This window comes from Eleutherodactylus coqui, chromosome 12, assembly GCF_035609145.1.
Source record: "Eleutherodactylus coqui strain aEleCoq1 chromosome 12, aEleCoq1.hap1, whole genome shotgun sequence".
NCBI lineage: Eukaryota > Metazoa > Chordata > Amphibia > Anura > Eleutherodactylidae > Eleutherodactylus > Eleutherodactylus coqui.
The window spans coordinates 93,520,626-93,592,714 of NC_089848.1; the positions used below are offsets into that span (position 1 = coordinate 93,520,626).

General features: G+C 43.5%; 1 protein-coding gene across 1 annotated transcript; it reads left to right on the plus strand.

Moving 5' to 3' along the window:
• Window positions 1–30,082: 30,082 nt before the first annotated feature.
• Window positions 30,083–33,515, plus strand: FZD1 (frizzled class receptor 1). The gene has a single exon (XM_066585725.1). The coding sequence runs from the start codon at window positions 30,239–30,241 to the stop codon at window positions 31,913–31,915; it is 1,677 nt and encodes a 558-aa protein (XP_066441822.1). The 5' UTR covers window positions 30,083–30,238; the 3' UTR covers window positions 31,916–33,515.
• Window positions 33,516–72,089: the final 38,574 nt, after the last annotated feature.

Here is a 72,089-nt window from a genome sequence, read left to right on the forward strand (position 1 = left end):
CTTGCGGGCTGCTGGCTTTTCTGGCACCCGTGGCAAAGTTTTTTCGGAAGACTCTGATGCCGCCATTGCCATCACTTCCCTCCCTCCCCCCAAGTGGCCCCGGGGGGAGGAGGCACGGGACTCCATCTCCAACAAAGCCCAGAAAAGTGCACCTTCTCTGGGATCCAAACTCAGCAAAACCACCTTCTCTGACCACACCCTGGAAGTTGCAGAGCTTAACCAGCACACACCCAACTCCAGAAGCTGCACTCACTATTCTGCTGGAGGAGTCACTGTACATACATTACATTACTTATCCTGTACTGGTCCCGAGTTACATCCTATATTATACTCCAGAGCTGCACTCACTATTCTGCTGGTGGAGTCACTGTGTACATACATTACATTACTTATCCTGTACTGATCCTGAGTTACATCCTGTATTATACTCCAGAGCTGTACTCACTATTCTGCTGGAGGAGTCACTGTACATACATTACATTACTTATCCTGTACTGGTCCCGAGTTACATCCTATATTATACCCCAGAGCTGCACTCACTATTCTGCTGGTGCAGTCACTGTGTACATACAATACTTATCCTGTACTGATCCTGAGTTACATCCTGTATTATACTCCAGAGCTGCACTCACTATTCTACAGGTAGAGTCACTGTGTACATACATTACTTATCGTGTACTGATCCTTAGTTCCATCCTGTATTATACTCCAGAGCTGCACTCACTATTCTGCTGATGGAGTCACTGTGTACATACATTACATTACTTATTCTGTACAGATCCTGGGTTACATCCTGTATTATACTACAGAGCTGCACTCACTATTCTGCTGGTGGAGTCACTGTGCACATACATTACATTACTTATCCTGTACTGATCCTGAGTTACATCGTGTATTATACTCCAGAGCTGCACTCACTATTCTGCTGGTCGAGTCACTGTGTACATACATTACTTATCCTGTACTGATCCTGAGTTACATCCTGTATTATACTGCAGAGCTGCACTCACTATTCTGCTGGTGGAGTCACTGTGTACATACATTACTTATCCTATACTGATCCTGAGTTACATCGTGTATTATCCTCCAGAGCTGCAGTCACTGTTCTGCTGGTGGTGTCACTGTGTACATACATTACTTATCCTGTACTGATCCTGAGTTACATCCTATATTATACTGCAGAGCTGCACTCACTATTCTGCTGGTGGAGTCACTATATACATACATTACATTACTTATCCTGTTCTGATCCTGAGTTATATCCTGTATTATACTCCAGAGCTGCACTCACTATTCTGCTGGTGGAGTCACTGTGTACATACATTACATTATTTATCCTGTACTGATCCCGAGTTACATCCTATATTATACTCCAGAGCTGCACTCACTATTCTGCTGGAGTCACTGTGTACATACAATACTTATCCTGTACTGATCCTGAGTTATATCCTGTACTATACTTCAGAGCTGCACTCACTATTCTGCTGGTGGGTCATTGCGTACATACATTACATTACTTACCCAGTACTAATCGTGAGTTACATCCTGTATTATACTCCAGAGCTGCATGCACTATTCTGCTGGTGGAGTCACTGTGTACATACATTACCTTACTTATCCTGTACTGATCCTGAGTTACATCCTGTATTATACTCCAGAGCTGCACTCACTGTTCTACTGGTGGAATCACTGTGTACGTACATTACTTACCCTGTACTAATCATGAGTTACATCCTGCATTATACTCCAGAGCTGCACTCACTATTCTGCTGGTGGAGTCACTGTGTACATACATTACATTATTTATCCTGTACTGATCCCGAGTTACATCCTATATTATACTCCAGAGCTGCACTCACTATTCTGCTGGAGTCACTGTGTACATACAATACTTATCCTGTACTGATCCTGAGTTATATCCTATACTATACTTCAGAGCTGCACTCACTATTCTGCTGGTGGGTCATTGCGTACATACATTACATTACTTACCCCGTACTAATCGTGAGTTACATCCTGTATTATACTCCAGAGCTGCATGCACTATTCTGCTGGTGGAGTCACTGTGTACATACATTACCTTACTTATCCTGTACTGATCCTGAGTTACATCCTGTATTATACTCCAGAGCTGCACTCACTGTTCTACTGGTGGAATCACTGTGTACGTACATTACTTACCCTGTACTAATCATGAGTTACATCCTGCATTATACTCCAGAGCTGCACTCACTATTTTGCTAGTGAATTCACTGTGTACATATATGACTTAACCTATACTGATCCCGGGTTGCTTTTTTTTTAATCTACTCCAGTGCTGAATTCACTATTCATTAAATATACGATAAAACATAAGTCGGACAACTCCTTTAATGATATGTTCATATAGATTGGATTTGTTACAGAAAAATCCGCTTTGCTACACGTGAAAATAATTGAACTCTTATGAAATACTCTGTATGTCAACATTCCGGGAGAGGTGATGCCTTGTGGTTGGTACAGCTACTAAACGCAAAGGAGATGTTGCTACCACATGTAGGCTCAAGAACCTGCAGAAGTATGAATGCAGCTCTGAATGACAATGGACTATATTATAGGAGGCAACAAATAAACAAAGCTACACAACATTTTTGGGTGAATTGTCATAGATATCCTTTTAAAGAGTCGCTCCACTTTGAAGCTAGGTTGCAGAAATGATAAAGGAGAATGGGAAGTAAATACAACCGGAGGAGTACACAGAACTACAGGACCCCTCAGCAAAACTCAGAAAGGGCCTCACTACCAAAAAGTGTACAAAATAACCCCCCCCCCCCCCCCCCACTAGTAACCAATATTCTATACAGTTGATTGTACATATTCTATGACTGTTTCTGTTATGTAACTCATACTTCACAAATTATATTTTAGTGGAGTATTTAGAGTTTCTGGACAGTTTTAAACTCTGATATCCCCCTGGGGGTGTGTGCACCACCGGCTGGCAAGTACAGCCCCAGGCTATCTTATGAATGTCCTCCATCAGTGTGCGCAAATCACACTATATCGGTTGTTGCTAGGAAACGTGTATCGCTCTTCTATTGCCATTTACTTCGCTATGTTTGAGATTTGAGGCTTTGGACTTTTCCTGTGGTGTTGGAGCTCTGGGGCAGCCATATGTGCGTCCATTACTGAGGGAAGTCTGTCCCCTAATTTTAGCGATACGAGCAGATTACGCACTTACATGTGCGCCGTTATGATGAATCCATAGATACCTTTATCAGTTTCCAGTGGGTTACCATTCCTGAGATATGCCTCCTCAATAATGTCACGCTCCATATACAAATTAACCCCGGACTGCCCTATGGGCGGTCTACCTCAGTCTGCGGTCCGGGTTCACTCTGAGCAATCAGACGCATGCGTGATGCTGAGAAACAGTCACCGTGCATACGCCTGATTGCTCAGACCGGCGCACACACATTGCGGGGGAATGCATGCAGAGCTGGAATCGCCAGTAAGGACAGAAAAGGGCAGTTTTTCAGGCAATGGGAAGGGAGCGAGCCCGGACTGCAGACAGAGGTGGAGCTCCCATTGCATGGTCCGGGATTAATTTGCATATGGCGTGCAACATATCTGCCTGAGGACCATATCTGCCTGAGGACGTGGTGATGGCAAAATCGATCGAGGAGTTTAAGAGGGGACTAGATGCCTTTCTCGAGCGCTACAATATTACAGGATTTAGACACTAAATAAACAGCGGGGTTGTTAATCCAGGTCTTGGAGTCAGGTAGGAACTTTCAAACGTTGATCCAGGGATTATTCTGCCATTATGGAGTCGGGAAGGAAGTTTTTTCACCTCGCAAGGGCTAACTGGCTTCTGCCTCATTGTTTTTTTCTGCCTTCTTCTGGATCAACAGGGGGGGGTGGAAACAGGCTGAACTAGATGTACATTGTCTCCCTTCAGCCTAACATACTATCTTACTATTGAGCAGGGATTTCTCAGGAATGGTAACTGTCGCAGCTTGTCGGTCGCAACGGTGTCATGGTATGTTAACCATGATGCGGAAGCAAACTAGTTGCTCTGTTCCTATACAGGCTGTTGGTTCACACATTTTATGTGGGTGTGTCCTGCTACTATCTGTATCCGTAGAGTTGCATGTTCCCTCACCTCCGAGAAAGGTTTTATTAGGAGTGGTTTCTTCTCTGGTCTACCTATCAGCAGGTAGGGAAGACTTTACATTCCTACCCCTCCCTTAGCTCATTGCAGTTCAGTTAGTGGTGGTGGTTGGAGCGATGTCCAAGGCCTCATGGAGTTAGCTATGCATCTTTTAGTTAAGTTGCAGTTTATTTCACTCACTCTTGGTTATTCGTACTGTGGTTTGGTGGTCTCCCTTGCTCCCTGTTACGGTCAGGTAGCAGGCTGAGAGACATTCAGCAGGTTCGCACTTATCAGAGCGGTCAATCTGCTTTTGGGTAGAGACCTTTCCCAGTTGGGAGCTAGGTCCGTTTTCCCTCTTTTTCTGTGTTTTTCTTTGTTGAACAGGGGTTTTACTGCAGCATTGCGTTTCCCATTTGTCTGGTGTTGACCTAGTCTTACGCCTGTCCTGGGCGAGTTATGCATTGCGTCCAAGTCAAACGTGGAAACTGATAAAGGTATTTATGGGTTCATCCTAACAGCGCACATGTAACTGTAATCTGCTCATATCACTAAAATAAGCTGACAGACTTCTTTTAACATCAGCAAATTCATATTTTTTGGAAACTTTAGCTATATGGAGATCCTCCGAGAACTGAAGATGGATAAGGATGGAGTCACGTCTATTTTAATAATTTGATATGTTATGATAGCTCAATACACAGTGCAGTTATCAAATCGGGTATTTTATGGCTGCGGTAGACATACAACACGGCCAAGACTATGAATATCACTCTATATGCACTTGTTGTACATCTCATTCCATGGGTGTCAATTCCTGTGGGAAGGCTTTTGACTTGCCTCTGCTGGGAGTTGGAGTCAAGGTCTGGCAGTCAGTCCGCATTGTAATTCACCCCAAGAAGTGTGTGAGGACAAGAGAAGGCCGGTCAAGTTTTTCCACACCAAAATTGGTAATTCACGTTTTATGGAACTCCGTTTGGGAAGAGAGCGTTGTCACGGCTGACGGAGAAAGCGGATGATAGCACTTTTCTTTGGCTACATCAACATTGAATGGAGCAGCAGTGCTAACGCATGACCACAACTCCAAACCACTCATTACTGTTGTCATTCAGTAAGAATGATTGTGGAGGGTTCAGAATTTCTGGTGAGCAATGGGCTAACAGTCATTATACATTTATCACCAGTCCTGTAAATTCCTTGTTTCTCTGAAAATAAGACAGGGTCTTATATTCATTTGTGCCCCAAAAGATTGTACTTTTTTACATGCATAGCTGCCTGGACCCTATTTAAATTGACTTTTTTTTAAATTAAATGTAACTACTAAGGCTTAGTTTTGGAGTAGGGCTTATATTTTAAGCATCCTCAAAAATCCTGAAAAATCATGCTAGGGCTTATTTTTGGGATGTCTTATTCTCAGGGAAACATGGTAGGTGTGAAATATTTTTCACAGGATAACCTTTTTAATACTTTCCATAAAAGACCCTCCTCCTCCAACCATTGTTGACGCTACATTTTGGCTGATAGTGGTTCACCCCCTAGAGAATTTGTTTTCACAGTACAGTTTTATTTTTGTTTTCATTTTTCAACATAGAAGGAAATTCATGGAAGTGTTTATGCCAGAATTCTGTTTTATTAAAAAAAAATTTTTGCACAAGTTCTACTTAGCCAAAAATGTGCAACTTTTATCATTTCAAGCTGCCCTCGCTACTTTTGTTTAAAGTGGGTTGGGCTTGGCAGAAGGGAATCCATCTGTGGATGTGAAATGTAACTTCATGTGGATTCCACGCAGAATCCATGTCGGGCTTTCAACACATGTATGAGATGTAATTAACAAAAAAAATAATGCTCCAAGAAGAAGTTGCTGGAATTGAATCAAACTAGTAATGATGACCTATCTGTCTGTGTGTGAGTGAATGGGTTTGTGAGTGACGTACATGCTCCGCCCTGATCACATGATGGTAAAGTCATCAAAGGTTCTTCATCCCCAGTGAGGGAATTACATGTTCCGCCCCTGTTCACATGACAGGGACATAATCTGAACCCTGTTATATGGGATGAGCAATGTATGTAGCAGTGCTGTGTTGTGTGATGTGCATGTAGCACAGCTGTGTGGCGCATTGTGCCACCAGAAACACTATAATTTCCTCACAGAACAGGACTGTTCACACCTAGTGTCTGGAAATCTTAACGGACACTGAACACGTCACTGTTCACACCAACATCCCAGGGACTTGCATGCAATACAGAACAGGAATGTTCATACACCTTGTCTGGCACCTGCACAGATCCAATGAACACAACAATATTCACACACTTGTCCGGCCATCTGCACAGACACGCACCACACCTCATGCATAAAAGCAAAACCCTAGGGTGGCAGAGAGACCCAACACAGAAACCCCACTCAGAGCTCACATGCATACAGATAAACGATTGCCAGCCTAAGTGTCCTCACAGCAAAGGGAAAGAGTCAGATGCCATACTGACATACAGGGAATAGTGTCAGGAATCACCCACTTAACAAATATAAGACATCAGATGTCTGGAGGCTGCACCTGTAAAAGGGAAGAAGAGAGGGGGTCTGCATAAGATGCAGACAGGGACTACAGGTGTCCAGACCATCCCCAGGGAAGGTGAGAGAGACACTACAGACTAGACATGCTTAGACCAAACTCAGAGTGGAATTAACACAGAACGCATAAGCAAGATAAAATGACCAGCATTCTCTGGCAATAGAAGCTGGTATTTATGTACAGCAGACCAGGGGGACTGGCTGGTGGAGAATACCACACCCAGCCAGCTCAATTAACCCTCACCTGTGAAGGTGTGCAGGAAACCTGTAGAATGACAGGTCCCAGCCTCACAACCTAACAATATGTTTATTCTGGGAAATGCTAAAATTCAAAGGAGGCTCTAGTACCCTGTTGGGCCGCCTCTAGCCTGGATACATGATGAGATATGGTTGGGCATGAAGGCTCTAGTACCCTGTCGGGCCTCATCTAGCCTAGATACAGTCGAGCATGAAGGGATATATGCTCCATATGTTATCCTGTGGCATATTTGCCCACAGATTTTGCAACTGGGCCTTTAGATTCTGTATATTCGTAGGCTGGAAAAGTTGGCATCCCAGTTAGTCCCATAAATGCTTAATCAGCGATAAATCTGCCGACCGGGCTGGTAGTGTGACAACCTGGTGTAGACATTCCTGAGAAACCCTTGCCGAGTGGATTATCATCACCCTGTTGAAAAAATGCCTGTTGGAAGCCCTGCCATGAGAGGCAACACATGTGGTCGCACAATTTTTGGCAAACGCTGTGGAGCCGTTAGTGTTCCACTATCACTGCTTAGTGTGACCGAATATGTGATGGCTCCCTAGGTCATCACACCAGCACTTGGGGCAGTGAGTTGTTCAACAGCAAAGGCAGGATTGAAGCATTGACCATAAGGCCTCTATCCCTTAACGCAACTGTCGTCAGCTCCAAAACAGAACCTGTATTTGTTGCTCAAGACAATAGAGTCCCAGTCCATAGCAGTTTTGGTTTCTCATTGACGACACCACTGCAAACGAAGGCTACGGTGTGGCAGCAGTATTAATGGCAGGACATGTAATGGGCGATTGGACACCAAGTTTCCTTCTACTAAGCGCCTGGATATGGTCCAGGCACTGACAAGGGTCTGTAATGAAGGTGCCACCTGTCTCTGCATGGTGAACAATGAAACTGTTGAATCTGCTCATGCTTGTCAGCGGATCAGATGATCCTCTCCACTGGTGGTCTGTCTGGGCCGTCTGGAGCCTGTTCACCATGTGCGAGCCCTCACATAACCACTGCTCCCAACAGCTTGGTGAGAACAGTCAAGATGATGGGCAATTCATCAGAGCAACCATCCTGCTTCTCTCATTTTAATGATGTGCCCCCTCTTAAAGTCTGTTAATTAGGCAAAATGTCTTCGAGTGCATCATAGAGACATGTCTAGTGGTCTACAAGACTCTGAGAGCCTTTTATAGGACAACGGGGGAAACACTTTTATGGCCTCTGGTGGCAAGACCCAGTGTCTAATCAGACTATAATTGTAATTATTTACATATCTGCCTGAGATATAACTGCATGCCGAGTTTTCCAACAATCTAACACTTCTATCTAGGTGTCTTACTTTTTTGTCAATGAGTGTATTTCTTTAGTAGCTGAAGCTTCCATAGACCCAAAAGGTTTCTCACATGACTGTTGTTTCAGTGATGGGGAAGATGGAGGGGGGGGGGGGTATCCAGTTCTGATTGGTTCAATTCCCTTTTCTATTGAGCTTATGCAGAACTCTGGTTTGGGGAGGGGGAAACAAACACCAGACCATTTTGTTCAAGACCATAATGGGGGCTCATTCTGATATTTGCTATAGAGCCCCCCTCTTCTATGTGCATTGCTGCTAGGACTGGTGTAGTTGGTGATCTGTTAGTCCTCTGAATCCCAGGATGGATAACTCTGTATGTTGTAAAGTTCTGTGTAATATCACTAAGCCAATGGGAAGACTTTGCAGAATTACCTCCTATTAGCTCACTGCAGGCGCTTCATGTGCTCAAAGGGCTCACTGCTCTGTGCTATTTTATCATTTCATATAGAAAGAAAGAAGACAAATTGACACAAAATGTAATGATTGAAAAGCCTGATTAATGTAACATGTTCAATGAATTCTGATGAACTGAGGTTAAAAGAACTGCACTTAGACGCCAATCACAACCCAACAAGTAGTGTACTAGAAAGCACTTGTCATATTCTCTGTAGTACAGAGGTCACCCCCAGATATATACATTCTACATAATTCATCAATATGTCCTTTAAACCTGTCATACTTTATCCCTCTGATATAAAGAACAAAGACTAATGCCGACTGTGCTTTTACATAGGAATCCAGGTAAATCTACTGCTCTGCCTAACAGGGTTTTTCTGGGAATTTCCATTGATATCCTAATAAAATTTATCTACAGGGGTTGTTCAGTATAGAAAAGCCATTTTCAAGAAGAGGAGGAGGAGGGGTTCCTCTGTTTTGGATCCTTCGGTCTGGAGGACCTATCCTGGAGGACATTACACAGACAACCTATGGATTTGAATGGACACTGTGTAATGCTTAATTTCTAGAGATGAGCGAGCATGCTCGGTTAGGGAAATTACTCGAGCGAGCATCTGCATTTTCGAGTAACTGCCTGCTCATCCGTAAAGATTTCGGGGGGCGGCGGGCGGGATATCTCTTCCCCCCCCCCCCCCCAGCTCCACCCTGCAACCCACCACTCACCCCTGCCGCCCCCCAAATCTTTTCGGAGGAGCAGGAAGTTACTCGAAAATGTTGATGCTCGCTCAAGTAATTTCCCTAACCGAGCATGCTCGCTCATCTCTATTAATTTCCCCTATAGAGGTGCAGCAGGGAAATTGAACAGTTTCTGCCAGATTTCCCCACAGATTACAGCTAACTGCTGGAGGTCCTACAATTGGGATGCTTTGTGATAATTTCATTGTCAGGTAATCCTCCTATCAAAAAGGGATTGTTAAAAGTGGATAACGCTAATAGCCAAGTTTTTTGTTAAGGTGAAGGCAAAGTCCCCTGGTGCAAGCAGCGAGTCATGACTAACTCCTCGGTGATGTCACATTGTGACATTTTCTTGGCAGACTGTTTTTGTGGGTGGTTTGCCATTGCCTTCTCCTGTCATCTTTACCCCCCCAGCAAGCTGGGTTCTCATTTTACCGATCTCGGAAGGATGGAAGGCTGAGTCAACCTTGAGCTGGCAAACCATGTGGGCATTGAACCTACAGCCTTTAGGTCATGAGTGAGAGCTTAGGACTGCATTTCGGCTGCCTTAACCCTCTGCGCCACAAGAGGCTCTTTTTTTTGTTAAGTTCACCTTTCATCATAGCGGTCCTCTGCCACCACTATCCAGTGCTGCAGCACCGCCATAGTCCTAGTGTTTGTTGTGGAAGATGATGTCACCAAGAGTCACCTGACCACTGCAGCCTTTGATTGTCACCGCCCGTTCTCCTGGCATCAGTGCTCATATCTTGGACACCATGATGCTAGGAATTTGCAACGGTGACATTGGCTGCAATGGTCAAGTGACTTCATCTTCCACAGCAAACACCAGGACAATGGTGGGACTGCCGTCCTGGGTTACAGCTGCAGAGGATGTCATTTTGTTATTGTAGCACAATGGGCGCTATAAGGGGAATGTTTTCCAGTAACCAGACACCCTTCTAAGGGTATGTGCTTGCGGTTGAATCCAACATGGATTTTCAGTGCAAATTCCACTTCTAAAACTGGAGTAGAAATCTGTGGCTAAGCCATTAAGAAGCGACATGTCACATTCACAAGCCTAAGGCCTCATGTCCACTGCGAAATTCCGGCCCATGCGGATTCTCAATGCAGAATCCCGCAGCGGGTCCCTCCTTTCCCGCAGACATGAGGCCTGAAAATAGATTTTACTCACCTCTCCGGATGCTGCGGGTTCCCATCCGTCACGGCCGGATCTTCTTTTTTTCTGCCCGGCGGATGTGCTTGGCACACCGGCAGCATGCTGCGTGCATGCGCCGTGCACTCTTTTTTTTTTTTGAACAACTGTTCTCCCACGCTCCTGCAGCAGAGCAGAAATTCAGCTGCGTGTGTGCCGCGGATCCGGACGGCTTCCATAGGCTCCAATAGAAGCCTGTCCAATGCATCCCTATGGGTGCGGATCACGCGTGCTGGACACCCGCGCGGATTTTGCAAATACAATTATCCAGTGGACATGAGGCCTAAATCTACATGTGGGTCTGCAGAAAAATCCATGTTGGATTTCGCCGTGTGCCCATACCCTAACCCTTCTTTCATTCTTTCTGATGTCATGAGCACAGGGCATGCCAGCCAATCGTGATGCTACTGAGAATATCACTTTACTCAGACTTTCCTTTTACGAAGCAGAGAGACAAGAACTTTGAAATAAAAGACAGTTATTGAAGCGTCACAAATCTTCATTAAGCGGCATAAGAAAGCCGCCATGCCTTGTTTGCCAAGACAAGCATGATTTCAAAATCTAAAATAATTCTCTGTCTGTGGGAGATACCCATCTGGCACAACTATTAACTCTTCACAAGGCCGCACTTAACTTGTCAGCTCTCCCGATTACCGTTTGTTTATTGTGGGATTTCTTAACCTTTAATTAGGTCTTTACCAGGAATTTCCAGGAGAGTTGACACTTTTTCTTTCCTAACAATAAAATAATATTTTGCTGGAGCTCTATGGAAAGATTGAGACAAGTGAAGGCGAAGGAGGAAGAGACAACACCCAGAAGGACTCCGACCAACTACTGAGCTTATTTTGTAGCTGAGAGCTGTTTAGAAATAGTAAGAAGGATGAGATTTGGACTGAGTTTTCCTGGGCCCACCAGAGGAAAATGATTCTTTAGACTCATCCGTCATCTTTAAAAATAGGTGAAGTCCACTTATAATTAGACTGTAATCCTTGTCATCGTTCTACAAATAGACATACCGAAAAGATCTAATAGGTTATCTGTGATGATCCCACAAGAAATAGACCCTAGTGGTGATTGTTCCAAAGTCAACTCCAAATGGCGCTGTCTTCTGGTAGACCTTTGGGGCTTATTTTTGTGTCAGACCCTGGGCCTTCTGGAGGACCCTCTAATATTCGAGTGACCAATTCAACTCTTTAAAAGAATAGATTAGATCCCTTTAGCTCAGGGGCGTAAGTAAAGGCTCAGGGGCCTTGATGCAAATTGTATCTGTATCTGTACCCGTACCCATACCTAAACCATGCTGCACAGAGACATAACTTGAAGCTTCTGGGCCCCAATGCAAAACCTGTAAAAAGGCCCCCAACTATAATGCTTTATTCATAGCACTGGGCTCTCTATATGGAGAAAAGAGGCCCCCTAAGGCTCCTGGGCCTGGGTGCAACCGCATCCCCTGCACCCTCTATAGTTACGCCCCTGCTTTAGCTAAAGGGGCTTTGGGCTTTGGCCAATCCCTGCTTGTTAGAAGAATCTCTTTACAATAAGCAGATCACAATGTATCCCTTTTGGAACCCCCAGTGATGAGCTGTAATCTATGGGAAACCTGGCAGTAAGTGTTCCATTTCGCTGCAGCACCCCCACAGGGAGAATTAAGTATTACACAATGCCTATTCACATCAATGAACTGTCTTTGTAATAGAAGACAAGACAGATCCTCCCGAGTGGGAGATGCTCTTTGTAACCAGTCTCCACATTGGTCAAGAGATGAGAATCCTGAAAAGACAGCCCCCCCTGAACTCAGAGTTCACTAGCAGTGTATAAAAAATTTTTTACTAAACCAGAGAACCCCTTTAAAAATAATAATTAATCTAGACGAAAGTCACTCTCCACACAGACTTTCATTAAAACCTATTATTTTAAGAGCAAAATATTTTGGCTGATTGTAGAAACCGTACCGCATTAGAGCTGCCGAATTTCTTAGTCACGTTTTTGGTAAATAAAAGAAAAAAAAGTGTAACAAAAACCAACATAAAGCTATACTATAGAAATACCTTTAACGTGTTATATATAAGGTAAGGCCATGGACTATACAAGTTTCCTTAAAGGGGTTTTACCAGAATAACAAGTTATTCCCTATCCACATAACTTGCTGCTCAGTGAGGGTCTCACCGTTCAGACCCCAGTCGATCTCGACAACGGGACTCACATGTCCCCTTCTGTCACTGTGGGGGTTGTTTTTTTCCCAGCAATGACATGACTCTGAATAGAGTGCTGGCCGAGCATGCAAAGGCAGTGATCCATTCCCATTTCAATGGAAGTGGAGGAAATACCCGAGGGGCTATAGAGTTACCCTTCTCATGTTTCTTCTGGGTAATTTATAGGGTTCATTCACTATGGACTATATTGTCATATGTTGTATTGGAGGTGGACTCCACCTTAGGGTGCTTTTAGGTAAAACAATTATCTTTCAAAAAAATCGTTAAAACGAGAGAAAGTGAAGACAATCACTCAGTCTAAACGTGAGCCAATGACTAGTGAGAATCGTTCGCTTTTCAGTTGTCATTCATTTTATGTTGGCTCCAGAGACGTAACTTGAAGCTTCTGGGCCCCAATGTAAACCCTGTAACAGGGCCCCCAACTATAATGCTTTATTCATAGTACGGGGCTCCCTGTATGGAGAAGAGAGGCCTTATGGGCCCCCTAAGGCTCCTGGGCCCGGGTGCAACCGCATCCCCTGCACCCCCTATAGTTACGCCCCTGGTTGGCTCGTTAGCTTAACCTTCAAACAGCGCTTGCTCAGTCCCTCTCATTCACTTTTACTGAACAATTGTGGACAATTCTCGTTTTAACGAGCCAATGATGGATTTGCCTGTCTAAACGAGCTGCACGAGTGCGAACGACGTTAGTGGTGATGTCACTCGCTCGTTCATACGAGAATCGGCGTGTCTGAAAGGACCCACAGTGTTGCACCGCACTGAAATGACAGCCTCCTACTGATCAGAGTGCGCACATTCTATGTAAACCGGTTAAGACTATAATTTATAAACAAAACCAAAGAAAGAAAATGCTGAATATGATCACCATCTGATACAAAGGAGTTTACAGAAAGTGTCCTTCTCATCCAGACTCAATAAACCTTTCTAATTTAAGCATTTGAGACATGTCCCCACCCCGATACATGTAGGAACATTGATCCAAAAATTGCACCTCATCAATTATTCTCTGTCTATCTTCTGCATTAATGAAGGATTAACCATCCATTTCATGCAGACTTGTTTCCTTTCTTGGCTTCAGCCATTTACTACAAGGCAAAAATGCTGCAAAAAAGTCGATCAAAACTTCTATGACGATAAAACAAATTAACAAACTTTATTAATTGTTTGTATTTAATATATGGAAGTGAACAAAAACTGAACCTGTCAGCACCTACGAGTCCTATGAACTAAAGTTATGGAGAGTGGTCACTGAGTATAAGTAGTGTCTTCCCATTTCCCCGCTGTCTGCCCACAAAGCCGCCGTTTGGCGCATGCAGCATTGGGAGAGCAGTGTGTGCGCGCATGCACCGAGTGGCAACTTTGTGTTCAGACAGCAGGGTAGCAGGAAGGAAGGTTGTATAGGCCCCCTTCACAGGGGTGGACAGTATTTGTGCGTGTAAAGTTTAAGTGCGCAATACGCAGTGAATAGAACACATTGATTGCAGTGGGTTCGTACACAGGCGCTTACTCCTCCTGCGCATTTCGGTCACGTAAAAAAAAAAAATGCAGCATGTTCTATTTTCCTGTGCATTTGCGCACCCAAAGTCCCCATAGAAATCAATGGAGATGTACAAATGCGCACACAATATGCTAGGAGATGCGTGAAACACTGCAAAATTGCCCAAATGAATATGTCTTGTGGGCACAAATAGTACAGTGAAATACCCTAATGTGTGCGCAAAAAGCATAGTTCATTCTGCAAATACTCATATGCGTGTGTGAAGGGGGCCTAATACTTATAGTGACTACATAGTTCCGTTTAACCCCTTAGTGGCCTATTTTGACCATAAGTACACAATAGTTTTTGGGGGGATTTCCATCTCCACTTTTCATAAGCCTTAATTTTTTTTTTTTCCGTAGACATGGTTGTATGAAAGTTTGTATTTTGCATGTCAAACTTATTGGTACTACTTTTGGGTGCACAAAATGTATTGTAAAACTTTTATACTTTTTTTCGAGGGCAGGGAGAGACAAACGTGTCAATTGTGCCCTTGTATTCTTTTTCATAGCGTTAATCACACAGCATGAATGACATGATACATTTTTTCTGTGGGCTTGTATGATTACGACGATACCAAATATATATATATTGCAGGTTTTTCCACTTTTAGGGCTTATTCACATGGGTATATATTGGTTTTCACGCCCTGTTCCTCTTGTACATTGGCTTACAATGTATCAGTGCGCAGGGGTGTATCTCTGGCAGCAGCAGCTGCATAGATTCCTATGGGAGCCTATGTTAGCTGCCGGAGAAGGGAGGTGGGAGGGACGGGGGTGTAGCTAAGCTCCGCCCGCTTCCATTGTTGGCTGCTGACAAGGGGAGGGAGCTAACCTCTGCCCACACCTGACCCACTTCCATTGCAAACAGCCGGAGGAGAGAGGAGGTGAGACAGCAAGGCGATGGGAAGAGGTACTATCTCCCCAGGCCGCACGGCATTGTGGCCTTGGCGTATATGCACCGGGCCCTTTGCCGTTCAGATTTTACAGCGCTGGTGGGTGCATGTAAAATGCCTACGGCCGTGTACATGGGCCCTTACACACAGAGGCATAACTAGAAGATCCTGGGCCCCAATGCAAAACCTGGAACTATAATGGTTTATTCATAGTACTGGGCTTCCTATATGGAGAAGAGCGGCCTTATGGGCCCCCCAAGGCTCCTGGGCCTGGTTGTAACCGCATCCCCTGCATCCTCTATAGTTACGCCCCTGCTTACACAATAAAACCACTTTTTGGGAATTCTTTTTTTTTTTTTGCATCACTGCATTCAGTCTGATACATTTTTTATTTATCAGCTCTACGAGGACTTGTTTTTTGTGTTATGAGCTGTAATTTTTTTAGTACTGTATTGGAATACATACTTTTCTGATAATTATATTGCATTTTTTAGTAGGCAAAATGAACAAAGTAAGTATTTTTGCTTCCTTTTTTTAAACAGTTTTTGCTGTGCAGGATAAATATTGTGTTCAATTCATTGTACAAGTCATTATAGATACAATGACACTAAACATGTGGGGCTTAGAAAAATATATAAGTAAAGAGGGGAAAGTGCACAAAAAAGGTTGTTGTTTTTTGCGTGTTTTTATAATTTATTTTTTTACATTTTTTATGTCCGCGCAGGGGAGTTGAACCAGAAAAACTATGATTGTTAAGATAATGCATTTCACTACTTCTGTACTGCAATGCTTTATTGCTTACAATAGCAATCACAGGCCATGGCGATTACACACAAGACGGCCGATGATGTCACAGGGGCAGCACACTCACCGATCCCAATTGTTGCACTGAGAAGCTGGCTGTCACAGATGGCTCCCTATGCATGATGCTGCGTGCTCAGTTCTGAGCCTGTGCCATCCACAATACGATACGTCTACATCCTGTTGCATTAAGTACAATGTGCCTAGGACGTAAACTTACTTCCTGCAGGGGTTAAACTTTGCAATATACTCTATGACAGTGACCTCCAACTTGTAACTCTCCAGCTGTTATAAAACTACAACTCTCAGCATGCATATGGAAGAGAGGAGGGACCTCAGCAAGGTACACAGTGAGACCCCAATTCCGGTGCCTATATTTTCTCCTTCAAGCCCTTTCCATAACCCTTTGATCAAATCCCCATCTGCTTGTTTGCTAATAATGTAGTCACTCAGGAGAGTGAAGTCCTGCACAAGCTTTCACCAAGCAGCAGCAAAGGGAATAGAACCTACCTTGGACCCCTTCCAAGGGACCCATAGCTGCAGCATGATCTGTTTTTATGGTACGCATGCCCTTAAAGGGGTTGTCCAAATTTTATTCTTAGCTAAACAGGCTGCCCTTGTGAAAAAAATAATAAAGTTGCTTATACTCAGTTCTCCCTGCAAGTCCCTCGCTGGCGGCTCTAGGTCTCCTCTCTGACATAGTGTTTACAGACTACAGCACTCTGCTGGCTGCTCCAGCCAATGACAGAAGAGATCGATCAATGCACTCTTGTCATTGACTGCAGCAGCCTGTTTATGGGACGCCAAGGGCTGCTGCAGCCTGTAAACTATATGTCAGCGAGGAGACCCAGAGCCACCAGAAGGGTACTTGCAGGGAGTGGGGAGTATAAGCGCCTTTATTACTGTTCCATATGGCAGCCTGTTTAGCTTGAAATAAAATAAGTTGGACAACACATTTATCCTTTCAGACTAAGATCTTGCTAAGATTATACGGATTGCATAAAGTCCTTTGTAATTGATAGACATCAACATTACAAATCTCTCTTTTGCCCAGATTGTTTGCTACCATGTAACAGTGCAGGTAAAAATGTAGCAGCTTGTGATCAGCCCTGCTCACAGGAAATTGTGTAGACTGGATACCTTGTAGCAAACCCTCAGCTGTGAGAAATACTAGCTCTGTACAGCTTTTCATTCTCTGGCTGTAAACAAGAAAGTTCCAATTCTTTGTTTGTAAACAAAGATCTTGAAAATGGCAACAACAAAAAAAATCAAACAAAGTATATCAGAAAGTTGCAGAACTTCTCATCGTGGAGTGATTAAGCTGTATTTCCTCAGATCGGAAGAATTCATTTAGCAATTGATGAAAGAACTACTTCATTATAATGTAACGTGACCTAGACTTCAGTTGATGCTGATTATTTAACTTGTACATCCAACCCCGATCCAAAACAAAACCAATTTTTTTTCTATTCTCTACTCGTGTTTCTGTGAAATAACATATTAATTGATATATTATCACACTTCCTACCCCTATCAGACATTACATCCTTATTACTCGGGGGGGGGTGGGATACTAATATTTCCGATACAGCGCTTCCTTGAAAGGGTTAATATAGTCTTCTCTTCTCTGTTTTCCCAAAAAGAAAAAAAAAAAGTGTGTTCAGTCAGCCCCCAGATTTATGGTCCTCCCTGGCCTCTCCCTCAGCCAATGAGAGACAAGAACAACAGAAACGGGATTAAACTTGTAAGGGAGCGTCTGCATTTTACTGTCACACACAGAAGACACAAAGTAACACAGTCTATAAGGAAAGATGGAAACGTTTGGCTGCAATGATCTGGATGTAGAAGAGAAATGCACCTTATACTTAAAGGAGAAAGGAAGGAAATGTTCTCAATATTACTGCTCACACCAATGAATTCATAGGAATAGTAATAAGACCGGTAATGAATGGGTTAAAGGAAAGTGTTTGAACTTTTTACTTTGCTTTTCCTTTCAGTGCAATTAAAAAACAAATCATAAACTATGGGGAAATGTAAGGATTTAAGGGGAGGGTTACACAGCAAGCACCGTTAATCAAAGTGTATCCATATTATTAAAAAAACAGGCTAACATGAGTTTACTACTAAATGGCGCAGTTTTTCAAATGTTTCTGTACGTACATGTGTTTATTTGGGTGGGGGTGGGGGTAATAGAATGGCAATCTGCAGTAATTCCATGGTAAATCCCCATTCAAACACACATGGATTTGCAAATTTTGCAGCACATTTGACTATGGCATAAAAGGCATAAAATTACGTGTGAATCCACCCTTAAAACATGTGGCGCCAAGAGCACATGTGATCTACATAGCATGAAAGGAATAAGGTTGATTCTTTCGCTACCATCCTTTCTACTGCAATGCCTCTAATAGTGTGGAGTGAACCTTTGAAAAGTTCGGTTTGGCTGGTTCGCACTGAATCAGAACTACATTAAAACCCCTAAAATAAGCGAATAACATCGATGGTGGTGAACCTGCAGCTAGCACTGTTGCCTTGCAACAATCGGGTGCTAGGTTCAAATCTGACCAAGGACAGTATCTGCATAGAGTTAATATGTTCTTCTTGTATTTAACGCTGCCTGACCACGAGCGAAATATAATAGCGAGATCCACGGCGATAAATTGCCCGCGGAGCTCGCTTGACACGCTTTCCATAGGATAACTATGGAAAGCGCAGCCCAATGTCCATGAGCGGAGAGTCATAGCGATTCTCTGCTCGCGTGATTAAAATCGTGGCATGCCGCGATTCTCCGCGGTGAGCCTATCAATTAGATAGGCTCATCGTGGAGACCTTCTAGTGCTCCTCCACCGTGGTGGAATATCGCTAGCGATATTCTGTCACGGCCGTGGACAGGCGGCCTAATTGCCAGCTTTATTTATAAAGCATGTACATATTACACAGTGCTTTACATCAACTGATATATTCTGCCCTGCAGTTTTTGTCCTTGGTCAGATTTGAGGACCACAGCACTGCGAGACAGCAGTTCTAACCACTGAGCCACCATGATTTTTCTTCCTTTTTCTCCTCAATAACTGTATATGCTATATCATTATTATGTGGAATCAGCCCATATAGGCATGGGGAGAGCATACCAGTCCATGCAGATGTTGTCCTTGGTCAGATTGGAACCAAAGGCCCCAGGGCAACAGTGCTGATTACTAAGCCAGAGGGAAACCACCACCCCTTTTTCTTTCTTCTTTTTATTCTTCTCCTCCTCTTTCTTCTTCTTCTTCCTTGATTCAGAGTGGACCACCCACCCGGGATTCACTGAGAGTTGAAATTTTAATAAATTTTGACCTGAAGCAGTGTTCAGTTGCCCAACACTAGCCCATGTGTCACTGTTGGTGTTACGTGTGCTGCTGGGATCTGTAGTTCTAGGCTTCCTAGCAGCATAGCTACAGGTGGTGGAGGGTTAATTGATTGAGCTGGCTGGGTGTGGTGCTTCCTGCTAGCCAATCTCCTGGTTCTGGGCTCAGGTATATCCTCAGCTATGTGAGCCCAGACCCAGGAGATTGGCTAGCAGGAAGTACCACACCCAACCAGCTCAATCAATTAACCCTCAAACACCTGTAGCTGTGCTGCTAGGAAGCCTAGAACTACAGATCCCAGCAGCACACGTAACAGTTGGTCCACACTTTTTAAACTTTTGGTAATCTGGTTCATTGGTAGGGGGAGCCACGTCTGACTATTTATTTCCCCTGATCAGGTCGACAGCAGCGTGGCTCGTAGAGAGGGGACAAAAACATGAGACATGCCTTTATGATGTCCTTATGTAAGTTTGGTTCTTCTTTTCTGCAGACATTTAGTTTGTGGTCAACTACTTTTCTTCTACATACACAGAAAAACCCGTCAATAGCTCTTTGGGAGGTCATAAGAAAGGTCACTTATGCCCGTAACTTTCTACATGTGGGAGAAAAGTGCATTTTGGTAAACTGTAGTCAACAATATCACATACATCCATAAAAATGTATGTCTAGCATTTTCTGTACACATGTACACAGTTCACTGCAAATGATGTTTTTGCATGATTTATCTTTTTTTAACCCCTTAAAAATTAGAGTATTTTGATCCTAAAGGGCCAGGCACTTTTTAGCAATTTTGAGCATTTTATATTGGTTTTATGGGCCTATATGTTTTTTCCTGGGGTGCAAAAATTATTTTTGCTTCATTTTTTGTGACATATTGGGCTATTTTTTTAATCAATTTTTTCCTAAATTTTTGTTTTCATTTTTTAGTTATTTTATTATAAATAATATGTACAAAAAGTTAAAAAAAAAAAGATTTTTTTTTTTAATTTATAGTTCTTTATTTTTTAATTATATTTACTGTAAAATAAATGACAGGCATGGCTTCATCATTTTGTTTCGGTTGTTTTGCTATATAATCTGTATAGCCTTGGAGTACTGGGTAGATAGGGTAATGGTTCAGGTTGGCATGGACAGTGGGTTAGTCTTTTTTATATTTGTATTTTATTCAGTTAATTTTTTTGTAACCTTTTTTTTTACCATCTATGTCCCCCGTGATATCATATAAGACCTCTTGGCCACATTCTCGCTGTCATTTTTTTCATGTCATAGTTTTCCACTGTGGGGCATCCATGGGAGCTCTAGTTACAGTAAAAAACATTACCCTAATGTGAAAGTAGTCACTATGAGCACTCGACTGCAGTCTGCTTAGACCCAGCAGCTCTGCCATGCCGGGGGGTTGCGGCGATCACCTGATCACTGGGTTCCATAGAGGAAACGGCACTGCTGCTTCCTGTATTCTCTATACAGCACACATTGAGTGCTAAGTAGCCTGTAAAAGAAAAGGCAAAGCCATTACAAAACGCTGCTGTCTTCTCCTCTCGTCCCTCAATGGTTTCTTACAGCCGAAAATTGGCAGGAATCCTCGCCGATCACCTAGTCATGACCTATCCTGAAGATAGGTCATCAAAAGTGTAGTCTCGAAAAAACCCTTTAAGCAATAACCTTATGGCTCTTAAAGTTGTATTGTTCAATTATGATTGGCTAAGTCAAGCCTTCTAGAGGGTCTTGGCTCTTGTTAGGATTGGATACCAATTAGAGATGAGCGAGCATACTCGTTAAGGCGATTCGCTCGAGAGAGCATTGCCTTTTTCGAGTACCTGCTGGCTCGTCCCTGAAGATTTGGGGGGGCTGCGGGGTTAAGCGGGGGGTTGCAGAGGGGATCGGGAGTGAGAGAGAGATCTGTCCCATTCTCCACCCCGCTCCCCTTTGCCACCCCGCGCCGGCCTCTGCAGCCCCCCCCCCGAATCTTCAGGGACGAGCCAGCAGGTACTTGAAAAAGGCGATGCTCTCTCAAGTAAATCGCCTTAACGAGTATGCTCGCTCATCTCTAATACCGATGTATCTGTATGTTAATTGATTATGATTTTTAAAAAATCCTGTACTTTCTTAAAGTGACCCTCCGGTCCTGGACAAACAAAGATGGCTGCACCGCTTCTCTGACTACCTGCTGCACACGGGGTATTAGTATGTATCAGTAGTCCAAGACACTACATGCTGCTCTGACTGGTCAGCACTGCTTATGTGGGCAGCGCTGGACAATCAAGGTTAGTGTAGTGTCTTCTATTAATGATGCATACTAATGCAGAGTGTGCATCAGGTAGTCAGAGAAGTGGTGCAGCCATCTTTGTTTGTCCAGGACCGGAGGGTCACTTTAATAAATTCAGAACAGAATCTTTTGATGTCTGATCTCCATGCATGTGTCCACTGAGGACTTTGCATTTTCTTTGTATAAATGCAGTCATTTTTCATACTTTGCTTTTATCCCTGTTTGCAGTAATACTAAATACACAGCAGAGTGATAAATTAGCGCTCATATAGGTTTGGCTGAGGACCTGCAGTAACAACGCCGTATAAGGTTCTATTAACCCGGCTGCTTTCATTCTTGATTAATTCTAGTATTTCTCAGATTCCTAAAACAAAATATCAGCAGCGCTCTCATGGCAAATGATCGAGGGGTGAGAGATTAACTAAGCGTTGTAATAATGTGGAGTGCGCCAAAGTTATGATGTGTTTTAGACATTTTTTAGACTTATTTCCATGGTTTTATAAGAAGGAGCACGACTACAAGGAGTCATGAAATGCACCAAATTTATTAAAAATGTGCACCGGTTGTGGTGCAAAGTACTGGTGTAAATGTATGGCAACTAAGAGGCGGTATCAGAAGAAGTGATTAACCAGCTTTGTGACTTATGCTAAATGTATCATTCTATGTGCGACACTTTGATAAATTGGGCGAAACTTGCACCATTTTCACCGATTTGTAAATGAATTCACCCTTTCACACTACTGCAAAAAGTTCCCCCATTCTGGCCTAAGGGTGGATTTACATGGGATGATTATCGCCTGTGTGCTTTCACATGATAGTCGGTCAGTGAATGGAGGTGGAGCGCGCCGAAGATCTTTTCCAGCCATATACCTTCATTCACAGTGAACAGGTAGTCATTCACAGATGAACAACTTCCTGTTTAAACTGAGCGAGAACTCCCCTACTGGTTGTTTTGTGTCAATGAGCTAAAACAAAGTGACTAGAGACTACAGAGTGCTTACTCGCTCAGCGCCCTGTCATGTCCCTTATTTATACTGGAGCATTTGAGCATTTTTTTTACCATTAGTTGGACCGTGTAAATGCACCCAGTCTCTCTAGGTCATTTTTACCAGCTAAAGCCTGGATTCACATGGCCACAGACATTTTTACGTGCGCCCGCCGACGCCGTAAAAACGTGTGAACAGGCGCACAAATCTAATGATTGTGTGCCCATTCAGATGGCCCAAGCCAGGCGCTTATATATCCTGAGGTCGCAATGCCTTCCCTCCCCCTCACTGACTCTCTGCCTCTTTCCACCCCTCCCCTTGTCAGCAGCCAGCAATGGGAGGGCGCGGGATGGGGTGGAGCTTAGCTGTGCCCCCTCCCATTGCAAGCAGGGAGGAGAGGAGGAGAGAAGAGGGAGGGAGTTTAGCAGTCACGCTGCTAAACTCCCTCCCACGTCCCTTCTCCAGCCACTGTCATTAGCTCCCATAGGAGCCCATGCAGCGCCCGACATATTCCGGCTAGGAAGATAGTTCCAGAACTATCTTTTGAGCACGACATAAAAGCGCCCGGTGCTATATTGGCCTGGCCGGGCACTTTTATGCTGCAGGAATACGCCTGTGTGATCTGATGCATTGGAATCCAATGCATCGGATGGTGGCACATATGCTATACGCTCATGTGAATAAGCCTGAAGACTGCAGCTTACAACTTGATAATTGTCAGACAGGTGCCGAAATATAAGCAAAGCATAGGTTGTCCCGCTGCAAACTGGAATATTGGAACTCGACAACAAAATTTAATTTCCCTTGCAGCGTCACTTTAGGAGAAATAAAGCATTACACAGCTCTCATTGAAATCAATTGGCTGACCACATCGTGTAAGACAGGGCAGATTTTCCAGGGCGAGAGCCGCGGTCTGCCCTAGCTAATATATGAGTGTTCTACAAAAAGCTCTGTATATACTGTAGAAAATGTTGGTATTGTGTTGGTTTGTAACTGAAATACCGTCACCTTGTGGTTGGATGGCCATATCACATGCTAAGGCATTTATATACTGCATGTGAGTCATTAGAGGGGGACTTGACACCTAATTGTTTGTACTGTAGAGGACACTGTGGCCCGTACTCACCAAATTATGGGAGAACAATGCCATGCCAGCCACTTACCGATGTAGAGTAAGTCAGCGCCCACATCGTAGCGCTGTATAGAAATGTGCCTGGGGGGGTTGGAGGGCACTTGCATAAGTAGCTTCTGTGCCCAGTGGCTCCTGCTGCATTTAGCTCATACATCAAAGCGGAGAGTAAGGACTGAGAAGAAGGCCGTATCCTCCAATCGGACTGCATTCAGCAGTATAACAAAGAGCGGCTCCAGCTACACTGCACTGCACTTTAACTGAGCTGTTCCTGCTGCAGTCGGCGTCCACATGGAAGTGCTGTACAGCGTGATGTAGGCGGTACGATACCAGCAGGCAGCAGTTCTGGGTACAATCCCTCTATTACAATGTGGAGGCAGGGCTGGCAGGCTTTTTTTTTTTTTTGCATACAACGGATCAACTATATTATTGCATTAGGTCCAAGACTCCTTTCAAATAGGCCATGTGATGCGCAGAACTGATCTATTAAGTGGATATTTTTTTTTACATTCCCCTGGAACAGGTTATGTACTAGTCAGTCCATATTTCCACAATGCATCCAAGTCCCGTTGTCTGCACTCAGATATACTGCAGTAAAAAAGTTATTGAATTGAATTGAATTTAACAAAGTCCTATCCACATGCTATAATATGGCTTCAATCCGAGGAGGGCTTCTACAACCGCTCCGAGGCATGCTCCGATTTTTGGGGAAAACGCAGTATAGTCTATACAGAGTCTTTAAAGGGAACCAGTATGATGTCCAGATAGGTGCCCACATTGTTTGTTGTATTCTGAAACGATGTAGCGTTTCTGAGAAAATACCTTTATGATGCTGCTGGAAATGGGCAGAACAGTTATGGGGGCGGGCCTTGCAGGCTTCTCCCCACTCAGATCAGCTAGATTGCCAGGCCTCTGGCTCGTGCATAGGGAGAGACCTGTCAATCTAACCAATCCAAGTTGGGAGAAGCTGGAAAGGCCCGGCCCCATGACTCTTCTCCCTGTTCCCGACTCCTTATTAAAACATGTCTTCTGTTAAATGTCTCAGCATTTCAGAACACAGCATACATCCCTATAATGTGGGTGCCTGTCCAGACTTCATGCTGCTCATGATCTGGGCAACATGAACCCAGCGACAGCTTCCACTTAAGTAATTTTTTTTTTTCGATATTCCTTAAAAAATGCATTTAATTGGTTTCCTAATTTACACCTGCAAGTAATTTGCAGTTTTGTTGCTGATTTTTGACTCAATTTTACATACAGCAAATCATCTATAAGGGCACCTGGACATAGCGGGGATCTCCACCAAAAATACAGATGGAGATCCACTGATAGCTGGATGGCACCTGGATGAAATAATGCCTAGTTCAGGTGCCAGCGATCAGCAGAGATCCACCTGTGGTTGCTGAAGAGTTGCATTGTGTATGAGGGCCCTAAAGCAGCAAAACAATTGGCACAGGTGAGTGAAGCCTAATTGTAATAGTCGTTTTCCTATTAAATCACCCCTGAACAGACTTGTGTTCCAGTGCTACATCGAGCAAGCATAAATTATGCTCAGTCCTGGGCAGCTGGTTTGCTGCATGTCTCTACCTGCCAGGGAGTGAGTAATACTGTATGCTCCACACTTACTGCTCTCTGCTAGGAGAAAACTAATATAGTAGGAACTCCACTGACAGATCTCCTTAAGGCCGGATTCACATGAGGGTGAGCATATTTGTGTGTGTTTCTATAGAATGAGCATAGCATATTTGCATTAGCATTGGCGTATTTTACTGTACTTTTTTTCACGCACTGGTTTTGCGCAATTGTGTGTGCCAAAAACGCACCAATATTCTTAGCCATTTCAATGGTCAATTAATATAATGTGCAGGAAAATAGAGCATGTCGGGTTTTTTTTGCCCAAATGAATTGAACACACCACATAAACACGTGAGCAAACCCATGGAAATCAATGGGTTCTATTTTCTGTGTATTTCACAGTCCATGTCAAAAAACACCTGTGTGTATAGCCGAATTGGCTATAATGAGCCTATGTTCTGTCTGTGAAATGGATCTGTTTGAACAGACTCTTAATGTGGATTTACACAGAAAGGCCATCAGTAGTTAAAGTCCCGGAATATCCCTTTAATTATTTTATTAGCACACTGTCCTATCAAAAATATTTGGACATCCCTATCAGTAGGATGGATCGTGTCTTACTAGCATGTCACATGTCCTAAACCAGGGGTCCCCAACTCCTGTCCTCGGGGACCACCAACAGGTCATGTTTTCAGGATATCCTATGGTAAGAACAGCTGTAGCAATGTCTGAGGCACTGACGATAATTACATCACCTGTGCAGCACTGAGGAAATCCTGAAAATATGGCCTGTTGGTGGTCCCTGAGGACTGGAGTTGGGGAACACTGTCCTAAACCATGCTACATAAGATGCTCACTTTTGGACATGTCAGCCATAGTTTGTGAAGGGAACTCCATGCTATTAGATAAGCAGTTTATTCTGCTACACACAAGCCGTCCATCATGAAACGCAATGCATCGGCCTGTCTACAATGGTGCAAGGAGCATCGTCATTGGACAGTAGAGCAGTGGAAGAATGTTTTATGGAGTGAAAAATCCCTCTACTCCATCTTCAAATCAGATGGCTGTACCTGCGCATGGAGGATAGCGGAAGTTCTATTGTAGTCTGGGTATGCTTTATGTGGCATGGTCTCAGTACGGAGGTTTACCCTGAGCTTCTAGACAATAAGGGGCTGCCAACAATGTGGTAATACTCTGGGAATGGTCAGCAATACTTCCAGCAAGTAAACGCGCCTTGTCACAAATCCAATGCTGTTAATGTTTGTTTGAGGATATGGATGTTCCACGATTGTACTGGCTTGCACAGAGTACGACCTGAACCCTACTGAGCATCTTTGGGACAAACTGGAACATCAGGTCAGGAAATAGGATCAACGTCCATCTTCTTTAAGAGAACTTGCCAGACATTTGCAGGATGAATGGAAGGAAATATTATTTGTGATTCTTGCTCACCCATCTATTTACTTTTGGTAGAATAGTGTATAGCTCACACACATTCCACAGCACTGTACAGAGATTGTCATCACTCAGATTGGTACCTGTCCCCATTGGGGATCACAACCTAAGTCCCAAATTAACCTATTTATTGAGTGCAAGAGGAAACCAGAGGAAATCCATAGAAAACACAAAGAACATAGGAACTCCATGCAGATGCTGCCACTGGTTGGATTTGAACCCAGGGCAACAATGTTGATCACTAAGCCACCGTGTTGCCTATTCAAGGCCTATTTATTAGCTTAAATGAGTTTTCCACGGAAATACTATTGATGACCTATCATCAGGATAGGTCATCAATAGTTGATCGGCCGGGTTCCTACACTCAGGAACTGACCAATCATCTGTGTGGGTGCATGCTGTTAGCAACGCAATAACACAGAGGTCAGAGCGGAAGCCTCCTCGCCGACCTCCGTGTAGTGGTCGGCGCTTGTAACTGCAAGCACGGCTCTCATTGAAATCAATAAGAGCTGTGCCTGCAGTTACAAGCGTTGGCTACTACTTGGAATGTCGACGCGGAGACTTTCACTCAAAATACACAGAGGCCGGAGCGGATGTCTCCATGCCGACCTCCAATGTAGTGGCCGGTGCTTATAACTGCAGGTGCGGCTCCCATTGATTTTAATGAGAGCCGTGATTGCAGTTACAAGTGCCGGCCACTACACGGAGGTCGGCGTGGAGGCTCCCGCTCTGACCTTTGTGTCACTGCAGCACTGACAGCATGCGCCCACACAGCTGATTGGTCGAGGCCCTGAGCGGCGGACCCCGGACGATCAACTATTGATGACCTATTCTGATGATTGGTCATCAATAGTATTTCTATGACAAACCCCTTTAAAAAGTGTTATGGCAGACCTTGTGCTGTCCTGGTATTATGGAATTCACATTCATGTGTATGGTTTTTCTGAAATCCTACATTTCTTCTGTAGCAGTCATAGCTTTCCCTGGAAAAATCAGCTGATTGCCAAGGGTGCCGAGATCAAGACCTAGGGTGATCAACTGTTCGTTCTGGTGGAGGCTGTGCCTCTTGTCACAACTAGTGATGAGCGAGCATACTCTCTAAGGGCAATTGCTTGAGCAAGCATTGCCCTTAGCGAGTACCTGCCCGCTCAAGAGAAAAGGTTCAGCTGCTGGTGGGGGAGAGCGCGGAGGAACGGAGGGGAGATCTCTCTCTCCTTCTCTTTCCCCCACCCCCCCCCCCCCCCCGCTCCCCCTGCTCACTGCCGCAACTCACCTGTCACCCTCGCCGGCAGCCGAACCTTTTCTCATGAGCGGGCAGGTACTCGCTAAGGGCAATGCTCGCTCATCTCTAGTCACAACCCTTTTAAGGGCCCTTTTACAGGGGGCGATAAATCATTCAGATTCCACAACCAGCATTCAGTGTAAATGCATGCCCCGACTAAATGATGAATCGTTCAACGGTCAGTTTGTGCATGCAGAAAACTGAAAGACTTATTAGCCCGTGTAAACAGGCAGTCATTCATCAATAAACAACTGCCTGTTTACCATGAATGGAGGTGAAAAGACCAGAATGATCCCGAGCTCGCTTTGCCTCCATTCACGGAGTGCTGATCATTCCTGTGTAAAAGCACAGGATCAAATATTGCTGGGATGACCTGTTGGGCATCTGTGCCCAACAGGTTGTCCAATATAAAAGAGCCCTAACTACTAAACAAATGGGAACGCTTGGATTAGTTATTGATGCAGTAAAGATAAGCAACTGCCCGCCAGATGCATCTGATGACATTTTCTCACATCAATATGCCCAGGCAGACTAAAAGCCATCCTGTCTCCATAGACATTGGGTTGTCTGCATACAAGTGAAATCAACAAGATCCACTGAGAAACATCAAGAGTATGTCCACACAAAGAGTAAATGCTGTGGATTTTGCATAGTGGACTTACCTGCGAAAAATCCCCATTATACGCCTTACAAGCTATGTCAATGAGATTTCCACAAACCTCATCATCTACATGGTGCAGAAAAAATTGGTGCAGTATCCACAGCAGAATTAACATGTGCGACGAATAAATCCGCAACATCAATTGTTTGCTGTTGATTTCCAGCATGGAATTTACCTCTTTCAGTGAGTGGGGTGAATTCTGTGGAGAGTCCACAGCAATGTCCACAAATTGGCATGGAATTGTGACTTGTGTGGCCATAGCCTAAGGAACGATCCACACTGGATGTGATTTTACACCATAAACAAATCCACCACAAAATCCATATATATCCTGTTTCCCTGAAAATAAGCCCTAGCATTATTTTTTTTTAGGATTTTTAAGTCTCCAGCATGATTTTTCAGGATTTTTGAGGATGCTTGAAATATAAACCCTACTACAAAAATAATCCCTAGTTACAATTGATAAAAAAGGCAATTTAAATAGTGTCCAGGCAGCTATACATGTAAATAAGTAAAATCTTTTGGAGCAAAAATTAATATAAGACCCTGTCTTATTTTCGGGGAAACAAGGTATTAGATATGGATTTTGCTGTCAATTTCACTCCTAATTCTGTGACAAAACTGCATCCAAATCCACATTAAAATCTGCATGCAAACCTTTCATAAGGAGGAGCTGGAAGTGTAATAGGAGGCAGCGCTGACATTAATCTCAATAGTCGTGACGTGGGGTATTACAATTGCTCCCCTGACCATCTATCACAATGTCCAGCTGCTGTACTGATTAGCTGGGGCCTGTTGATTAACTACTGATATCCTATCCTGATGGTTCATCACTAGTTAAAGTCCCTGGAATACCCCTTTAAATACTTCTAGATAACTTCTTGTACAAATCTGGCAGAAAAAAAAATGTGACACACTGCATTGGATGATGTATATAAGGCATCATTCTCCCATAGTACATTGCTTCTAAAGATTAGCTATAGGCAACTACTGACAGAGCATGGTATAGTTTCACATGGGGTCCCTGTACATAGTATCCAACCTACTGAGACATCAGTCAATATACATGAAATTAACCCTATATTTATTTAAAGGGACAGCTATTGTCGGTGGCTGTCATCACTCTGGCTGCCTGCTCCTTTTATAGCTGCCTATATGCCTGATAAGAATGGGGTAGCCTATAGGACTCCAACTTTCAGACGAGCTGTCAGGACACAGTTGTGTGAGGATCCCTTACTTACTTAGCAGACGAGTTCGCATCGGTTTCAAGGCTCCTCCCTCTCGCTGGAGAGGCGGGCAGCGGGGAGCCTGGAAACGGCCCAGATGAGTTGAAGGATTGATACAAATGTATCAGAGTGAGTTGCGCTCTTCTCCTGACTGCAGACAGCGAGGAGACCGGGACCGGGAGGAGGTTCTACCCCAGGATCCGAGCACACAGCTACTCCGAGGCTTCATGCTGCACCCACTCAACTCTCATGGCAAGGGATCCTGGCAGCAGCATGGCACAGCGGGGCTCCAATAAACTTTGCAGCCTGCTGGCGCTGCTCTGTGCCAGCCTGGCGGTGGAGGCGCAGTATAATGGAGAGAAAGGCATCTCTATCCCGGACCATGGTTACTGCCAACCTATCTCCATCCCCCTCTGCACGGATATCGCTTACAACCAGACTATTATGCCCAATCTGCTAGGGCACACTAACCAGGAGGATGCTGGGCTGGAGGTGCACCAATTCTACCCGCTGGTAAAGGTTCAGTGCTCCCCAGAGCTGAGGTTCTTCCTTTGCTCCATGTATGCGCCAGTGTGCACGGTGCTGGAGCAGGCGCTGCCCCCATGCAGGTCCCTATGTGAGAGGGCAAGGCAAGGCTGCGAGGCTCTAATGAATAAGTTCGGCTTCCAGTGGCCTGAGAGTCTGCGCTGTGAGAAGTTCCCAGTGAATGGGGCAGGGGAGCTGTGTGTGGGGCAAAATACCTCAGACAAGGGCACCCCTACACCAGCTGTGCCAGTGTTGTGGACCAGCAACCCTAACATCAGATCACCCCACAGGGACAAATTCACCTGCCCCCGGGCACTAAAGGTGCCAGCTTATGTCAACTATCACTTCTTGGGGGAAAAGGACTGTGGTGCTCCTTGTGAGGCTGGCAAAGTGCATGGGCTAATGTATTTTGCACCAGAGGAATTGCGCTTCTCCCGCATATGGATAGGAATATGGTCAGTACTTTGTTGTGCATCCACCCTCTTCACTGTTCTGACTTACCTGGTGGACATGAAACGCTTCAGCTATCCTGAAAGGCCCATCATCTTCCTCTCTGGGTGCTACACCATGGTGGCTATAGCCTACATTGCTGGTTTCCTTCTAGAAGACAAAGTAGTGTGCAATGAGAGGTTCTCGGAGGATGGCTACAAGACAGTGGTCCAGGGCACCAAGAAAGAGGGCTGCACCTTCCTCTTCATGATGCTTTACTTCTTCAGCATGGCCAGTTCTATCTGGTGGGTCATACTCTCACTCACTTGGTTTTTAGCAGCTGGCATGAAATGGGGACATGAAGCCATAGAAGCCAATTCTCAATACTTCCACTTGGCAGCTTGGGCAGTGCCAGCTATCAAAACCATCACGATCTTGGCTGTGGGGCAAGTGGATGGAGATATTCTCAGTGGGGTTTGCTTTGTTGGAATAAACAATGTGGATGCCCTGCGAGGATTTGTCTTGGCCCCACTTTTTGTTTACTTGTTCATTGGCACTTCATTCCTTCTGGCCGGTTTTGTGTCCCTTTTTAGGATCAGAACCATTATGAAACATGATGGCACCAAAACTGAAAAGTTGGAGAAGCTAATGGTGAGGATAGGCATCTTCAGTGTCCTGTACACCGTTCCGGCCACTATTGTCATTGCTTGTTATTTTTATGAACAGGCTTTTAGGGAACAGTGGGAGAAAAGTTGGGTCAGCCAAAGTTGCAAGACATATGCTGTCCAATGCCCCAGTACCAATCACCCGCCCATGACACCGGATTTTACTGTCTTCATGATCAAATATCTCATGACCTTAATTGTAGGAATAACCTCTGGTTTTTGGATCTGGTCTGGCAAAACTCTTAATTCCTGGAGAAAGTTTTATACAAGACTCACCAACAGCAAACAAGGAGAAACAACAGTGTGATGCCCAATTCCAACCCTCCTGACTTGTACACTGTATATGTTTTGTTGTAAATAACAAACCTGTAACATTTTGTAAGTATATTTTGTATTTAAATGACAACAGATCATACCTTTTTTAATGTAGGATGTTCTAACTATTGGTGGGTTCTAAGGCTGCTGGGTTCTTAATGGGAAACCATTTCTTTGTCTTTTGCAAAGCCATCTACTTGGAGAAAATAAGGAAAAAATGCTTTATTTTTGTGGGGGTGGGAGTGGGGGTGGGTCTTTAAGAATAAGGACTTTGATAGCACTTGTAAGCAGCTTCTTATCTAGCTTAATAAGATACCTCTCTGCCTCAGCTCACTACCCCACCAGTTGAGAGACCTTTGGCCTTCTCCAGACACAAGAATATGTTTTTTTATTTACTTTTACTTTGGTAACAAGTTGGTTTCACCACAGTAACAATCCCAACTTTAGTCATTAAAGCTCGAAATGACAATGAACAGCTTATTGAATGTATTTCTTTGTAATGACAATATTTTTTTTTCAAGACCTTACAACAAGGCTTTTAAGAAAAAAAAATTCCACAAAAAATTTGGCCTATTTTTTTAAAAGAAGCAGTGATATAAGACTAATGGAAAAATACAAGCCTGAATAGGATGCATTGGGTATGCATTAAATAACTTGCTTGATTGTTGTATTCAACATAGAAAAGAGGGTTGCGAACCAGATTTTCTTGTGGGGGTAAATTTCCATATAAGCACTTGTGTTCTGGATCAGACCATCCAACTAGGGCTTCTCCCTATTGATTCATTCACTGCAGCCTGGAAGTTGAGTCTTTTGTTGAATGCACTCTTAGACCCGCCTTTGTTAACCTTGTCAACCCCTGCTACAAATCTGCTTGGAATATCAACGGATTGATTTAACTAGATAATTGCCATTGCGGGCCTAATTAATTGTGCAGGGGGTAAATTAAGAGTATGTGGAGCCAGATAACATTAGTCTAAAACAATGTATTATTTAGACTTCTTCTCCCTTTCTCTTTAGCAGTGTGCTAATGGTAACAGGGTGTGGAGCAAATTTGCCATGGAGTGAATGCAATTTTGCTTTGTTAGTGGTTAAAAGCTTGTGCTTTAAATCTGCTAAGACTATACAGAGCAGCCAATAAGTCAACAGAATTTTTTTTTAATTCCATAGTTTTTTTTTGCTCCATCTTTAAAGTAAGCTAAATGATTATAATTTTTTGCTATTTTCTGACATAGAACTGGGGTGATTCATCAGTTTTATATTTGCTTTCTTGAATTAAAAAAAATGCTTTAGGATGATATTGTTCAACTTTCTCACTTCATTTCCCGATATGTTCTTTTTTTAATTTATCACACAGAGCTGATGTCATGCTGTATTGGTCTCCAAATTTCAACAAGTATTTCTGATTTAATTCTTTACTATCCTCTCTCTATTTGTATATTTTCATGCCCTGAAGAAAAAATGCAATGTGTTTTTTTTTCTTTGAAAGTATAGTATTTTTTTTTTGTTTGCTTTCAAAAGATCATTTATATTTATAGAGAAATAGTTTATATATACATATATCATTTTTAATTTCTTTGCAATAAAAACAGAATCAAGGACTGGTTCTTTTGCATTATTTTATCAGAAGCTTTCACGTAAGCATAAGTTATTTCTGAGAAATGTGACAGATTTGGTAATTTTAAAAAAAAGCAGCAAATAGCAAAAACTTTTTAGAAATTGTATGTTTTGCTATAGTTTGTATAATTGGACTTAAAAAACCTATATATATATATATATATATATATATATATATATATATATATATATATATATATAGTCACCTCTCATTGTACTGCTGTCAATAAGACAGTCACTCTGCCCCGCCTTCTGAAAAATAGGAAAAGAATATATATTGAATGTAAGAGATGCTTTAAATTAATTTCATGTGTGCATATATAAAAATGCGTGTAAAATATAACATAATGGCCTGTGTGTATATATATATATATATATATATATATATATATATATATATATATATATATATACACACACACATGTATATGTAAATGTGACTCCCAGCATAACTTATTTTACTGACTCTGGACTGTTTTATCAATGTAGAATCATTCGGGAATCTTGCAATGGCAGGAATCTGACCTTTCTGATGCGTATGTCTATCACTTTGTGCATACGTAACATCTTTTAGTCACCAAATCTGTCTGGGGTATGTGTCCAGAATATTCTTCACCACAGCGACCAGGAGGGACTACTGCGCCTCAGGCTAATGGGATTTTCAGGAGGCCCAAGTCTTGACAGAAAGGTTAGCTGTCCATCATATCAGTCAGTATAATAAACTATGCTAGTGATCATGTTGGAAGTGTAGCTGTCAGTTTCTCACTGAGTTTCCCATCCTGTGCCCAAGGCTTTAAAAATCTCTGTAGTTGACAGCTTGTCCTCTATATATTATTATGTGTTGTAGTTCTGTAGAAACTTTACATTCTGTGCAAACTGCTGTAAGAAATTACAGTGCAACATTCATATATAAACATGCAAATATCCAAAAAGTTTTAGCCTTTTTTGGATATGTTTTTTTTTTTTCAAACGTTTTTCCATTTATAACTAGGTGGTCTCAGGGATCACAAAGGCACCATAGTCTATGATTACTTGTGAGAATTTTGTTTTCTAGTTGCAAAACAAAACAAAATGCATTCAGTATTTTTCAATATACAGTATCTTGAAGTTAAAAATAGTTTATTGTATATATTTTTAAATTTGATACAGCAACAAACAAACAATGGTGATGATGATGGTTTAAGGTTATATACTGAAGTTGTATATCTGCAAGTTATTATTACGTAGCTTTTTAGATTTTAGTGCATTTTATGCACGTTTCGGGAAATCAGCAATGTTTTGTGTTGTGTGCGAGCAATGATTGCATTTCTTTTATTCTATATTTTAAGAGCAGTAAGTAGTCTAGTAAGTTTATTGCGTGGAGTTGGGAATTTGATATTATTACGATTATGTTTTTCAGCGGATATTATGACCTTGTTTTGTGCTGATGATTGAAAAAAATTATAGACTATTTCACAATATGTAGGAAAATCCACTTAAGTCGGACCCAAATTAATTGCCCTATATATGACCTGTTTGACTATTAATCCATAATTTGCAAGGCTGTTTCACAGCATCCACCTTAAAGATGCTTTCTGCTTTTGATAAATTCTACTTGTTATAACAGTCCCTTGACAATAAGATGATCAGAAAGTGTCTCCCTGCAAAGACCCCCAGTGATCAGCTGTGATCTGTGGAGAAACCTGGCAGTTAGTGTTCAGTTTCCCTGCAGCGCCACCACAGAGGAAATTTAAGTATTACACAGGGTCTATTCATATCAATGACTTGTCTGTTTAATATAGGTCTGGTCCTTGAGAGAGACGCTGTTTGTAACTACTCTTCACTATAGCAAAGAGAAGAGGATACTGAACAGAGGACCTCCCCTTTAAGAACCCACAATTCCCTAATAGAGTGTATAATAACCATATATATATATATTTATATATATATATATATATATATTTATATATATATGTGTGTGTGTGTGTGTGTATATATATATATGTTGCAAAATTAAGAGTTAATTATTTTCTTTCTATAATTTTTATTGTGTAACATACAACAGAATTGTGAAATCCTGTTTTTATGTGCACTAGTTTTCATAAAGTTGCAAATCCTTCTCATTTAGATTTTCTGGGATCTAGACTATATCAATACTAGACTGTGCCGTTAAAGCTGTCCTCAAAAAATGACCTATTATATAAATTACATTTTTGTGTTAAATATTTTTGCAACACTCATCTCACTAACGTCACAGGCAGGATTACACTGAAAGGTAACACCTATATGTAGACAACACAGGATCCACCATTCATAATAGATGATAAGCTGAGACTATCTACCTCTTCTCCACAAAATGACCTATGCACAGGTCACAGAACATGCCTAGAATAATCTCCCATACAAGTCTTGTCCATTGTGGGTATGGCCCATGAAGCTGCTGTAATGCATATATCTAAATGCTGTGAAATTAAGCTCAGGGCAGATGCCCACCCCCATAGTCACATACAGACAGCAGAATAAAAAAATCTACAGCAAATAAAAGCGGATTAGAAAAATTGAATATGTATCAATATTTGGTTTTAATCAGTAAAAAAGAAAATATAGGTGATACAGTCCCATTGAGGGTTGATTTGCAGCTCTAAATCTTTGTTTCTTAACAAATGCTTTAATGAATTAATTATAGGAAAATCTAATTATTATATCTTTGAGCACTATATTTATAGTTTTAAATGAAAGAGAATGTGTCATCCGAAAAGTACGTATTGTGTAAGTGAGCATATTTTTTAAATACTCATTCAGATTTTGGGGGATTTAAAAAAAATCTGCAATCTTTTTTTAAAAATTCCTAAAAATACTGCTACTAAAAGCACCTTTAGACAGGGGCTATTATTGCCCAAATTATTGCTGTAAGCAATGAATTGGGGTGATAATAGTCCCATGTACACGCCGCCACCGACAGGGCACTGTGCAAGAAATCGCTTACTACTAAAAACCAAACGCCTATTGGCCCGTGTAAAAAGGCCGTTTGTTTACTGTATATGGAGGCTGGTGGGCTGGAACGATCTCTAGCCCACTTTGCCTCCATTCACAGAATGATTATCACTCCTGTGTAAAGCACAGGAGCTATAGTTGGGCTATAGGGCATGGGACAGCTGTCAGTCGCTTATGTACCTGACAGCCGTCCTGTGTAAGGGTAACTTTAGTCTATTTAGACTGACACTTCCTGTTCTGTAGAGATCACTTCTCAGCAGTCATTTCATTATAATCACATTCAGAATTGCAACGAAAGGTAACATCTCTATGTAAATAACGCATGATCCACCATTCAAAGTAGGTGATAGTCACAGCTCACCTCCTCCCCTTCCGTGCACAATAACCTCTGCATAGGTCACATAACACGTCTAGAACACTCTTTCATGATAGTTAATGGGTCAGGTCCCGTCCATTGTGTTCGTGGCCCACAAGGCTGCTGTAAATCATATCTCTTAAGGGCTGTTAACTGTAGGTCAGGCAAGGTGGCAACTCCCCATAGTCATGTACAGAAAATAGAATAAAAAACTACAGTCGGAAAACAAAAACATCAGAACATGAAAAATATACCAGTATTTGGTTGTAATTGGTAAAATAATTTAGGTGATACTTTCCCTTTAAGATTAAACGCTTTCGGTATGTTTTTAGATTTTGCAATCAATGTTATTTTTTTTTGCTTCAATTTACCTCCAATACAAAATGCAAGAACTTTGTAAATAGTCTTGATTGAAGATCTCCTACCATTTTGTGTATACAGCTCCCATTCGAGAGCTATGTGTCTCCGGGCAGGGGCGTAACTATAGAGGGTGCAGGGGATGCGGTTGCACCCGGGCCCAGGAGCCTTAGGGGGCCCATAAGGCCTCTGTTCTCCATATAGGGAGCCCAGTACTATGAATAAAGCATTATAGTTGGGGTCCCTGTTACAGGTTTTGCATTGGGGCCCAGGAGCTTCAAGTTATGTCTCTGCGCAGCATGGTTTAGGTATGGGTACGGGTACAGATACAGATAGAGGGGGGGCCCCAGCTCACCTTTTGCATCAGGGCTCCTGAGCCTTTAGTTACGCCCCCGTCTCCAGGGATACAGAAATCAAACATTGTAATAGAAGAGAGTGATGTGTTTACACAGTGGGGAATATGTATTAAGAGCAGCACTTCAAGTATTATTTCCCCAGCACTCAATATGCTTCATATATAGAGGTGCACTCCTCTTCATACATTAGGCGCTTCTTGGCACCTCCGTGTGCCTACAGAAAAATGTACGCCATGTCTCACCTGGCATATATTTCTGGTATAATTTACGGCAGTTTCTGGCTTAATTATACATAAATGTGTCAGTTTGGGATGGCTACACCCATCTTGACAAGCCATACCTTCTTTTTCAGATAGTGGACAGCAGTGCAAGTGCCAAAAGTCACAGTTTTTGTGCCAAATTTTATGATTTTTTTTTTTAATACCAGAAACTGGCATTTTTTACGCATATCCCTAGTGTTTATTTATGGTCTGCCTATTAGAAGGTAGTATTCCTGCAAGTCAATGACCTATTAACAGAACAGACCTTATCAAAGTGACTGGGAATATAAATCAAAATCTTCTAAAGAAGGGAAAGCTAACCATTATGGACAGCTGTTTTGGGGGGTTTGCCTCCCTCATTAGTGAAGTTTGCTGGGTCAGAGGTCTATGACTTTGGTCAAGAGTAGAGATGAGCGAACCTACTCGTTTCAAGTAATTACTCGATCGAGCACCGCGATTTTCGAGTACTTCCGTACTCGGGTGAAAAGATTTGGGGGGCGCCGGGGGGTAGCAGCGGGGAACAGGGGGGAGCCCTCTCTCTCTCCCTCTCCCCCCCACTTCCCGCTGTAACCCCCCACTCACCCACGGCGCCCCCCGAATCTTTTCGCCCGAGTACGGAAGTACTCGAAAATCGCGGCGCTCGGGCGAAAAAGGGGCCTGGCCGAGTACGCTCGCTCATCTCTAGTCAAGAGGGATGAAGTCTCTCCCTCAAAAGGTCAGACATTGACTTGCAGGAATGCTGCCTTCTAATAGGTGGCGCTGTAGAGTCATTGTTTCATCTTCCATTTGCATACATATCCCAGAGGAGCATGCATGGCCTTATAAGTCTCTTCACACCTTCTGGATGCTCTCCCTAAGTAGAAACTCCACTCCTGTTGACCCTCCTTATAGTCTGTAATCCTAGAGACAGAAATGTTTGCAAAGAAACTGTATGTATAAAAGAGTAGGAGATTTTTTTAATACATTATTTGCTAAGTTGCTACATTTTTTATTTAAGATGTATTGGAGCTTTTAATTACTTATATTACAATACATTTTATATATTGCATATACCAGCTGTATAGTCGTTAACTTAATTATATTAGCAGTAGTAGCGCGGGGTCGTCCATACGTGATTGGATATTGTGGCCCAGTGCAAGGATAATGACGATAGAGCTTATAAGACTGGCTTTTGGGTGTTTCTTGCAATTAGAGGTGTTCAGTTTTGACCAAGAAGATTAATTTTCCAGCATTTTCCAAATATTTTCTTATAAAAAAGGAAAGAAATGGAACCCCCTACTGTGCTGCCAGAGGCACAAGCACAGCGGGGAGCTACAAAGGTGTTTCTGAGACATCTTATTATATATGGTTGGCTTAGGCTATGTTCACAGCGCACATTCACTGTATGTGCTGCAAAATTCATCGGCAGTGTATGTCAAATGTATCCGTGGACCCCCATTCAGCACATGTCCTTTTGGCCTCCTTCGGCTACAATACGTTGATATATATATTTTTTGGCTGTATAGGAGAGTGTAGTCAAGTACGCTTTTCTATGCAGCAACATCATGCATAAAATATATACAAAGAAGGGAGATGGAGCAATACTTCTGCAGCACCACCTATTGGAAGGCAGCATTTCTGCCAGTCAATGTGTTCCAATAGGTGGCGCTGCAGAGGTATTGTTCCATCTCCCTTATTTGCATATTACCCAGAGGAGCATGGATGGCCTTATAAGTCTCCTCACTCATTCACCTTCTCCCTAAGGGTGACTACCCACTACAGTTATTTTTCACTACGAAATTCGCAGCATTTTTTTTCTCCAGGGGTCTATGGGACTTTTTAATGTTAAAATCGCGATCGCGCAAAATTGCAATTTACCGCATATTAGGGGATATAACATCCTTACCTTCCTTGATTGTTGAGAGATCCACTCCGGTCAGGTCCTCCATTAGTCCCACGTCACCTCCATTGTGATTAGTTGAATCCTCTGGTGCGTTATGTGTGGACTAGTAGTGACTATTTCTAGTCATTCCTATTAGAGCTGCAAAATAAGTCTCCTAAGAATGAACAGAGATTAGAGATGAGCGAGCACGCTCGGATAAGGCAGTTACTCGAGCGAGCATCGCTCTTCTCGAGTAACTGCATTCTCGTCCGAGCAGGCTCGGGGGTGGGGGGTGGGGAGTTAGAGTTCTCTCTCTCTTCCCCCCCTCCCCCGAGCCTGCTCGGACGAGAATGCAGTTACTCGAGAAGAGCGATGATCGCTCAAGTAACTGCCTTATCCGAGCGTGCTCGCTCATCTCTAATAGAGACAGTAACGTCCGTTCTGCTGGAGGATCTGGCTAGTCACTCCACGGGTCACAAAGTACATCGGGACATTGCACTAATGAAGGGATTGAAAAGTATGTTAAATCTCCCATTAAGCTTTGTATGCTAATTGCACCCTGGAGAGCAATAAGACGTTTGCCTGGCAAGGCCCCTTAACATGGTAGACTATGGACATCGTATGTTTATATCCTCCCAATGTATACCTCCAACAGTAGACTGGAACAAAAGGAGCTTTGAAAAATATAGGGCACATTTATGGAAGGTTTTTCTCCTTTTGCACTGGCCACAGAACTTTTTTAAAAGTGGGTGGAGCTTGTCATGAGGGGTGTGGCCTCCATGGACAGACAGATATATGCGTAATTTAAACCAGAAGATTCTGTCTAAGCACATGGACCTACTGGGGATGCGCTGAATACATGAAAAGGCCTGTGCCCCTTCATGTTCTCCGTATAGGGAAACTGTACTAAGCCCGCCATATCTCAGCCCTAGTGGAGTTGCAATACCAGACAGGTGTGGTGCTGTTTTTGGAAGAAACCAGCTATGTTTTGCAATTATCTACTGCAGCATGTAAAGGCTCAAAACAATCCCCTCGTCAGATAACGGGGTCCTTTATACATTGGAAAATGCTCCTTTGAAATTTTATCTTCTGGGTGGCTGAATTCCCAGAGGGGAAGAACCTGGCAGAAATTGTTAGATCTATACTACCTATCCATGTAGGAAGCTTTGTTCTGGTACCGTATCTATGCATTATGCTTGTTTTTGTTGCTGCATTTATATACTCATCTTGCATATGTTACTGTTTATGTTATCATGAAAATATACATAAACCATGTATCTGAGGCCAGAAATTGTGCACTTTGTGCTGGGTGCACCACAGTCTTTTCCCCACTGTCATGTGATACATACTAAACAAATGGCCAGTGCGTGCCTATGTGAGTAGATAGATTCACATATCCTATAGGTTAAAATCAACCAACTGCTCGCAGTGTTTTTGGCACTGAAAAAGCTTGGCAAGAAATGCACCTAAGGCTGCTTTCACACGGGTGCAAAATTGCATGATTTTCTCGGCGCTACAAACCGCATGTATGTGAAGCCCATGCTTTCCCATGGGTTCCTTTACTTTAGTGATGTTTTGTATGCTATTATCTTGGCATGCTCTATATTGCTGCGATTTGCTTTTTTTTGTAGCCTGTTTTACTATGGAGCCTTCGTTTCTGTTGCATAGCAATGCAAGAAATGCAATGTGACGTTAACATTAGAAAATAAGCCCTACTCCGAGAATAAACCCTCACTGCACCCCCCAAAAAAAATAAAGGAACACTTACCTAAAAGGCTTGCGCTGGGTCCTCCCACTGCTCTCCTATGCTCCGCGTCCTGCAGTCCTTGTTCGCCCACAGAAGATCACTTCCTGGTTGCGGGATTCATAAATCCCGCCTCCAGGAAGCAATGGCTCTCATTGGTTCGCAAGTGCTGCTCATTCAACCAATGCAGCACTGGAGGAACCAATGCGCTGGCTGTAATTGGTTCATCCAGCCCTGCATTGATTGGCTCAGTAGCGCTCAGGAACAATAGAGCCACCGCTTCCTGGATTTATGAATCCCGCAACCAGGAAGTGACGTTCTGTGGGCAAACGAGGACTGCAGAATGCGTGGTAGAGCTCCGGAGAGCAGTGGGATGACCCGGCCTGAGCCTTTTTAGATAAGTAGTTTTTATTTTTTTGAGTACAGCTAGGGCTTATTTTCGGGTTAGGGCTTAACGTTCTTGTGCACAATTTTATCACTGGCAGCAGCGATAGGATTCATGATTTTTCACAAGAAAACGCATAGCTGATGCTGCAAAATCGCAGGGACAAAGCTGCGGTAGTGCTGCGATTTTGTACCGGTGATATTGCTGTCGCCTGTGTGAAAGACGCCGAATAAATCCGACCTAAATGAGTGTTTTTGAGGTCTCATGCAATGTTTGGTGGCATTCTTATGATAAAAACAGGCTATAATTTTCCATAACATTAGTAGGAAATAACTTAATTGTAGCACGTTATGCACTTTACACAGCTATTGCAAAACAGTAGTGATGTCGCTCAGGGCTATACCACTTCTGAAGTGTCAGCGTACCCTCGGGGGTTCTTAGAGTGTTTGTTTTACAGTGACAAGGATCCAGCATTTACACAATGTACAATACAATAACTGGTCACACCAGACTGAGCACCTGCACACAGCCAGGACGCTGCATGAACCACACATTAAAGGGACACCAAAAACACAGCAAAAAGTTGAAAAACATTTTTGCATTTTCTCCCTTAAAACCCGCTTACATAAGGCAGAATGAAGAACTGCAAAGAGCGGCTCCTGTTCTGGGAGACTTAATGCGACTATGGCTCATTTTTATTGGTGCATGTGACATCATTTTTCTCCGGAAGTCCTCATTTAGAGAAGGGGTTCTCCTTTCTGTGCTGTGTTGCAATAGGAGACCAAGGAGGCTTATTCAAAATCTGCACTGGATTTTTCTGCATGGGTTCTGCGGATATAACATAGTAACATAGTAACATAGTTCGTTAGGCCGAATGAAGACAATGTCCATCTAGTCCAACCTGTCTATCCTCCTATGTTGATCCAGAGGAAGGCAAAAAACCCCAAGAGCAGAAGCCAATTAGCCCTTTTTGGGGAAAAAATTCCTTCCCGACTCCCTAATGGCAATTAGACTGTTCCCTGGATCAACCCCTAATAGTTCCTACCTGCCTGATATGCAGTTGTAGACATGACAGTGGTCCCAGGGGTGTAGTAAGGGTCACAGGCAGGGATTCTGATGGAGGGTCTTTCAAGTCTGGAGACAGTCCATGTAGGTCCCAGAGGTTAAAGGGTATTGGGCATGATGGGCCCTGTTGCAGGTTCACATGCAGGAGGCCCTTAGCTGGGGATGTTATCTATGAACCACACTTTCTCCATGCTCAAACCTTCTTGACCAGGTTGGATGGAGCTGGCAGGCGTTGAGGAGGAAGTGGATTATGTGCAGCTTTGGTATATACAGATAACGCCGAAACTTCAGTTCACAGGTTGATGATTAGAACGCTGATAACTGGACTAGTTTTCAGGAACACCAATATTAATTACTGTCAGGCGCTACCGCCAGAGTTTGGGCGCTAATGCTCACCTGTGCAGAGTGATCTGACACATAGGCTCCTCTCACACACGAAGACCTCTTGTTGAGTGTGCATTTCCAGGTGAGCATGTGTTTTTATATCTCATGTACAGCCGCACGTCTCCACTTCTTCCCTGCATAATAGTCTAGTACCAATCAATATTCAAAAAACACATAAACACTAGAGCAAGGTAAAATGAGTTCAATTACATTACTTGGCCACTAGGTGCCAGGCTCATTACTTAAAAACAAAACTGTTGCAAATATAAACATTAAAATGTCACTACTTAGGTAAGCTATGGGAGTACCCCACTACATATACGCCGATCTGCATGCTGGCTATGAACTCCCATTGTAAATAGCTTGGAGACAAGGACAGAAACAGAGAGCTGGTGAGTGGGAGGGACACCCTATATCGGTCGGGCGTGAATACCCGGCCAATATACGCACGTCTGAATAAGCCCTAAAACTGCAAACCTTTTTTCTATGCAAGATTTCTAGAAGATTGTTCCTGGAACTGCACACAGGAAATGCTTTGTGCGAGATGTTGTGCTTTTATCATTTACTACTAGGTTTTATGCTGCTTTATCCTAGAGGAGAACTCCAAATGTCAAAAGGTAAGAATCGGGTCAGGGTCAAACCGGCGCTCAGGGGATCCTTCTATGGGCCTAGACTCTGACACAAGAATTGGCCCCAAAAGTCCAGCAGTAGATATTTGGAGGTGACTCTGGAGCAATCACTTACCACTAGGGTCTATTGCGTATGAGGTGATCACAAATAACCTATTTGATCTTACTGATGATCCCTTCTTTATGTACAATAGCAACAAGTATTATGATGTAATTAGTAATGGACATCACATGTTCTGTATAGATAGTGGATGGACCTCAGAATTGTCCAAGGAACCTCAACACTGAAACAAGGGCACTTTATCTATGAAAGTGTGACGGAAATTTCCATTGAAAGTGGTCAAGTTTTCTTTAATGTATCTCATGAACTCAGAGGCGTTACTAAAGGCTCAGGGGCCCTGATGCAAAAGGTGAGCTGGGGCCCCTCCTCTATCTGTATCTGTACCCGTACCCATACCTAAACCACGCTGCACAGAGACATAACTTGAAGCTTCTGGGCCCCAATGCAAAACCTGTAACAGGGCCCCCAACTATAATGCTTTATTCATAGTACTGGGCTCCCTATATGGTGAAGAGAGGCCTTATGGGCTCCCTAAGGCTCCTGGGCCCGGGTGCAACCGCATCCCCTGCACCCTCTATAGTTACGCCCCTGACTGAACTCTTTTCTCACAATGCTGATTGTGCTAGATAAAAAATAGATCTTTTATGTAAATTATTTTCAAATTAACCAAAAGGAAGTCAAAACAAAACTACTAACATACAATGGTAGAGACAAGTGTCTATTAGTAAGCAGAAGTGCATATTATAAATGAGATTGTCCTCAGTAAGAGAAACCAAGTAATCTTGTAGATATGATAGCTTTTAATGGCTAACAAAAATACATGATGTTGTTGCAAGCTTTCGGACCTCACAGGGTCCCCTAAGCAAGAGTAATTTGCACTTAAAACAATACCAAACAAGATGAACAGAGAAGTAAATACTTAATTAGTCCACTGGTAAAGAATGTGACAGTTTTATGATCTCTAAATTGGTGTTAGGGGGTCACAGAGAAAAAAAAACTCATAAAGGAGGAGAGTGACCTCTGCTTGTGTCAGTGAGGAATAGCAATAGCCCACCGCACCTGGTATTCCCGGGCAGTTTCCCATCCAAGTACTAATCAGGCCTGACCCTGCTTAGCTTTTGATATCAGACAAGATTGGGCATGTTCAGAAATAACAGTCAATTCACACTGCTTTTGCAGTGTACGTTAGAGGTATACGTCAGAAGGATTTTCTGATGGATGACTGACACATTCTACTGTAATACCAAACAGTTACATACAGTATGTCTCTCAATAGACTCCAATGTTAAAAAAAATAAATAAAAACAAACATATCCATTGTGATATACTTTTTTTCTGCGGGATGCCAGTGCTATATCCTAAAAGCAAAAACATCCAACAGCACTCATAGAAACATTTTATATCTGAAGTAGAATTGCATAACTTTTTTTAATTTTTACGAACTGCATAGAAATGCAAGGTATTTAGTGCACGTTTACATCAAAACAAGCGGACCCATCTGCTACGTCAAAGCGACCTTTGCTTAGATTGAATCTACTCTGACAGATCCACCTCTCTTTGGGCCTAAGCTTCCAAATGCATTCAGAGAAAGTAGGATCCGGCTATGTATTTTAAATTAAAGGCTTAGGACAGATGATAAAATAGGGTGCAGGAGAGATATGGAGGCAGCTACTCCTCCACAAATGCAAATACAAGAAAAAGCTCTGTACTTACTACAAGCAAGTGCATGGGTGCACATATGCAGTGACCAACAGATTAGCGCAGCCTGCAATATTCCATAGAACAAAAAAAAGGTATGCCAGTGCAATAGAGGACTAAAAGACATTATTTTGACCTCCGTTGGGTAAATAAAGGACCTGACACATGGAAATAGGGTACAGGAAATACAGTGGGAATGTAGCCTAAAAGTGTTAGCCTGACATAGCTAACCCCTTGTAAGATGGCCTATTAGCCTATGTTGATCTGATTGGATTCTCTTCCTTTTAGCTAGAATTAAGGGGAACCTGTCACCAGGAAAATCAATTTTAGGCTGCCTCCCTAGCGCTAAGCAGTCCAGATCAACCATGGCACACTTGCTTTTACTAAAAAAAAAAACTTTCTGAATTTTTGGAAATTCTTTTATTGATGCAAATGATTAGCCTTGAGTCAAGGCGTGCCGAGAGCTCTCTGAATCTGTGCATGACTGCTCACACACTACCTCTCCTCCCTCTGGCCACCACTCTAGTGTCCATACATGAGCGCATTCAGCGCTGAGGTCTCGCACATGCGCTGTGCACCACTGCTGCCGAAAGTAGATTTTCCTGGTGACAGGATCCCTTTAACAATTTGGTAACATGCAGCTTTCAACCTTTAAGGTCTACAGGCATCCATTGCAAATGAACAATGGTTCCTCCAGAGTTAGCAGATGATGGTGGAGGCTCCTGGCACTGGGACCCACAACAATCAGCATGTTTCCTGGGGATCCTATACAATAGAGCCTTACTTTAAATGAGTTTCTGAGAGTACACCGTAATACTTTTTAAAATTTGTCATATCCCTTGCATCTTCTCAAAAATAGAAGCCCGCAGCACCCACTGATTGGCAGAAAAAACTCCCAATTGGGAGGAACCTCTTTAAAACAACCAAAAAAAATGCAACAGCCACAGAAGGTTGTGAACTAGCAACCTCAACGTCATCCAAAATATGTAGATATGGCAGCATATAAAGGTGCAACTAATTATTCAACTTAAAACAGAAACTTTATTGATCCATGTAGCCAATTCAGGCAACGTTTCGGCTTCACATTGGCCTTTATCAAGCCTAAAAACAATGGTAACATCATCGTAAATAAAAATGTATACAGACAATGACATATCTCACAATACAACTGTTAAAAACACATCTATGAAAACAAAATGTACGCATAAAACCACATACCCTCAGCAGGTAATGTACATACCATTTGACCAGACAAGAGATCCATGCTGAAAATGGCCAACAGTCACTTCTGTTCATATATATAGGGTATGGAGACACCGCCCCCATCTTGAACTCCACCCACTCCTCAATGTAGGCCAAAGAGTGGATCCAAAAGCTGTCCATCATAATTAAGAAGCCCCAGGCCATACAATATCAAGTTACCTGATTGGGGAACAGGGATTTCTCATTATCCTGTGTCAATGTTGACCCGGAACAGGAACCCACAATAGGTATCTGCCCCCTGTTGACATCACTTCACCTCATAGGTCACATGGCCCACGTTGCTATGCAACGCATCATCACATGATCCCCACTACGGCATGTGACTGGGCGTTACTCATTCCCAATCCGTGGACCGCCCATTGAAACCTGCTAGATGGGGTGCTGCACTAAACTGCATAGCGCATCACAGCGTCACGTGACTTGCATCACTATACGACGCACTATAAGTGACCCACGAATAACCAGAAAAGGAGAGATCACACAAAAGGTTATAGTATACGTATAGATGAGAAGTCAATCGGAGTGAAATCAGGGAAAGAGAACACCAGTCGTGAATCATTTGGTCTCAAAGAAAAGGCATATAATGGTACTCCAAATTCATCCCCTTGGGGGTCAGGGTATCCAACTCGTGGATCCACCTGAGTTCTTTTCTTTTCAATTGTAATTCACGGTCACCCCCACGAATGTTTTGGGGAACATGGTCTATAATACAAAACCGGAGTTGACTTATTTTGTGCTTCATTTCCGCAAAATGTTTAGGAACAGGTAATACAATGTTGTTGTTACGGATTATACTCTTATGTTTTGTTATACGCGTTCTCACCTCTTGGGTCGTTTTGCCCACGCAGCCTTTGCCACATGGGCACACAATCCGATAAACTGCATAAGCAGTGGTACAAGTAAATCGATTCTTGATCCTATACCGTCGACCTGTAAGCGGGTGATAAAAGCTGTCGCCTTTCAGCATATTTCCGCAGCAAGCACAACTGCAACATGGGAAATTTCCTACTCTAGGGGGGGGCCAAAGTAGTCTGTCTGAGTCCTGTAGAGGGAGTTGGTAACGGTCTGAACAGTTTATCTTTCAAATTCATAGGTCTTCGATAGGCCATAATGGGTCTGTCAATAAACTCAGGGATGGCCTCCCCTGCTGTCGTCAATAGAGGCCAATGTCTGTTAACAATAGCTCGTATCTTATTGCTAGCAACACTGAAGGTAGACACCAACGGGATTCTTTTATTGGAACGTGATTTGACCCGAGGTCCAGACAAAGTCAATGATTCACGTTGTATAGACCTGACCCTCTGTAATGTGTTCGTAAGTAATGTAGGGGGATAGCCTCTAGTCAAAAATGTATCTGCCATCTGTTTCAGCCGTGTATCCACATGGACATCGGTTATGCGCCGTACCCTCAATAATTAACTGTACGGCAGTGATTCTATCCGGATGAAAGCTGTCAAAACGGAGTAGACCATTTCTATCCGTAGGTTTTGTAAATAGGTCTGTGGCCAGTCTATCACCTCGTTTATACACCAACAGGTCCAAAAACTGGATACTTTCAGAGGAAGAGACAAGAGTCAATTGCAACTTAGGATTAATGGTATTCAATTCTGTTTGAAATTCCTGCAATCTTGCGGGTGTATCATCCCAGATGATGAAAATATCATCTATGTACCGCAGCCATATATCCCTTGCATCTTGGTCATCTTGGATATCACCACATTCTGTTGTAAACACAGGACAAGCAAGGAAGAGGGAGCGGTTAGGAGCGCCGCTGGGGGAGCACATCGAAACTTTTTTGAAATTGTTGCTGGGCATCACTATTAAAAACAGTGTTAATTCTTCAGTTAGATAACGGATGCTACTTCTATTGTGGTGCCAGATAAAATAGTGCTGCTATTAGAATTAATTAGTATTCTTTAGAGGAAACCTCGGTAGCTCAATATACAGTATAGCATAAAAGTTTTAGACAAGTGTGAAAAAATTCTACAAAGAAAAAATAGAAGTGTTAGTAATTTATTTTTGTCAAAACAAAAATACAGAGTGATTGAACAAAAAAGAAATATGAATCATATCAATATTTGGTATGACCGCCCTTTGTCTTCACAACAGCACCAATTCTTCTAGGTTCACATGCACACAGTCAGGGATTTTGTAGGATTATAGTCATGTGAATGATTAATCACTTATACCAAACAGATGATAATGATCATCAGTTTCAAATGTAGGTTGAAGTAGCTATTAACTGAAACAGAAACAGCTGTGTAGGAGGCTTAAAATTGTGCAAAGAACAGGCAATCACTGCTACAAAGGTGAGGTTGTGGAAGACATTTTCATATCACAAATCATGGCAAGTTTTAGCACAGTAGTAAGGCACAAGGTAGTTATACTGCATCAGCAAGGTTTCTCCCATGCAAAGATTTAAAAGCAGACTGGGGGTTCACGGTCTTTTGAAGAAGCGCAAAGAATTGGGCGATGCTGAGGATCGTAGAAACAGTGGTCGACCAAGGAAACTCAGTGCAGCAGGTGGAAGATACAATATATTTATTTCTCTTCTATATCGGAAGAGGTCCAGACATGCCATCAGCCCAGAACTAGCAGAAACCAGAAGAACCAAAGTACACTGATCTACTGGTTGGAGAAGTCTGGCCAGAAGTGATATTCTTGGAAGTATTGCAGGCAAAAAGTGATACCTTCGATGTGCAGAAAAATGGCAGCCGGTGCTCTGGACTGATATGTGCAAATTAGAAATATTTGGCTGCAACAGAAGGCAGTTTGTTCACAGAAGGGCTGGAGAGCGGAACAATAATGAGTGTCTGCAGGCAGCAGTGAAGCATGGTGGAGAGTGATACAATAATGAGTGTCTGCAAGCAGCAGTGAAGTATGGTGAAGAGAGCGGTGCAATAATGAGTGTCTGCAGCCAAAAGTGGAGCATGATGGAGAGCGGTACAATAATGTGTGTCTGCAGCCAACAGTGAAGCATGGTGGAGAGCAGTACAATAATGAGTGTCTGCAGCCAACAGTGAAGCATGGTGGAGAGCAGTACAATAATGAGTGTCTGCAAGCAGCAGTGAAGTATGATGGAGAGCATACAATAATGAGTGTCTGCAGCCAACAGTGGAGCATGATGGAGAGCGGTACAATAATGAGTGTCTGCAGCCAACAGTGGAGCATGGTGGAGAGCGGTACAATAATGAGTGTCTGCAGCCAACAGTGGAGCATGATGGAGCGTCCTTGCAAGTTTGGGGCTGCATTTCAACAAATAGAGTTGGGGATTTAGTCAGGATTAATGTTGTCCTCAGTGCTGAGAAATACAGGTAGATACTTACCCATCATGCGATACAATTAGGGAGACATCTGATTGGCTCAAAATTTTTTTTGCAGCAGAACAACAACCCCAAACATCCAGCCAATGTCATTAAGAACTATCTTCAGAGTAAGGGCTTTTACCCACTAGCGTTTTTCTAACGCTGCAATATCGCTGCATTTTTTTCTGCAAATGTCAATGGGACTTTCTAATGTTAAAATCACATCGCACAAAAATTGCAAGTTTGCGCTTCTGCGATTTTTGTGCGATGTGATTTTAACATTAGAAAGTCCATTGACATTTGCAGAAAAAAAAACCGCAGCGGTAACGAAGCGGTATCACAGCGTTAAATAACGCTAGTGGGTAAAAGCCCTAAAGAAGAACGTGGAGTCCTGGAAATGGTGATTCAGCCCAACAGATCCCTGATCTCAACATCATCCAGTCTGTCTGGGACTACATGAAGAGACAGAAGGATTTGAGCAAGCTACATCCACAGAAGATCTGTGCTTAGTTCTCCAAGATGTTTAGAACAACCACCATACCAAGTAATTTCAAAAGCTGCATGCAAGTGTACCAAGAAAAAAGTTTAGTACCATGTTAGCCAGTAGAGCAAAATGTGATTGTTCACAGCAAGAGAAACCAAGTAATCTTGTGGATATGATACCTTTCAATAGCGAGCTTTCAGACCTACTCAGGATTCTTCCTCAGGCATAATGAAAAACTATGTGCAAGTGTATTAAGAAGAATAGATGATGCTTAGAGATGAGCGAGCATACTCCGTCAGGCGATATACTCGAGAGAGCATCGCCTTTTTCGAGTACCTGCTGGCTCTTCCCTGAAGATTCGGGGGGGGGGGGGGCGCAGGGGTGAGCGGGGGGTTGCAGAGGGGATCGGGAGGGAGAGAGAGAGACAGGGATCTCTCTCACTCTCCTCTCCGCTCCCCCTCGCTTCCCCACGCCGCCCCCGACCCCCGCGGCCTCCTGAATCTTCAGGGAAGAGCCAGCAGGTACTCGAAAAAGGCGATGCTCTCTCGAGTATATCACCTTACCGAGTATGCTCGCTCATCTCTAATGATGCTTTAAAGGTGGTCACACCAAATACTAAATTTAATTTACATTTTTCTTTTGTTCAGTCATTTTACATCTTGTTAAATGACAAAAATAAGCAACACTTTTAATTTGTTAACCGTTCTTACTTTGCAGCATTTCTTCCACACCTGCCTAAAACCTTTGTACAGTACTGTACATACTGAAGCTTGAGATGCGAAGAATGCCAGGAATGAAGAAATCATACATTATGTGATACTTACTTCTCTTTCTATGAATGTCTCTTTGTTCCGTGACATTTAGCTTGTTTTATGACCTTACATTAACTTTTAGTTTTCAAGGTTTTATGCTGGTGCTGCCTTGTAGAGATTCTCCAACTCCATCTACCGTTAATGAGTTGTCCTTTGTGTAAGAAGGATCCACTGATGATAATCTAATATCAAGGTATACCACTATTAGGAACTTGAGCAATCAGCCAGGAGCTTCTCGATGGCTACAATAATCAAGACATTATGGCACAACTGTTTATGGGAATTCCATAGAGGTTTAAACATATGAAATAAACTACTATGGCATCAATTTTGCGCTCTCCTGAGTTTTGCTGACCTTAGATTCGACCAATCTCTGGCAATGGAGGCAGCTTTCTGCATAAGAAACCTGCCACCATATTTCTTTCTGCAATGGGACACTTAAGTTAAAGTTTATTTTTCCTACTAAACACATTTATCCTATCACCTATGTACAGACTAGGTGATAAATGTATGATCACTAGGGGTCATGAGACCATTGGTGAACATTAGAGATGAGCGAGTATACTCGCTAAGGCACATTACTCGAGCGAGTAGTGCCTTAGCCGAGTATCTCCACGCTTGTCTCTAAAGATTCGGGGGGCGGGGGCCGGCGGGGGAGAGCGGAGAGGAACGAAGGGGAGATCTCTCTCTCCCCCCCCCCCCTCCCCCCGCAGCAACTCACCTGTCACCCGCGCCGTCCCCGAATCTTTACAGATGAGCGGGGAGATACTCGGCTAAGGCACTACTCGCTCGAGTAATGTGCCTTAGCGAGTATACTCGCTCATCTCTAGTGAACATGCATGACTAGCGCTCAATTTATTCTCCATGGAGATAGCCGAATACAGTCTTTCTCTATCTCCATTAGTCCCACAGGAATTGCACTGTTTCTGTGATCCTTGGGAGTCCAAGTGGTCATACTATCAGGGTAATATTTCTAAGTACAGCACCAATCGGGCCCACCCCACTTGCCCCGTTGCCGGCGGTAAAGAAGAGACACCACACAGGGATCTGGTATCATTCCTCACACGGGACATGGCTCTCGGCTGTGCCAACGTCGACGTCGTCCTTTATTACAGATTACATGAGATCTTATACCCTTTGTCCCATCCCCACTAGGGGGTGATGGGCTCATAACCATATATGGGAAGTCCGGATTTGCGGACTGAGACAGTGAAAATCATATAACAGTCATTATCTTGATACTGGCGCCTCTGGCTTACGTACAGAAAATCACGTATTCAATTAACTCCAGTGCAAAGAATCACCCACTCAATTCTAAGAAGTCCGGATTTCTGGCCTAAGACAGTGAAAATTATGTACATTTGAACATCTTGATATCTTGTTTCTGGGAAAACGGCCAAGTACATGCGTCCTTCATGTCTGGTTCTTCTTCTCTGAACTTCTAGAACATCTCTCTCAGCCTTCTAAAGCCTTGGAAATATCTGATGTAAGGCGACATATACGTTTTTTCTCTCATTTGGAATTGAATAAAACTTGCATACAGGTATAAAAGCATAAAAAACACATATGGCAATATATATATATACCCTCACAATACATTTATCGCCTATCCTGTAGATAAGCCATCAATTTTTAAAACCTGGACAACACCTTTAACTATGTGTTTAGGCAGATTTGGAGTTGTGAATTTTAGCAACATAGATCTGGTTAGAAAAATGGTTCTCTGATTTGTTTTTGCTCCTCTCCCATGTGCATCGAAACCAACAACCATCTACTTTAGAAATGGCTTACTTTTAACATTCTACCCCACTGTGGGCCTGGTCAAGCGGTGTAGTGCTGGTGCAATTCCTCCAGGAAGTGTGGATTTTCCATTTAGTCCTCTACGCCAATACTCTGTTGTTGGAACGTCATCCATGTCACATTTGGGGACCAGCTCTTGCCTCCCAGCTACTGCCAATGATTATCTCCAGCAGGCATGTTCTTAGATGGGCAAGTGATCACTGCAACCCAATAAACAAAGACCATTGAAGAACACTGGAGCAGCGGCACTGGAGTAATGAAGGATTTATAAGGTGAGTAATGATTCCATTATTATTTTATGCATCCATTATTTATTATTTTATGGCATACCCCCACCACCCCCTTTGCCAAACTTTTGGTGACCTCAGAAAACCCCTTACAGAATGTTAAGCCTACGATGATCTGATGTTTAATAGAATAATAAAGGATGACCCCCTTGGGAAACGTGTTATGTCAGCCATATTTTTTTTTTAGATTTTAATGTTAACAGGAAATCAAATGCTGTAAAGAATTGCGTCTTGGCTGAGTTGCTATCCAGGAATTGTATAATGGATGGTTTCTTTCCTGCCCAATTATAATTAATTTGACTTTAAACAGATCTTCTGCTGTGAAGACAAGGGTTGGCGTTCTACGGCTCGGGAGACAGTTTAACCTTCAAACCATATTTCCAAACATATATTTAAAAGCAAATTCATAGTGTGCCAGCTCACGGAGCGAACGACTTAGTAAATAAGAATAACCCAAATAAAATAAACATGAATACCTAAACGGATGTATTTAGTCAATCCAGAATTACAGTGCTTTGACCTGACCTGGTTAACCAAGAGGAATCGCTTTCTAGCTCTCTATTGCGGTAAATTAAACCTGATATTTTCAGCAGACTGCAGGTCAGCAAATTTTTTTTGACTGTGCCGTAATTGAAAAGATTATGCTTAATGCAGTGTACAGGATTCTGAAATTGAACGTCCACCCTTCAATATCACTACAACTACGCCAAACAATCACTGCATTAGGAACACCTCCTCAATAACACCTGTTTGGCCAATCAAGGCTTTCAGACATTGGTGAACAGATTCCACAAGGTGACGAACATCCTCCATACTCAATTCAACCCATGTCCACTACCGCAACTCCATCAGTTGGTGGACATTTTACGGATAAGTGGGGACAGATCTCACAGCCCTTTCCAGCATTTCCTAAGTATGCTGTATGGGGTAACAGTCTGGTTAGTTTGGGGGCCATGGCAGTATGGAGAATTCATTGTCACGTTTCTCTGTTCCTCCAACTACTTCCTGGTGAGCCGAGCTCCATGACATGGAGTGTTGTCCTGATGAAAGATAGCAGTGTGGTCTGGGAAGACTTCCTGAGGATATGGGTGCAGATGATTAGCTAAGAAGTCCTTGCAACATTCACCATTCAAAAATTATTGTATGATGACTAATGGTCCTAGGCTATGCCAGGAAAATGCTCCCTCAACCATGACATCGCTACCATTGGCCTGTTGAACCCTAATGGTGTAACTCATGCAATATGTTTTGTGCTATTTACGCCAGATGTAGACCTGGCCATCCATATGGTTCAGCAGGAAATGGGATTTGTCACTCCAGGCGATCTTCTGGGATGTGTTCAAGGTCCAATGACCCATGCAAGAAGTTGTTTGATAATGACGTGGAGTCATCAGGGGCACCCTTGTTGGTCTTCAGCTATTGAACCCCAATCGATGTAATGTACACTACATGGTTACTGTGGAATTTTTTTTAACTTCTGTGCTGTTGTACTGCTGGGTCAGTTGACCCACTGTGGCACGTCATTGCTGAGGTACAAGGCGTGCCACCCAACGCTCACCTCTAGGGTCAACCACACAAGGCCTGCTACTATGTGATCTTCTGTCAGATGTCTGTCCATTATTCAACCAGCCTTGGTATACTACTAGAGATGAGTGAACGCGTTCGTCCGAGCTTGATATTCGTGCGAATATTAGGGTGTTCGGGATGTTCGTTATTCGTAACGAACACCATGCGGTGTTCTGGTTACTTTCACTTACTTCCCTGAGACGTTTGCGCGCTTTTCTGGCCAATTGAAAGACAGGGAAGGCATTACAACTTCCCCCTGTGACGTTCAAGCCCTATACCACCCCCCTGCTGTGAGTGGCTGGGAAGATCAGGTGTCACCCGAACATAAAAGTCGGCCCCTCCCGCGGTTCGCCTCAGATGCCGTGTGAGTTAGATGAGGGACAGTGCTGTTTGTACCGGAGCTGCTGTAGGGAAAGAATTGGTAGTTAGTGTAGGCTTCAAGACCCCCCAAAGGTCCTTATTAGGGCCACTGATAGCTGTGTGTTGGCTGCTGTTAGCAGTGGCAAATTTTTTTTTTCTCAAAATCGGCAGTGCAGAGCATTGCACCCGGCATTAGGGACAGAAGTGCTGCATAGGCAGGGAGAGTGTTAGGAGTGAGTGTAGCCTTCAAGAACCTCAACGGTCCTTTCTAGGGCCACATTTAACCGTGTGCAGTACTGTCCAGGCTGCTGTTAGCTGTGCTGCATTTTTTTTTGCTTCTCAAAATCGCCTCTGCAGACCATTGCACCCTCCATTGATACTGCAGGGAAAGAATTGTATAGGCAGGGCGACAACACAGTTGTTATTCATTGAATATACGCAGTGCTGCCTTTTGGTGCCAAAAAACGGAAAATAATTAAATTTGTCCTGCCTCTGTCCGGCCTAACACCGGTGGACACGTGTGAGCTGCGTCTGCAACCTGTAAAAATCAGACGCACCCAGCTACGCTTTACTGCTGGCTTCGCCATTTGCTTTCCTTAATTGGGAAAAAAATACCTGCTCTGCCACAGTTAATAACTCTGCTACCCTCACGTTCTGTGACACATAAGCAGGGACACAGCACAGTTATTAAACTTCTCATGTTCATTGAATATACGCAGTGCTGCCTTTTGGTGGAAAAAAACTGAAAACAAATCTATTTGTCCAGCCTCTGTCCGTCCTAAGGGCTGTGGACGCGTGTGAGCTGCGTGAACAACATTGCTAAATCAGACGCACCCAGCTACGCTTTACTGCTGGCTTCGCCATTTGCTTTCCTTAATTGGGAAAAAAATACCTGCTCTGCCAGAGTTATAATAACTCTGCTACCCTCACATTCTGTGACACAGAAGCAGGGACACAGCACAGTTATTAAACTTCTCATGTTCATTGAATATACGCAGTGCTGCCTTTTGGTGGAAAAAAACTGAAAACAAATCTATTTGTCCAGCCTCTGTCCGTCCTAAGGGCTGTGGACACGTGTGAGCTGCGTGAACAACATTGCTAAATCAGACGCACCCAGCTACGCTTTACTGCTGGCTTCGCCATTTGCTTTCCTTAATTGGGAAAAAAATACCTGCTCTGCCAGAGTTATAATAACTCTGCTACCCTCACATTCTGTGACACATAAGCAGGGACACAGCACAGTTATTAAACTTCTCATGTTCATAGAATATACGCAGTGCTGCCTTTTGGTGGAAAAAAACTGAAAACAAATCTATTTGTCCAGCCTCTGTCCGTCCTAAGGGCTGTGGACACGTGTGAGCTGCGTGAACAACATTGCTAAATCAGACGCACCCAGCTACGCTTTACTGCTGGCTTCGCCATTTGCTTTCCTTAATTGGGAAAAAAATACCTGCTCTGCCAGAGTTATAATAACTCTGCTACCCTCACGTTCTGTGACACATAAGCAGGGACACAGCACAGTTATTAAACTTAGATAATTCATTCACTAGAGGCAGTGGGGCCTTTCGTTTTCCAAAAAGGGCAAAAATTATATTTGGCCTGCAGTCTTGCGCCAATTTATTTCCTGCCTGTGAAATCAAATCACTGGTAATACAGCATGCTGAGGGGTAGGGGTAGGCCTAGAGGACGTGGACGCGGCCGAGGACGCGGAGGGCCAAGTCAGGGTGTGGGCACAGGCCGAGCTCCTGATCCCGGTGTGTCGCAGCCGACTGCTGCGCGATTAGGAGAGAGGCACGTTTCTGGCGTCCCCACATTCATCGCCCAATTAATGGGTCCACGCGGGAGACGGTTATTAGAAAATGAGCAGTGTGAGCAGGTCCTGTCCTGGATGGCAGAAAGTGCTTCGAGCAACCTATCGTCAACACGCAGTTCTGCGCCGTCCACTGCTGCAAATCCGAATCCTCTGTCTGCTGATCCTCCTTCCTCCCAGCCTCCTCACTCCACTACAATGACACCTGCTCAGGAGCGGGAAGACTCCCAGGAACTGTTCTCGGGCCCCTGCTCAGATTGGGCAGCAGCGGTTCCTCTCCCACCAGAGGAGTTTATAGTCACTGATGCCCAACCATTCGAAAGTTCCCGGGGTCCGGGGGAAGAGGCTGGGGACTTCCGCCAACTGTCTCAAGAACTTTCTGTGGGTGAGGAGGACGATGACGATCAGACACAGTTGTCTTGCAGTGAGGTAGTAGTAAGGGCAGTAAGTCCTAGGGAGCAGCGCACAGAGGATTCGGAGGAAGAGCAGCAGGACGATGAGGTGACTGACCCCACCTGGTGTGCAACGCTTACTCAGGAGGACAGGTCTTCAGAGGGGGAGTCAAGGGCATCAGCAGGGCAGGTTGCAAGAGGCAGTGCGGTGGCCAGGGGTAGAGGCAGGGCCAGACCGAATAATCCACCAAGTGTTTCCCAAAGCGCCCCCTCGCGCCATGCCACCCTGCAGAGGCCGAGGTGCTCTAAGGTCTGGCAGTTTTTCACAGAGACGCCTGACGACCGACGAACAGTGGTGTGCAACCTTTGTTGCGCAAAGCTCAGCCGGGGAGCCAACACCAACAGCCTCACCACCACCACCATGCGCAGGCATATGATGGCCAAGCACCCCACAAGGTGGGACGAAGGCCGTTCAGCGCCTCCGGTTTGCACCCCTGCCTCTCCCCCTGTGCCCCAACCTGCCACTGAGATGCAACCCCCCTCTCAGGACACAGGCACTACCGCCTCATGGCCTGCACCCACACCCTCATCTCCGCTGTCCTCGGCCCCATCCAGCAGTGTAGTTCAGCGCACCGTCCAGCCGTCGCTTGCGCAAGTGTTCGAGCACAAGCGCAAGTACGCCACCACGCACCCGCACGCTCAAACGTTAACCGTCCGCATCGCAAAATTCATCAGCCTTGAGATGCTGCCGTATAGGGTTGTGGAAACGGAGTCCTTTAAAAGTATCATGGAGGCGGCGGCCCCGCGCTACTCAGTTCCCAGTCGCCACTACTTTTCCCGATGTGCCGTCCCAGCCCTGCACGACCACGTCTCCCGCAACATTGTACGCGCCCTCACCAACGCGGTTACTGCCACGGTCCACTTAACTACGGACACGTGGACAAGCACAGGCGGGCAGGGCCACTACATCTCCCTGACGGCACATTGGGTGAATTTAGTGGAGGCTGGGACAGAGTCAGAGCCTGGGACCGCTCACGTCCTACCCACCCCCAGAATTGCGGGCCCCAGCTCGGTGGTGGTATCTGTGGAGGTGTATGCTTCCTCCACTAAAGCACCCTCCTCCTCCTCCTCCTCCTCCTCTGTCTCGCAATCAAGATGTGTTAGCAGCAGCATGTCGCCAGCAGTCGGTGTCGCGCGGTGTGGCAGCACAGCGGTGGGCAAGCGTCAGCAGGCCGTGCTGAAACTACTCAGCTTAGGCGATAAGAGGCACACGGCCCACGAACTGCTGCAGGGTCTGACACAGCAGACCGACCGCTGGCTTGCGCCGCTGAGCCTCCAACCGGGCATGGTCGTGTGTGACAACGGCCGTAACCTGGTGGCGGCTCTGCAGCTCGGCAGCCTCACGCACGTGCCATGCCTGGCCCACGTCTTTAATTTGGTGGTTCAGCGCTTTCTGAAAAGCTACCCACGCTTGTCAGACCTGCTCGTAAAGGCGCGCCGGCTCTGCGCACATTTCCGCAAGTCCCACACGGACGCTGCCACCCTGCGCACCCTGCAACATCACTTTAAGCTGCCAGTGCACCGACTGCTGTGCGACGTGCCCACACGGTGGAACTCTACGCTCCACATGTTGGCCAGGCTCTATGAACAACGGAGAGCTATAGTCGAATACCAACTCCAACATGGGCGGCGCAGTGGGAGTCAGCCTCCTCAATTCCTTTCAGAAGAGTGGGCCTGGTTGGCAGACATCTGCCATGTCCTTGGTAATTTTGAGGAGTCTACCCAGGTGGTGAGCGGCGATGCTACAATCATTAGCGTCACCATTCCTCTGCTATGCATCTTGAGAAATTCCCTGCAAACCATAAAGGCAGCTGCTTTGCGCTCGGAAACGGGGGCGGGGGAAGACAGTATGCCGCTGGATAGTCAGGGCACCCTCCTGTCTATTTCTCAGCGCGTACAGGAGGAGGAGCATGAGGAGGATGAGGAGGAGGGGGAAGAGACAGCTTGGCCCGCTGCTGACGGTACACCGGCTGATTGCCTGTCATCCTTTCAGCGTGTATGGCCTGAGGAGGAGGAGGAGGAGGAGGAGGATCCTGAAAGTGATCTTCCTAGTGAGGACAGCCATGTGTTGCGTACTGGTACCCTGGCACACATGGCTGACTTCATGTTAGGATGCCTTTCTCGTGACCCTCGCGTTGCATGCATTCTGGCCACGACGGATTACTGGGTGTACACACTGCTCGACCCACGCTATAAGGAGAACCTGCCCACTCTCATTCCCGAAGAGGAAAGGGGTTCGAGAGTGTTGCTATACCACAGGACCCTTGCGGACAAGCTGTTGGTAAAATTCCCAGCCGACAGCGCTAGTGGCAGAAGGCGCAGTACCGAGGGCAAGGTAGCAGGGGATGTGCGTAGATCGAGCAGCATGTACATCCCAGGCAGTGCAACAGTCTTTAAGGGCCTGGCCAGCTTTATGGCTCCCCACCAAGACTGTGTCACCGCTCCCCAGTCACGGCTGAGTCGGCGGGAGCACTGTAAAAGGATGGTGAGGGAGTACGTAGCGGATCGCACGACCATCCTTGGTGACGCCTCTGCCCCCTACAACTACTGGGTGTCGAAGCTGGACACGTGGCCTGAACTAGCGCTGTATGCCCTGGAGGTGCTTGCTTGTCCTGCGGCTAGCGTCTTGTCGGAGAGGGTGTTTAGTGCGGCTGGAGGAATCATCACAGATAAGCGTAGCCGCCTGTCAACCGACAGTGCCGACAGGCTAACACTCATCAAGATGAACAAAGCCTGGATTTCCCCAGACTTCTGTTCTCCACCAGCGGACAGCAGCGATACGTAAGCAATACGTAGGCTGCACCCGCGGATGGAAGCTACGTTCTCTCTCACCATCCAAAACGGGGACATTTCTGCTTCATCAATCTGTGTCTAATATTCCTCCTCCTCCTCCTGCTCCTCCTCCTGAAACCTCACGTAATCACGCTGAACGGGCAATTTTTCTTAGGGCCACAAGGCTCACTCAAATAATTTTTCTGAACAATTTTTATAAGTTTCAATGCGCTTAAAAGCGTTGGAACTTTAACTTGAACCAATTTTTCGTTACACTGGGCTGCCTCCAGGCCTAGTTACCACTTAAGCCACATTAACCAAAGCGATTCACCTGCCATCATGGTTGGGCATGGCCAATTTTTACTGAGGTACATTAGTACTGTTGGTACACCAATTTTTTGGGGCCCTCACCTACAGTGTAATCATAGTAATTTCTATGTTCTTCGCCTGCACTCATGGTACAGAAAGGTGTGTGGGGTTGGCCTACAGTTTAGCTACATAAATGTAACTTGTGCCTTGGCTATACTACGGCTACTGAAATGGAACTAAGACTGCGCTCCCACTATACTGCTGCTTCAGAATTGTTACTGGAGCCTGTCTTGAGTGCTACTATTGCTGACATGGAACGAAGACTGCGCTCCCGCTATACTGCTGCTTCAGAATTGTTAATGGGGCCTGTCCTGAGTGCTACTATTGCTTACATGGAACGAAGACTGCGCTCCCGCTATACTGCTGCTTCAGAATTGTTAATGGGGCCTGTCCTAAGTGCTACTATTGCTTACATGGAACGAAGACTGCGCTCCCGCTATACTGCTGCTTCAGAATTGTTACTGGGGCCTGTCTTGAGTGCTACTATTGCTGACATGGAACGGACACGTGGAGAGGACACGTAGTGCCTCAAAAACATCCCCCTCCTCCTCCAACAGGGAAAACATTGTTGGCAAATGCCTTTGCATTGGTTCGTCTGGTGGCAGTCCAAGAATTTCACCTTTACCGACACAACAAGAGAGCCCCCACACCATCCCCCCGCCACAGCCCACTTAATCCTGGCCACATTCCGAAAACCAACAAAATACAACCGTGCTACTAGGTCCGCAGTCACCACCACATTACCACCAACGCGGTTACTGTTAAGGTGCATATAACCACGGACACGTGGAGAGGACACGTAGTGCCTCAAAAACATCCCCCTCCTCCTCCAACAGGGAAAACATTCTTGGCAAATGCCTTTGCATTGGTTCGTCTGGTGGCAGTCCAAGAATTTCACCTTTACCGACACAACAAGAGAGCCCCCACACCATCCCCCCGCCACGGCCCACTTAATCCTGGCCACATTCCGAAAACCAACAAAATACAACCGTGCTACTAGGTCCGCAGTCACCACCACATTACCACCAACGCGGTTACTGTTAAGGTGCATATTACCAGTCTGACTGGGGCATGCAGACACCTTGACAGAATGAATAGTGTGTGGCACATAGGTTCCCCATTGCTATGCCCACGTGTGCAGCTCCTGATGGCGGTGGCACAGGATTCTATTTCTCATTGCTTCTGTACAGCATTGTGGGCTATCGCCCCGCCCCTATTAAAGAGGGTCGCTGCCTAGCCGTGCCAACCCTCTGCAGTGTGTGCCTGCGGTTCCTCCTCATGGCAGACGCACTTCTAAATAGACATGAGGGTGGTGTGGCATGAGGGCAGCTGAAGGCTGCGCAGGGACAGTTTGGTGTGCGCTGTGGGGGGGAGGGGGTGCGGTTGGGCAGCATGTAACTCAGGAGAAGTGGCAGTGGAGTGTCATCCAGGCAGTGATTGTGCTTTGTTGTAGCTAGTGTGGTGCTTAGCAAAGGTATGCCATGCTAATGAGGGCTTTTCAGAAGTAAAAGTTGTTGGGAGGGGGGGGGCCCACTCTTGCCGCTATTGTGGCTTAATAGTGGGACCTGTGAACTTGAGATGCAGCCCAACATGTAGCCCCTCGCCTGCCCTATCCGTTGCTGTGTTGTTCCCATCACTTTCTTGAATTGCCCAGATTTTCACACATGAAAACCTTAGCGAGCATCGGCGAAATACAAAAATGTTCTGGTCGCCCATTGACTTCAATGGGGTTCGTTGTTCGAAACGAACCCTCGAGCATCGCGGGAAGTTCGTTCCGAATAACGAGCACCCGAACATTTTGGTGTTCGCTCATCTCTATATACTACTGATTCCGTGGTTTAGGAACAGCCAACAAGTATGACTGTTTCAGTACTGGCACCACACCTCTGGGCACCAACAATCAGCTTGTAGTCAAAGTCACTCAAGTCACCATATTTATTCATCACTGCCAAATGTTGTCTTCTGCTGCACAGAAGAGAGGTCAGCAAATTATCTGAGAGCAGATAGTGATGCTGCCATCATGTGGTACTGCACTACTGATCACAAGATGTCACACGCCAGCTGTTCCCAATGCAGTGATTGTTCTGTGCAAATAGGTCTAAAATTCTGTGCTGATTAGGTTCCTAATATATTTTTAGAATTCAGTTTTTCTGATCTGGAGCTCCAAATTCCCCAACGTAGACATAGAGGTGAATGATGAAATTCTATGCACCTCTAGAGAAAGATGTAAAGTTTGCCATATGTTGTGCCCCTACTTGTGCTAGTGTTGGCTGTGGGCATTCTATCAATTAAGGGGACCTGTCATATACTCACGTTAGAGTAGCCCGTTCACTATCTGTTTGGCATTATTATTTTTGGGGCCACTATCTATCTGATATAATTGCTTTTATCTACTTTAGACTATCATACCAACAGTTGGGCATGGTGGTAGTAGAATGATGGATGAAGGACAGCTACCCACATTGAGTCTATACGTTAATTATCGAGAATAAATTTGCTTCAATCCAGTATTGTAGCAATGGGGTATAATTCTATCGACATGAACATATAATACTGAAAAAAACAAAACAAAATGCACAATATTTTTTACATTTAATACATTTTGTTATATAGCAGAGTTAAAACATTCATATGATATATACATATTTAGTATGTTCTATACGTGTGTAAAATCATTAAAAGAAATCAATAAACGTCACAAAGTCTAAAAGAAATTGTACAGAAGAAGCACTTTTTTAACATTTTCTCTATTAAACACATATTTATATACTGTATGAAGGATATGATAGGATAGATATGAGATAGATAGATAGATATGAGATAGATAGATAGATAGATATGAGATAGATAGATAGATAGATAGATATGAGATAGATAGATAGATAGATATGAGATAGATAGATAGATAGATATGAGATAGATAGATAGATAGAAAGATATAGCATAGATAGACATGAGGTAGATAGGTATGAAATATATAGAAAAATATGATATATATAGATATTAGATAGCTATGAGATAGATAGATAGATAGATAGATAGATAGATAGATAGATAGATAGATAGATAGATATGAGATAGATGGATGGTTATATATGAGATAGATAGAAAGATATGGCATAGATAGACATGAGGTAGATAGGTATGAAATATATAGAAAGATATGATATATATAGATATTAGATAGCTATGAGATAGATAGATAGATAGATAGATAGATATGAGAAAGATCGATGTTATATATGAGATAGATAGAAAGATATGGCATAGATAGACATGAGGTAGATAGGTATGAAATATATAGAAAGATATGATATATATAGATATTAGATAGCTATGAGATAGATAGATAGATAGATAGATAGATAGATAGATAGATATGAGAAAGATGGATGTTATATATGAGATAGATAGAAAGATATGGCATAGATAGACATGAGGTAGATAGGTATGAAATATATAGAAAGATATGATATATATATAGATATTAGATAACTATGAGATAGATAGATAGATAGATAGATAGATAGATAGATAGATAGATATGAGATAGATTGATTGATATGAGATAGATAGATTTAAAATTTATAGAAAGATATGAGATAGATAGATATTAGGTAGATTGAAAGATATGACATAGATAGATATGAACTTTATAGAAATATATAAGATAAATAGATATGAGGTAGATAGATATTAGATAGATATGAGATAGATGAACAGATGTGAGATAGATATGGGATGAATATTAGATACATATGGGATATATGATAGATAAATAGATAGATATGAGATAGATTGAAAGATATGATATAGATAGATATGAGGTAAATAGATATGAAATATATAGAAAGATATGAGATAAATAGATATACGGTAGATAGATATTAGATAGATATGAGACAGAGAGATAGATAGATGTGAGATAGATATGGGATAGATATTAGATAGATATAGGACAGATATTAAATAGATATGGGATAGATAGATATGAGATAGATATGAGATAGATAGATAGATGTGAGATAGATAGATAGATAGATAGATAGATAGATAGATAGATAGATAGATAGATAGATAGATGTGATAATTGGTCCCTTAAGATCCTTGCATCTGCTGAGACAGTATGGAAATGCTTCTGTGTCTTTCTATTGGATTGTTTTTAGAACTGAGCATCTGGGAGCGTTTTTTTCATCCCACTAAAAGCTCAGTGTGATTCTCGATCCATCTGTCCTGGTGCACATAAAACAATCACCTCAAACAATGTTCTCTTCATTGAAAGATTTAAAATTGTTTTCAAAGGAATGTTGGTTTGGCAGTCCCATTTTTGTCTCATTTTCTTTCTATGAATTTCTGTGAATTTTGGTAAATATAACAAATGCAATCAACATTTTTTTAACTTGGGAAAACTATTTTACGAGACAAATCAATTGGCAGCCCATGTGAGCGTCATGGACTCAGAGAGGAAATGGCAAAATGCTTAAGCCCTTCACACTGCAGACATTTTTTTTGGTTTTGGCGTTTTGATTTGTTTTCTCCTCACTTTCAAAATAATCATAACTTTTTTATTTTTCCAATCACATGGCTACATGAGGACTTGTTTGCAAAAACAGTTCTACTTTTTAATGGTACCGTTTAACGTACCACAGAATATATTTGAAAACGTAAAAAAATTCTAAGTTGGGAAAAATTTTAAAAAATATTATTACACCATTTTTTGTGGCGGTGGTTGGATTTATGATGTTTATGATGCAGTAAAAATAACAATCTACGAGTTTGCACAATCTAGATGCTCAGTTACAATAAATGTGGAGCGATATGCCAGAGGTTACCATACAGAACATGTATGCCTCCATGCCTGCCAATGTCACATCTTGTATCCAAGCTGGAGGCACCCCAACATGGTACTAGAACACGCATGCCCACCTGTATCACATCTTGTATCCAAGTAAGAGGCAGTATAATAGGGTACTAGGGCCTCTATGCCCCCCTGTATCACATCTTGTATCCAAGCTAGAGGTGGTACAACAGGGTACTAGAGCCTCAATGCCCGCTAGTATCACATCTTGTATCCAAGCTAGAGGCAGCCAAATAGGGTACTAGAGCCTCCATGCCCACCTGTATAACATCTTGTATTCAAGCTAGAGGTGCCCCAACAGGGTACTAGAACCTCCATGCTCACCTTTATCACATTTTGTATCCAAGCTAGATGTGGCCCAACAGGGTATTAGAGCCTCTATGCCCACCCATATTACATCTTGTATCCAAGTTGGAGGCAGCACAATAGGGTACTGGAGCCTCCATGCCCGCCTGTATCACATCTTGTATCCAAACTACAGGTGGCCCAACAAGGAACTAGAGCCTTCATGCCCGCCCGTATGAAAACCTGTATCCAAGCTAGAGGCAGTACAACAGGGTACTAGAGCCTCCATGGCTGCCCGTATCACATGTTGTATCCCATCTAGAGGCGGTACAACAGGGTACTAGAGCCTCCCTTAAAGCGGTCAGTTTTCCAAAATAAATAATGCTTTTGCTCTGATATTGTAATCACTTACTAATCAACGTTACAATCACACAGAAAGTTTAGATTTTGACCACTACTTCTATGTTTGTGATTTTTTATAAAAAGAGTGTACATTATGTGTTTTACACTTGCAGTATATAAAATTCCACCTGCTGTGCTTTCCTATACAGTTGGCAGTGAAAAAAAGTATATAAAGGCCATATGAGCTATAGGAGACAAACGTAACTATATGACTTATGTCAGAGATATCCATCAGAGGTAGATTGGGAGTCAAACAAATACCTTAAGCACAACATGTATAGAACCTTATACAATTTTTAGAGCCTACCATGTCAGGTTTAAACACTGTCTAGAAACGGGGCATCATTAAAGGGGTTGTGCAGTTGTAAACTAATGATTGCCTATCCCCAGGATAAGTCATCAATAGTAAATTGGCAGAGGTCCTTTGCCTGGGACCTCCTGCCGATCCACTGTTTGCCAGGCAGGCAGGAATGCTTGTGCAGACAGCTCTGTAGTGCCCACTGCCCAGACCTGGTATTGCAAGCAAAGTTCCCATCCATTTCAATGAAAAGCTAATCTGCAATACCAAGCCTGACCACTACAGTAAGAACAGAGCTGTCTGCTTCCTGCAGAATTCAGTGCAGCACAAGAGCACACAGGCAAACACTGCAGCGTTTCAGAATAAATACACTTTGAAGTTTGACTTGGAATGGAGCTCTGAGTCAAAAACGCAGGCTGTTCCTGCCTCTCCCTTCCTGCAGCATGTTGACTGATGTCTCTCTTCCCTTTTGTGTAAACGGAGAGAGAGCAGTCACTCTCCATGCTGCAGGTGGAGAGAAGCCGGTGCTGCCCACCTCTTTGACTCGAACTTCAAAATTATATTTATTCTGAATAATACAATAATGTCTGTAAACATGTCTTGAAAACTTTGCAGAGAGAAGTCAGGGCTGGAAGAAGCCATCATGGTGATTTGGGCCAGATGGAAAAGACAGAAAAAAAGGGAATTACTCCAGTCAGAGAGAACATCACTACATTTTACTATAATCACTTATACGGGGAACCAATAGGCATAGTTGTCCCGGGTTCATGCTGTCCGTGGTTTGGGCACCATAAACCCAGTGACAAGGTCCCTTTAAGTCCAGTTGGCTACTGTAAAGCAGGTCTGTGAACTGCGGTTTACAGCTCAGATGGCTGCTCCCATAATCATGTCTACAAATCTGCAATCAGAAAAGAAAACCAGATTAGGAATAAATAATATGTAAAGTGTCTGGTTTTAGTTAGTCCAAAAAAAAAAAAAAGACGGGCGATCCTTTCCCTTTAAGAGTAATTCTCCGTAATGTAAAACACGTCTCACACAGATGACAATGTAGTGCAGCAAATGAGTTTAAATCTACTCCAACTGTGTGTGTAGCACATGCAGTCATACTAAGCGGAAAATGATTGCTCATTAAGATTACGATCCTCCGCCATCCTTCCTCCAACTGGATGCAATAATAACTGTTAATTAAACACTTAGTGTATCGAGCGCAGGCGTCTGATATGTGTGAGCCTGCGGGTCTGTTTTAGCTAGGAGGAATCACATGGACTTTGCACCGTGTAATAAATGTATCTCTTTGTATTCTAATACTCAATGTTATTTTCATGCACCGCTCTGTTGTCAATGCCAAGCCTGGGAATACTGCTGTTTTTCTATCTAGGTATGCAGGGTTTCTGTTAAATAATGAATGTGCAGCAGAAACCCGCTGGGATGTAATACAATCTTCCCATAAAATTCTTTTCATTGCAGGTAGGTGTTGGTTCAATTCCCTTCAGAGACCAATCTGCTACATTTGCAAGCAGGGTGTTCTAAAAGTACAATCCACATCTGCATTGTGTTCGGGGTACTGTACACTTCGCTACATACGCTGAAGACATTACACCATTGTCAGCGCATTTCCATTTATCTTCAGAGTTGGAGAAATCAATATCATGCATGGAATTACTTTTAAGAAATATGTCCAATTTATACAATATGGCAGCTATAAAGGAGAGCCTGTTATTGGTGTTCTTACAATGTCGATAAGGAACTTTCCAGCCCATTGTGTGCTCATATAATGTGCCCTTTACTTCTTTAATAAGTGTCCTGTAGTTAGAAGAGAGAGGAGGTTTTCTGGCTCATTGAATTGGAATCCCTACGTGCCCACTGTGTTACCTCGCCATTGTTGTATCTCTTTTTACATACAAAGCTGTTATACTGGGTTGAACTGGTCTGGCAGAAGGTTCTTCAATGGGCACAATTTCTGTGCATCGGGATCCCTGGGTGAACCTCAACCGTGTCAGTGTTCCTAGGACGCTAAGAAAGTTTAAGTCCATGGTATAGCAAGAAGACACAGACTCCTTGCAATACCATTCTCTGACCTTTAGTCCGGAAGTCAAGGTCATGGATGGGAAGCCTACTGTCACAACACAGATGGCACGATGAAGTCACTGCATTGCACAAGTGATATCGGGGCAGAAGAGGACTCTGTACTCATTGGGATTAAGAATGTATATGTTTTATTTTTTTACATAAATTGCTGTTTGGGGGCACTCAGGGGGACATTATTACTTTGTAAAGGGGGACTGAAGAGGCATTATTACTTTTTAACCCTTTCCAATCCACTGTCTGACGACCTTCTGATTGCAGGCTGTACAGCTCCGTTGTCAAAAGACGTCCGGCAGGGTATTCCTACTGCATATTACTGGCTGCTCTGCTGTCGGGGGCCTCTCCAGCATATCCCATACCGCAGTACTGGCTTTAGCCAGCAGATGGTGCCATTGTATAATGGCAGAAAGAGAAAGCCCCCTAGGAAACCCTGAATCTAAAATTGGATCGCAAAGGGTTAAGGGGGTGCTCCCCTTAACATTACTACCATTAAGGGCATTATCACTTTCAAGGAAGCATTTATACTTTTTAGGGGATAAAAGAGGGCATTATTTATTTCTAAGGGGCACAACAGTAGACATTATTACTATGTGGAGGCACAAAAGAAGCAAGACGACCATGTGGGGCACTGAGAAGATCACTATTACTCTGTGGTGTTATTATTGCCATCCCCGACCTTCTACTCAAGGGTTTGTGCACAAGATCACATTACAGATCTAAGAAGCATGTAGAAGCAGAAACCAAAAATGGCAAAAGCACACAAAATACATTTACTATCAGAGGTATACATACCTATAATCTATACTCTAACCACATTAAATAATGCAAGGTTCCTGGTATATAATTCGATCAAATTACATTGGCCCATCTACCAACTTCCAGGTGACCAAGCTCTGAGATGGGTCCTAATGCTACTACCAGGTGGTAAATCTCAACCTGGGAAAGTTGGGTTCCTACCTCTCAGAATGATCCTCTCTTGGGACTAAGCCTACAAATAAAACCAGAGAAGGTAGGATACGATTTATATGCTCCAGTAGAAGGGTCAGAAGGTAAATGGGCGGCAGGTGTGCACGACCAGGTGGAGACAGCCAAAACTTCACAATATTTGTACAAAAAAGGATAAAATAGGTGAGCACTACCCAATAGAAATATATAGGTGCACGTTAAACCATGGCTGCAACATACAGTAGAAGCAGAAACCAAAAATGGCAACAGCACGCAAAATACATTTACTATCAGGGGTATACATACCTATAATCAATTCTCTAACCACATTAAATAATGCAAGGTTCTTGGTATATAATTTAATCGAATTACATTGGCCCATCTACTAATGTCCAGGTGACCAAGCTCTCAGAAGAAGCATGTGTCTGTATAATATACATAGAATAATATGCCCATATGGTACATCCTCATACCTCACAGCATTGGTTCTAGAATAGAATATGTGGCTCATGTGGCACACAGTACGTCTATGCATGCTACGGTCTGTGCTACCATACAGGTGCATGCTGATGTTGCTTGGGATTGTTGCTGGTGGGAACTTTGTATTGAGACCCATGACCTTCAGGTTATGAGCCTGGATACATTATTAAACTTATTAAAGTGGTTGAGCCAAGACACTACTCCAGCTCATATACCTTATCAGGGAATATGAACATCATAGAGTGGGGTACATTGCTTAGGACCCTCTTCATAAGCTAGAATGAAGTGCTACTCCATAAGAACAACTCCCATTCCAACTGACTTTGAGCCATCCTGTATTATCTGGAAGCCCATTCATTTGAGTGGCTGTGATGTAATAATACATTTCCGATGCAGATAATATTCCCCTGGCAAAATCAGCCCTCTGCCAGGGGTGCCGGGTGTGGGACCTGGGGTAATAAGCTGTTTGCCTTGTGGACTGCATTCAGAAAGGGGCCAACCCCTTTAAAGATATGTTCACATGTCCCTGAATTTCTGCAGATTTTGTAGCAGATTTTCTGCATCAAGTTTCACCCCTTCAATTTGAATTCACTTAAAAGGGGAAAATCCGCCGTAGATCTGAACCACAATCTGCGGCAAAATCTGTAGCAAATCAACGACCCTAAAGAGCTGTTCCAGAAACGTAATTTTTTTAAAAAGTTTTTCCCCATCCACTGGATAGCTGAAGACTAATAAATTGTTGGGGGTCTTACTGCTGGGACCTCCACTGTTCCCATGAACAGTGGTCTGGTTGATTTCCAAGTAAATGGAGTGGAGGTCATGTAGAAACACCACCGCTTCATTTATTTCAATGAGAGCGCCAGAGAGTGCTGAGTTCAAGCGCTTCGTAAAGTCCATCATTCTCATTGAACCAAATGGAGCGGCAGTATGTCTGTGCAACCTCCACTCTACTCACTCGGACCCCACCAATCTATCAGTTTAATAACTTTTGATTATAATTCCTTTGACAAGTACCTGGGATGCCCCTTCAACCCTGTCCAATCCAATTTCTATCCTGGTTTTCCTAGGGGGCTTACTCTTTTTCTGCTGTTATACAATGGCGCTATCTGCTGGCTAAAGCCAGTACTGCATGAGGCGACACGTTGGATAGGCTCCGACAGCAGAGAGGCTGGCAATATACAGTAAGAGAACCCCGACGGATGTCTTCCAACATAGGAGCTGTACAACCTTAAATCATAATGTCTTCAAAGGTCAGACAGTGCATTGGAGAGGGTTACGTCTCCAGAATACCCCATTAAGTCAGCCTGGAACTTGATAGCCAATGAATGTACTTGGTGCCCTACATTTCAATGAAGCCTTACGACTCAACCAGCAACAGTAGCCTATGGCTTCCCCATTACCAGCTATCTCATTCCGATGAATTGCCATCCAAAATATTTTTCTGCTCTGCAGAACTCTTCCGTTTTCTTCTCTACCTTCCGGCATGTGAATTACCTTCTGCATCGGTAAAGCTCTTGCTTCCTAATTACCATGGGTTAATTCATGAGAGCAGATCCACTTTAATTGTGCGCACGGTGGAAAAAAAAAATAATACTGATTTAATTTGATACAATTAATACAGTGCAAATGTTTGCTCTTTCCTCTGTCATGTCTTCTACGCAGGTTGGGAGTGAAGAGCTGAACATCTGGCCAACATTTGGTTGCATCTCTAAAGGACGAGGTCTGCGCACCTCTGGTGAATTCCAACTTTCAACATCTCCCTGCCTCTAATACATATTTTATACCTCCTGA

Coding starts and splice junctions, on each gene's coding strand:
- FZD1 (XM_066585725.1), top strand. CDS start 30,239: ATGGCAAGGGATCCTGGCAGCAGCATGGCACAGCGGGGCTCCAATAAA.